General features: G+C 35.5%; 2 protein-coding genes, 4 long non-coding RNA genes and 2 pseudogenes across 14 annotated transcripts; all 8 read right to left on the bottom strand.

Moving 5' to 3' along the window:
* Nucleotides 1–12,092: 12,092 nt before the first annotated feature.
* On the bottom strand, nt 12,093–26,692 carry LOC117925323. Its single transcript, XR_004652976.1, has 8 exons — nt 26,419–26,692; nt 26,154–26,288; nt 25,567–25,628; nt 24,961–25,466; nt 24,538–24,767; nt 23,814–23,954; nt 15,076–15,493; nt 12,093–12,936 (listed from the first exon to the last, which is right to left on the bottom strand). It is a non-coding gene; the product is annotated as an uncharacterized LOC117925323 (long non-coding RNA).
* A 635-nt stretch (nt 26,693–27,327) lies between these two features.
* On the bottom strand, nt 27,328–32,760 carry LOC117913981 (multicopper oxidase LPR1-like). Of its 2 annotated transcripts, XM_034829139.1 has the most exons (4): nt 32,411–32,756; nt 28,269–29,726; nt 27,704–27,794; nt 27,328–27,611 (listed from the first exon to the last, which is right to left on the bottom strand). In XM_034829139.1, exons 1-3 carry the CDS (start codon nt 32,630–32,632, stop codon nt 27,741–27,743), a joined length of 1,734 nt encoding a protein of 577 aa, XP_034685030.1. In that variant the 5' UTR covers nt 32,633–32,756; the 3' UTR covers nt 27,328–27,611; nt 27,704–27,740. The 2 variants fall into 2 exon arrangements, with proteins under 2 accessions (XP_034685030.1, XP_034685022.1); XM_034829131.1 differs by lacking the exons at nt 27,328–27,611; nt 27,704–27,794 and adding an exon at nt 27,826–28,101 and having other exon boundaries at nt 32,411–32,760.
* Nucleotides 32,761–37,498: 4,738 nt separating this feature from the next.
* LOC117914035 lies at nt 37,499–40,726 on the bottom strand. Of its 4 annotated transcripts, XR_004651213.1 has the most exons (6): nt 40,572–40,726; nt 40,307–40,441; nt 39,720–39,781; nt 39,116–39,619; nt 38,693–38,922; nt 37,499–37,964 (listed from the first exon to the last, which is right to left on the bottom strand). It is a non-coding gene; the product is annotated as an uncharacterized LOC117914035 (long non-coding RNA). The 4 variants fall into 4 exon arrangements; XR_004651212.1 differs by having other exon boundaries at nt 40,307–40,724; XR_004651214.1 differs by having other exon boundaries at nt 39,491–39,619; nt 40,307–40,718.
* Nucleotides 40,727–41,629: 903 nt separating this feature from the next.
* Nucleotides 41,630–45,301, bottom strand: LOC117914007 (annotated as a pseudogene).
* A 4,711-nt stretch (nt 45,302–50,012) lies between these two features.
* Nucleotides 50,013–53,180, bottom strand: LOC117914021. 4 transcript variants are annotated; one of them, XR_004651206.1, is made up of 6 exons: nt 53,090–53,180; nt 52,825–52,959; nt 52,239–52,300; nt 51,635–52,138; nt 51,213–51,442; nt 50,013–50,478 (listed from the first exon to the last, which is right to left on the bottom strand). It is a non-coding gene; the product is annotated as an uncharacterized LOC117914021 (long non-coding RNA). The 4 variants fall into 4 exon arrangements; XR_004651205.1 differs by having other exon boundaries at nt 52,825–53,170; XR_004651207.1 differs by having other exon boundaries at nt 52,010–52,138; nt 52,825–53,164.
* A 752-nt stretch (nt 53,181–53,932) lies between these two features.
* LOC117913996 lies at nt 53,933–57,817 on the bottom strand (annotated as a pseudogene).
* A 6,017-nt stretch (nt 57,818–63,834) lies between these two features.
* Nucleotides 63,835–65,773, bottom strand: LOC117914049. Of its 2 annotated transcripts, XR_004651219.1 has the most exons (5): nt 65,626–65,773; nt 65,361–65,495; nt 64,770–64,831; nt 64,541–64,669; nt 63,835–63,916 (listed from the first exon to the last, which is right to left on the bottom strand). It is a non-coding gene; the product is annotated as an uncharacterized LOC117914049 (long non-coding RNA). The 2 variants fall into 2 exon arrangements; XR_004651218.1 differs by lacking the exon at nt 63,835–63,916 and having other exon boundaries at nt 64,144–64,669; nt 65,626–65,770.
* Nucleotides 65,774–66,512: 739 nt separating this feature from the next.
* Nucleotides 66,513–70,346, bottom strand: LOC117914014 (multicopper oxidase LPR1-like). Its single transcript, XM_034829167.1, has 4 exons — nt 70,029–70,346; nt 67,505–68,962; nt 66,908–66,998; nt 66,513–66,815 (listed from the first exon to the last, which is right to left on the bottom strand). The coding sequence occupies exons 1-3, from the start codon at nt 70,245–70,247 to the stop codon at nt 66,945–66,947; spliced, it is 1,731 nt and encodes a 576-aa protein (XP_034685058.1). The 5' UTR covers nt 70,248–70,346; the 3' UTR covers nt 66,513–66,815; nt 66,908–66,944.
* Between the last annotated feature and the right edge of the window lie 1,743 nt (nt 70,347–72,089).

The raw sequence follows: 72,089 nt of genomic DNA, 5'->3' as shown, positions 1-72,089 counted from the left end.
TAAAGGTTGGGTATCTCACTAATATGTTTCTAGAGAAAGGTGAAGTCCTTCGAATGAATGAAGAAAGCTAGCATGTTGTATGAATTTTGCGAATAAGAAAAATATTTTAAAATATTCCTGTAAATGGTATTTGCAAGTAATTGATTTAATTGTTCTTCTTTAACCGTCTTATTATCAAAATGAATTCACTCGAGCAAACCAAAGATGAAAAAGGAGGCAGACGTCCGGTCAGGTCCCCAGCATTGGCTCCATCAGTGGTGTCAAATGACTTTGGACACGACTCATACTAAGATCCGTGAGTGTGTAAAATTTACCTATATATGGAAAGTAGAAAAACATATGGATAAGAAATGACATGGGTGGCTCAAATTTCTCGTGTACTTGCTCGGCTCACATCAAATTTCAACCAGATAATCCATTCTAAAATCACTTGCTAATTATTAACTATCTGGCCATCTTAAGTAGTGAACAAATACTAAATATAGATTATAGATAGCAAACCATCAATAGTATTTATTATTATTATTAGTATATTTAATCTTTAACTATGAAGCTGTACTATGTCAATTGTTAAAGAGACTGAGGCGAGTGGGGGACTACGCTGCTTTTGTCAATATAGAATTGAATGAATGTTGCCTTCCACGGCTTCTAAAATGTCACATAATTGACCATTAGAAACCATATATATCATCATGACAATGGTATGAATGCTTAAGCATAGGTTTCCTGACATTGTTTGCTTTGATTTAGGTTTCTAAGCAAACATGGGTGTATGTATTAATTAAATCTCACACTTTGACCAACGGATATAGTGGGCTCGATGTGGATAGAATGGGGTTTTTTTATTTTCGAACTCCGTTCACTTAATTATATTTTTCTTCTTTTACCATATTTCTAAACCCTAAACGCAACTTATTTTCTTTTGTTGTTGAGGCTTTTTTTTTTTTTTTTATTTGGGTCCTGTACTATATTTTCAGTGTTCTGGACTAGTTGGATAGGATCATGCAAATTTAAGCTGTAAATTGGGAGAGTGAAAAGTGGCCGTTGTGGGAGTTGGGTGTTCATGTTGGCTATGAATCTCCCACCACTAGTTGCAGGCCTCATCATAATAATCAAATACAGCTGTGTTAGTAGGCCCAGGAAAATGATTCGTGGACTTCAGTAATATACGTCTATTGTGGGCCATGCATGGATGGAAAAGAGAGTCCACAGATTCAGAAACAAAACTCTACCAGGGAAGACAAAGTTCAATCAAAAGAGAGTTGCGGACCTTGGACTGCTAGATGAGCATGCATGTGTAGCTGGTGAAGGAACGTCCAAGAGAGAAAGATGGTTGAAGTTGGAATTCCATCTCCTATTAGGATTCTTTGTAAACTTTCCACATTCTGAAGCTAGATATTTTGGCGGATAATCGTCTTCGTCATTAAAATCAGCTAATCTCTAGCTTCTACATGTTCCCAATTAGCGGCTTCTTTACGAATCAACCTCTTCCCGACTTGCCAACAAATCCCTAAATTTCTTCTCATATCAGATTTGTTTGAGCGGGAGAAATAAGAGAAACTGAGATTTGACAGGCAAGTAAGGGTATGTCTCTTCCTTGAACTCTAGTTAGACTAGCAATCCTGGTTATAGGTTGAAGCACCTAGGTTCTGATAGATCGAAGAAGACAAGAGAAAGCAAGGTGAAAGGCCAATCAAAAGAGTGGCGCAGCTAGACCACACATGTGTTGTGGATAAGGAGGGGGTCTTATGTGAGTCTAGTGTTACAAACTTAATTTTTTTTCTAAGCTCCTACGGCACTTAGACAAGTCAAGACTATTGATCTTGCTAAGTCGGTCTTACTTTCAATGCTTAACTTGTTAGGTTAAGACGCACCCAACTTAGAAGCTTTAGAGGAGTAATATGCAACATTTAAAGAATGAAAACTTTATTGCTTCCAAAGGAAGCTATTAAATTATTGGAAGCTCACTTCCTTGGTTAGGAAGTGATTTTGGGTGATGCCTTGGCCAAATGAGACTTTTACCTATTTATAGGCACCTTATGAAATGTCTAAAACTTTGGAGGATTCCTTACAAATAAAAAATAATATAGAAACTCTTACATTAGTTTATATATAAGGCTATGTACAAGATGCCTTTGGAAGACTCTAAAATACCTCACACTATTTCAATGATCTCTTAGCCAAGTGTAGAGATGTGTGGACATCTCTAACCCTTTCTAGAAGCTTCCTTACTCTTCCACTTTGTAACTAAGTGTAAATGTCTCTAAGAGTCTCTAAAAACTTCTTACCTCTTATATAAGCCTATGAGGAGGGTCATTTGAAGCATCTTATGACATTGGGTTTAAGCTCCAACTCAAATCAATCCATATCAATCAATCCTGTCTCATTATTCCATTCCATAAGTCCTATTGAACAAGGTTTTTTGGAATTACTGACTTTTAGGAGAGGAGCGAAAAGAATAGATTCTTGGATCAATCAATGCTTAGATGGCTAAAGAAGCAAAGGAAAAAGGTGGCCAATCTACAATAAAAGGTAGAAAAAATGCACAGGGACTCCCTTATGCGGAAGCAATTAGGACCAATGGAGACATGGTTGTCAGATAAGGGTACTTTTGGTTAGAGAGACCTAAAACCAAGACTTATATGGGACTATAATAGGCATGAAACACTTTTTCTTTCTATCCCAAAGCAAAGCAAGAAAAGAAAGATTTTTTCAATCCAATATATCTAAGGCTAGGGGAAAGATCATTAGCCAACGAGTCAAACCGAAATTCTGTGATCAAGCATTCTTCTTTTTTCATCAATTCATTAAGAAATCTAGTTTTTTCGCCTTTCTTGCGGTTTTGTTGGTTTTTCCTTCCAACGATTGTATCATTAGTGTTGATTTCCATTGCTACATCCATGGAGAAGAAGTGCACTTTATCCATAGGGAGTTGGCCTTGGCCAATTAGGGGTTAGGGAAAGAGTAGATCTTTTATACGGACCACACCTTCAATTGGCCATCAACTATGGAATCAAAACAAACAGATGGTTTTCCTTCATAGCTGGAAAATGCAGGCAAGGAAATGATTCCTTTTTCATATCCCGCTTAGGAAGTTACGTTTTTGGTAATTACCATGCAAGCAGGTCAATGTTGAATTCCATTTTACTATAACACTCTCAGCAAGAAAGAAGCCATGTGGCAATGACCATTCCAACTTGCTAATTGAAAGTCGACGCAAAGCATGGCCCGCCAACATTGGGATGATTTTGTGGTCGAAGGAGATGAGCTGCAATACTAGTTCTCAGTGCTACATATAAATTTTCTGATTTCGTTTCAAAGAGTGCATTGTTATGATTCTACTGTAGAGCTGTCGCCCTTACAAAAGAAAAAGGAGGCATCTCACTGGAAATAAATCACAGTACGTATCATTGAAATGGCACCAATCATTGTGTTGGAGAATATATATTTTGACAAGATTTTCTTGTTAGGAAATGCTGGAACCTTATAACTAGACCTAGAAAGTAGAGATTTCTAGCTGCCCAACTACATCAACCTATTTTTCAAGATGGCTCGACTTCACTATCTAATCTAGTTTTTTTATACTATTTTCAAACTGTACACAAAGTGTAGGTACCCGGGCAGAGAGCCACATGGATAAACACCTCGGTTAGTATGGCACCCGGAGAATTAGACCACCCCAAGGAGCGTCATCCGAACGAATTCATTATGAGTCATAGCTGGATGATTTGACAGCCGTCATGCATCTTGAAAAGATGAACATTATTAAGGTTGAACGTTACACGTTCAATGCGCAATAAAAGGAGTTTCCAGTCAAAGTAGTTTTCTTTAATAAAATAATAATAATAATTGTCAAAATAATATGTATGTAGAACACCTAATTTAACTTCTTTTTTATTTTTTATTTTAAGTGTATAAAATCACAATAATTGATAATTGTGATTTTAGTTTTAAATTTAAAATCACAATAATCAATTATGGTTTTACGCATTCAAAATAAAATAAAAATAATAAAATAAATCATATGAATAGGCACGTGATAATAAAGACTAATTTAATAAATATTTTAGAAGAAGACGTAGTTAGATATTTTTTTCTTTAAAAAGAATATTTTGATCTTAAACTCCAATAAAAGGACAGTCATAAAAAGTAAGGGATAAAAGCAACCACATAGCAAAAAAAGGTAAGGTAACTGTATAAAAAAATTCCTCTCAAATTAACTTAGTCCACGAGGGGTCACCGATCAAATCCAAACATACAAAGGTCCGCCGGTGCAAAGGGAGCACAAGCTCCCGGAGGGAGAATTGCAGGCCTAGTACCAACACAAAGTATATCATTATTCTGTCATAGAAAATATATCTGCAAATGGAATAAATACATTGATTGGTGGGAGCCAAATGCACGTCTCCTAGTTCACCGAGAATCAATGTCATGGCCAATTTTTTTAAAAAAAATTATAATCAAAGATAACAAAAACAAATCATAGGAGACATAGCAGGCCCCCTCATTAATTAATTTTGTCGGGAGCCATTCCTTTTCAATGTTGCAGTTGCATGAACACGTACATGAAACAGTTTGTATACCGCCATCGCAATGATGACAGGGATTAAGTGCTTTGCAGTGGATGAGCTCAAAACCTTATCTGAATCGGCCACTCACAAAAGCCTCCAAAATTTAGAGCCAAATGACAATAAATGCTTCTGAAAAAAGCTCCACAGCAACTCCCACTTTGACAAAGAAGCTACTCCACAACTACCATTCGGCTATGTAATATAAAGATAAAAATATTCATAATTATAAATATATTGGTACTTAAATTTTTACGGATATATAAGATGATAATTTTGCCCCACAACAACTACCACTTTGACAAAGAAACTCCGCAACAACTACCACTTTGATGTGTAATATAAGAATAAAAATATCGATAATTACAAATATATTGGTACTTGAATTTTATAAATATATAGAATAAAAATATTGATAATCACAAAAATATTGGTACTTGAATTTTATGGATATATTAGAGATATATAAATGAATATTTTAATATAAAATATGATAAACAAAAAATTAATCAAAACTTATAAAAATATAAAAAAAAATCTTAAAAATGAAATTAGAAGTATAATAGATATTTTCAAATTATTTTATTGAAGAAATTGATATATGTATGACATGATTTGCGATATTAAATTTAATTATATAGTGTCGATTGATAAAAAAAATAGGAATTTTGTAAGTATACACTTATTATGAAATTAAATTATTACAAATATACAAATTATATGATTTAAATATATTACTATGTTAAGTTAATTTACTTACATTTATTGAAAATACATTAATTAATTATAAAAATATACTAATTTAAGTTCAATGTTGTACTAATTTAAAAATGTACTAAGTTAATTTATTCTTAATATGCTATAATTATACTTGAATATCAAAATAAAATAAAATTATTAATTTAAAACTAAATTATTGCAAATGCACTAATTATGTGATTTAAATATATTTATGATTTTTATTTAAAAATATTAGTACATTTTGATACAAAATATTTTTATTTAAAAATATTGATAATTTTATTTATGATTTTATATTTGTTTCATATTTAATTAGTATACCAAATAAATTATAAGATAATTAATCCGATATTTTAATCATTTTTTTTATATATTTAGGGCCGATATATCCGTGATTATCGATATATTGTTAATATATCACTGATTTTTATTGATATTTCTATCAAACGATATATTTTACCTATATATCGTATTCACCTTCTCTAATACACGATATATATAATGTATCATGATATTTTGGTCTTTGGTGTAATGCACTCAAGTGACCGGGCTTTCAAGTTCACCCAACTACCAATTGAAGATTAGTTCTTCACAAATTTATCCAGAAAATTCAAGATAAACACAAGTGAAAATTACCTTCCACCAGGAATTATTTTCCTCGTCACAAACTTGAAAGATGGAAAACCAGCTATTAGTTTCAAACTTTTTGGGAGATCCAAATATCTAAAATTAGATACCCAGATTTGAAAGTTTTTTTTGTTTCGTTTTGCTTTGTCTTCAAGTGAGTAGCGGTAGGATTTGTTGGTAAACTTGTTTCAGAATATTCAAACCCAAAAAATGTTGCCATGCGATTATTCAAATGGTATATATTAGAGAAGGCTAGTTGGTTTTATCCCCATCATCCCTTAGATGGCAAGTTGTTCAGAATTCCCATATTAAATAGCCAAACGCATCTTAATTTGATTCAATTGTGTTGAAGCAAGTCGCTTACCATTTCCCTGATATGCAACCACCCACTAGGAGGCAATATTTTTCCATTATAACAGCCAGCCCACCCCGGCATAATATGTAAAATCAAAGTCCAGAAGTTGGTGAAAAGGCTGAGGGACATTTGTATTGAACTCACAGCTAGCTCCAGCCTGTTTTATATATATAGTGTGTGTCAGATGAATGATGCATGTCCCCAGACATTCTCTTTGGCTTATCGTAACAAAGAGTCATCTTGCCCAGAAGGGTCAGAAGGTGGATAATTAACGACTCTTGGCACTATTCAGGAGTTACAAATGTGGGTCAGATCCCATGTCTTTTGATAGTTACCTTGCCAAACGAGCAAACAGGGAGAGGAATCATAGCGAGGAGGAACAAAATTTTAAGACCCCACGCTTTAATTGCATGATTTTCGCAAATCAAGAAAGTACTCATTAGCCCAAAATATTTTGTACGTACCATATGTGACAAATTAATTTTTGCTTTCGAAGATGCCATTGCCCTAGACGTCACATCATGCCAGCCATTTAGTAGGTGCATGGATATTTAATGGGATAATAGAAGAAAAGGAATGAAATCATCAAAAACTAACCCTTCACATACTTTAAAAAAAAATACCCATTTTAAATGAAAGTACTCTCAAAGTAACATTTTCTTTTAAAACATACATATAAATAATAAAATTATTAAAATATATTTATATAATAAAAATTGATTAACTTTTAAGTTAAAAAATAGAAAAAATTAATTTTATAAATTTGATATATTTTCATCACTTTTAATCAACTAATCCAAACCAAGGGTTAGGGTTTTGGATGGGATAAAGGTGTTAAAGAAGAAAAGAGTGCGAAAAGGAGATTATTTTAGTAATTTCTCATATATTTCCCAATATGTTCATTGTCAGTGAGAGGGAAGAGAGTTTTAAATAAAAAAGACAATGAAGTTGATCTTGCATCTATCAAGTGTATTCCTGTGCAAAAGCTAGAAATAGGATTGTGGGAAAGGGCAAATATGAATAAAAAAACAAAATTTGGCTAATAAGTTGGTTTATTTCTTTTCAAAACCGTATAAGACCAATACCTCATTTTGCATAGTAATTTTATTTTTTATTTTTTAAGGGATTTGTGTCTCTTCTGAACCCCACTTGTATCCGTCAATGCTCATGGAGGTGGTAAGGAGTCGGGTGGCCTAAGTCTGCCCATTGACAAACATAATTCGGAACCATGTTGTGCCACAGTTGGTGGCCCATCATACCAATCACCCTACTTGAATCCTCCAATTCTCATAAAGGAGACAATTGGATCGAATGGCCTAGGTCTACCCATGAACCAACCTGATCTAGAACCATGTGCCACAAATGGTGGCCTGTCGTACCGGCCACACCTTTCTCCCCTGAATCCACCAATGCTCATAGACCAACCCGATCTAGAACCATATTGTGCCATAGTCGGTGGCTTGTCATTTTATTTTATTTTTTACAATTCCAACCCTCTCTCAGAGTTCTCTTACAATCACCTTAAAATAGAATTCAAGCTTAATCTTAAGTTACTAAATTTCTACAAAAGCTATTAGAAACAAAAATTCTCTATTAGGTACAAATTAAAAGGTGCACATTTGAGCAACTTTGATATATATATATATATATATAGTTATTTTGATTTATTTTTTAAATTAATCTCTTATGCCTACCTCTCTTTAATTTTGAGAACCCTGAATTTGAAAATGATGAATATTCCAAATTTCGAATTTGGAATAGATGATACCCCAACCACATCCAATGTCCTTTCCCTTAACCCCTTCTATTGCTATTTCCTTGAACCTTAAGAGAAAAAGACCTAAAGGGACTTTGAAGTGTGAAACCACTTCACATTAATTACTAGGGACAATAAAAATGAAGAAATGGAAATTCAACTCCATGTAAAGATTGTAAAAATCTATATATTTGCAAATCTACAAGTGGCATGGATTAACTAAAAAGACATTGCTAAAGCACTAAAAACATGATGTAATAGACTCATGGAGAAAAAGGAAGGTATGGAATAGGAGAAGAATGAACACTTTATATATGACTAAGTAAAAATAAGGAAACAACTATTTAACTTTGCTAAATTCCTAAGTTTCTAAAATTTAAGCAATGATATGTCCAATCAACATAAAGAAAAGTACTAAAAAATATTGTCTGAATATATATCACAGGACATATAAATAGTAGAGAAAAATCATAGTCAATGCATGTATTTAATAAATATATATAATTGTATCATTTTCGTGACCTCCTATAATTGGACATGTGAAAATAATTCCTCTTGTATTTATGGTACAACACATTACACAAATTATAACTAAGAATTATATTAAAAAAAATGATATGTTTTAGATTTTCAAAATTTTCTCATACCAAGGGGCAATATATGATGCCCGTCCAAAAAAAATTTTGAATTTGATAATAGGTATAAAAATTATAGCATTACATTTGATAATGTTTTTAATAATGATATTGCACTATTGAAAATTTTAAATTATTTTTCTTAATGAAACTACAATAATGTGCTTAATTGTATATACCTCAACCTCATATTTAGCAATTAATTAGGTGTATATATAACATTAATGGAATAGTCATGAAGATGTGAATAAGATGTGTTGCTTCCCATTGCTTTACACTTAGGAATTCTAGGTCATTTCCTATGCCTTTTTTTTTAGGTGTCCTTGGAAGTCATACTTTTACCCATGTGGAAATACCGTACTTTTATCCTTATAGAATGCATAGATGAGCAGGGAATCATTTCTTCTACTAACTTCATATTCCTTGAATGGATTTTTTAAAGTGTGGTTGATATTGATTTTAGGAAATAATTCTAATTTGAAATTTTTTATTTTTTGAATATTAAAAAATTTTAAAATACTTTTTAAAATCACTATCAAATACATTTTTAATTGTTGGAAGAGATGCCTAAAAGCGATATATAAGACATATCAAATAAAACTTACAAATAAACCAAATATAAGATGACGACTAGGGTTGTTGTTTTTTTACTATTGTATTGTTTTGCAACCATAATAGATTTATAATAAAATTGTTTATTTATAATTGAATGGAATACAAAGTCAACAAATCTCTACAAATCAATTGGATTTATGGCTACAAATTAAATCATTGAGTGTAGTTTTGAATCTCATCTAAAATCAATTGCTATAAATGAGTTATTAAAATTTTTTAATTCAGAATATGGTAAAATAGCTCCTAGATGGGGAATTGCTATTTTAATTGGTGTCAAAATGGTTTATTTGTGGTATTTCTAATTATTATTTTAAAGATTTATAATTTTTTTTATTTTGTTGGACAAAATTTTATTGAATTAACTCCAAAATAACGACAAAGTCATAACTTTTCAATGTAAAGTAAATTTACTTGGATATCTAGTCTATTCTATTTTGATAGTTCAATCACATTTCTTTGTTTCTTTATTTTTGGAATATGAGTATGCAACTTGTTATAATCCATTCTATTGATATCGTAGAGAATGAGTGATAAATAATATTTCGGTTATATATTATTTAATATTACTTGCAAAATACTATTACTAGTCAACAAATGTTCCTTAGAATCTCGTCATATTGCTTTTCTTTAGAGTTACATATCTTGTTAAGGATGTCATCGTATTTGATAAATATAATTAAATTTCATTTTTTAGTTCCATTGATTTGACTTATTTAATATATTTTGAGATTTCTTTTAATAGTAACCTACCCTTTTTTAAGTCAAAGTCATAAAACAATTTTTTTCAAATAAATATGCTATATAAATGATTTTTTAAAACCAAAATTTGGATGATATATCAATATCTTTATTTAATTTTTAAAAAAATTATCAAATCAATATTTTTAAATCTAGAGTCATGATTGTTGAATCACATGTCTCCCTTGTTGGTTCAACCATGATGAAATGATAATGTCAATATAATTAAAAATTTACTTTCCCGATCTCCACCTCCCTGCAAATTGAATAGAAATTAAAGAATGCTAATTAAGGCACAAAGACTTTGGACATTGATATGAACCTACCTTTCCACCAACATGCATCTCGTTTACCTGTTCAAGCATTTGCCAAACCCCTCACCACGTGATCAGACTTTGGATATTTCAGCTATTTATCAACTCCACCCTTTCACCTTTCATGCTTTCTTCTATGTGGATTGCAGACAAGTACCTTTTATATATCTATGGGCCTTTTAAACCATATAATAAGGCATATTAATTGAAATTAATTACAGTGAAAAATGATCTCCTGGTCAGGAATACCATGATTTGTTGTATGGGATTTTCATGCATGCATACTTGGAGGTGAATTTGGTACGTTTCTATCAATCTCCATTTCATAAAAGGCTCATCAAAAGCTTCACCCACCATTTCCTCCCAGCATGCATGTATATGCATGAACACCCATCATAATTTTAAATCAAATGGTTGTTGCACCCAAACACCACGATGGACTCACCTGTTTGACTAAACGCTCCTTTCCAGCCCACCTATCAACGTTCATCATACTTGCAATGACTTGGAGTTAAACCAAAAGGTAGGTCCAAGGCAAATATAACTGAAAAAGTTGCTTCTAAAATTCCCATAATAACCAAACAAATAAGATTGATCTAACATCTTCCTTTTATTTCATCCCATGATAATATAGGGACAAAAGGCTATTTATACGATGATAAATGAGTACATATAATAATTTTAAGAAGCATTTTTAAGTTTTTTAGCATTAAAAAATAAGTCTTTCAAGCGTTAAAAAAGCTAAAAAATGTTTTCTAAAATCACTATCAAATTCTTATTCACATATTGGGATATATGGTGGTTGGTTTTGGGTCATCTCATAGTTAATACCCCCATTACTACAGCTTTTGTTGTGGAATCGAGTCCAATGAAATCTCAACTGATTAATGCCCTAGAGCATGGGTTTAAGGGGTATTAAAGACTCAATAATGGTAGGTGAAACGTCTCAGATTATGGTAGAGCAGAGGGCTGAGCTGGTTATAGCTGCGGAGTGCCTAACATTAGGCATGACGGTCCATGTCATTAATGTAATGCCACACGGTTGTCGAGAATCTATTCGGCAGTACGTCTCTCCCACATACAAAATGTGTATAATGACTTTTAAGTGTGGACATGAAAAACATTTGGATTCAGGATCTTTGAATAAACATACTTCACATGGATGATGGTTGAAAAATCTAAAATCTTTCTATTCCTAAGAGAAGATGGATGGGAAAGGCTCAATTTCAAGGACAGACATTTTCGCCATAATTGCATCTGTCCATAATATCTACTCCTTTGTGGGAGGGTGGATAAGATCACGGGTTATGAAAAAGAGTGAGCAATGGAGGAAATCTCTGGGCATTATTGAAGAAAATCTGTGATGCAAATGTAGTGTTGAGTTCTCCACTCGTTCCATGGACCACCGGAGAAATCGCAATCCATGAGCTGGATATGGCCAAAACAATAAAAATAAAGACCCACCATTCTTTTTCCTTTTTTGGAAAGGTAAATAAACCGTCCTTTTTGAAGTTTGTTAAAGCTTTCACCGTCACCATCTTACATAAGCATGATTAAAACCCACATTACTATTCTAAAAGGCTGGTTAATTTCAGTCATAATTGGATTTGGATAAATGATCTTCTCACGAACTACTACTGAGACACCATAGATAAGGTAATGAATGTTTGTTAAACATGCCGAGGTCAGAAGTTAAAATGAGAAATGTTTTCCCTATGAGATAAATAAAATTAACCAAACTTATTGAGTTTAAAAAAGAGCCACTAACTCCTTAAAAGTCGGTCCAAATAAACCGCATGAACATCTTACAAGGAAAAATGTAGTATCATCATGCAATTGTCACCCAAGCTTTCACCGGGGCCTCGCCAAGCAAACCATGAATGCAACATCTACCATTTTTATGGTCTTGATAGAAACAAGTTGATACTTGCACTGTATAAAATCAAGTGAACCGCAACGATCAAAATTTCACTCCATTTGACTGGTTGGTTCACGTTCCATCAAAGTTCCAAGCCCTTATGCGATAGGCTGAAGCAAAATTTCGAATACATTATGACAACGATTTGATAGACTCCACCCATAAGAGCGTAAAAGCCCATTGGTGCTTCTTTATGAAATAGCGACATCACGAACAAACCAGTTGGTATTTGTCTTTGAAAGTTGATTATTTGTCCGGTTGCTTCTCCAATACGCCCATCATCCTGACTTGTACAGAACATATGGCCGGATTTTAAGGATTAGGAATTGCCATTTAACCAACCCATCAATATAAGGACCTATATCTTTTTTCCATTTCCTCCATTGCTAATCCAAAAGGTAGAAATGCCCAGAGGGCCATACCTGAAGTACTCTCAAACACCGGAAAATCATGAACTTCTTGGCATTTAAAATAACTCAGACCAAACTAAATGTTGATATACCCGAATCATGTGACAGATCTAACACTTGAAACCGAATAACCATTGGAAGATATGGATGGAGAGCATCGGATGTTATTAATTCTGTTTCTTCAGAGGGAATTTGGGTCTATCCCTGCCTTATGAGCTGCAATAACACCTATAGCTTCTCAATAGTTTGCGACCTTGACCTGAACAAAAGTAAGATTTCCCTCAGAGACCAAACATCTGAAGTTGAATTAGGGGCAATTTCTAGGAAATAATTTATGATAAAGTTATTGTGTTTGAATATGTTAAGAGATAGTTTGGTATGGTTACAAGACGTACATGTGTCATATGCTCATGGGTTTTCTTTTATTATTGTTAGATGAATTGTTAGAGAATTTGTTAGTTAGGTCTACTATATATATTAGTCTGTAAACAACAGAATAAAGAGAGAGAAAAATAAAAACATAAAAACAGAAAATCACTTTACCATTCTCAGTTTCTGTTACCTTTCTGTTACTTTCTTTACAAAATACAATTCAAGGAATGACTTCCAACATAACTAGAAATTTATCAATGATCATCAGGGGCATAGATCTTTTACTTTCTCTTAATCTTCTTTCTCATCTTTTTTAAATTTTATCTTGTAAGTAGGGATGGTAATAAGACGGGTTTTTCAGGTACCTACCCTTCTCTACCCCATCCCTATCCTAATACAATGGGTTTGGATAAGTATAAACAGGTTTGAGGCAAACTCAAGGCAAGATTAGATACGATTTTGTCCCACCCACCCTCATTATAGATACTATTAAACAAAAATAATTTTGATTGAGTTTTTTTCATTTTTCACCTTTTTTAACATATATAAAATAAATAAATAAATTATTTTTTCATAAAAATAAATTATAAGCATCTATAATATTTTATTTATTTATAAATTATATTTATTTTAATATAATTTAAAATTTTAAAAGAAAAAAAATTATAAAAGAATTAAAAAATAAATAAATAAACAAGGTAGGGTAGGACAAGTAGGGAAATCTCCTACACCCGTCCCACCCTGTTTAAAATTTTTTTTTTTGGATGGTATAGGAATAGATATAAATAAACGGGACAAGAATAGGATGGGGGTAACCCACCCCATGTTATCCCTACTTATAAGTGCCAACTTAATCTCATAGTACTTTGGAATTGTTTCATGTAATCAACCGAGTACAAAGGTTATTTTGTCCTAAATAATTACCTCTCTTTCAGAAATCTTCATTCTGTAAAGAATATCAAAGGTTAATATAAAGTGTTTTAGAAAGTGATCCTAGAAAATACTTGGGCAACCTTTTAACTTTTTCCAGAAAGCAGCTGAAGGCCGCTATTTCAAAAAATTATCTCAGTGGTGATGGCTAAGCAGATGGTAATCAAGATCCTTGGAGCAATTTGATAAAATTTCATTCTAAAATTACCGTATCCTTATGTCTGCATTCAAGTGACAAAAGGTCAGATACCTAGGTACAGATCTGTTCTTGTACATGTAATGAAAAAACAACCTATATATTCGAATATTGCATATTCCAGGTCATTTCAACTTTGGTACCTTCCAGCAATTTTTTCAAGTAATCCATGACAGAAGCATGTACCAGCACCTTCCAGAGACAGATAAAAAACATCTGGTTTGACAGATCAAAAATGGCTGGTTTGAAAGATCAAAGATAAGTACCTTAAGTTATTGGATTTCTGCTTCTGATTTTGCTTCTCTTGAAGCAGACATCATAAATAGGCCATTAGAAATTATCTATTGGTATCAAATCATAATTATTTTTACTATAATTTGATTTTTGATGGTCACAAATAATTTATAATAGCCTGCTTCTGGTATCCTTTGAAGAGAAGTAGAGCCAGAGGTATAACAAAATTTGATGTATAAAAGTGAATATCAATGTTTTCAAACATTATTTCTGTGTCATATGGACAATATTAGTATTAATTCTTACTCCTTGTGGGCAGGTCGCTTATCCTACCCATCAATTCATCTTGTCCAATGTTCATGGCAGGCCCCACTCTTGCCATCAATTGGACTTCAAAGGATTTGGGATCAAATTTTGCAAATTGGCATCAGGTTAAGATTGAGTTCCAATACAACTCAAAACCTGACAGATGATACTTTGCTCTATAAGACTGATACCAAATACTTAGGATTAAGACTTGCTAGTTCTAATTTGGTTCTTATTCTAGGTATCAAAACTCATTCTTACTTAATGGTGACCAAACTCATTCTTGCTAATTGCTACATGAACACCTAAAAAGACATTAATCATAAAGAAATTAAGCAAAGCAAATTATTAGATGCATACCACTTCAATGCTGTACTTTTCCGGTGTATCATTGAGAACTGTTTCATTTTCCTCGACAGTAATAATAAGTGGCTGCATCTGAGTTAGCAATTACAAGAAACTAGCAACTGAAGACAAATTGTTTGAATTGCTTGACTAGGTCAGAAAGAAGTTCTGGTGGTGAACTGATGTATTCTTTCCAGATAACTTGTAAATAAAGATTCAAGTATAATCATATGCTTGAACTTCTACCTTGTCCTTTTTGCTTCTGGCAAAAGCAAGAGCACCATCTCCTTCACAAGCATCCATAGGAAGAATGATGCTATCAACACCACTTGCTAATATGCAACCCTTCTCCAAAGACTCAAGAGTTCTTGACTACATATTGTGGTGTATTACTTAGGCCAGCAAGCACACATGGCAAGAATGTGTATCCTATCTGTCATATAGAATTGACATAGATATGCATATGAGATAGAGATAGAGAAGGAAAGGAACAAAAACATTGATTGAAAAAACTAGACATTAGGCATGCATATTTACATGAAAATAAGAAAAACTGTTGGAAAGTGTCTCAAGTTCCATTTTGAATCAATTTCTAAGTCCACAATATTTTCCTATTAGAAGATATTCTGGAAAGAGAGTTTTCCTATTCTTATAAAACAAGTATATTATTATGCAATTTTTCTATGTAATAAGGACAAATATGGTAAGAGTTTTTTACTAAAAGAAATAGTTTTTTTAGCAGTAATTGGAGCTTTTGGATTTAAGAGTTTTAGGATTGTAATCCCCTTGCACAAAGTTTAAGTTTTTTGTTGTCTTTGCTCGTGGATATAGGCTTTAGGCTGGAACAAGTAAATCATTATGCACTTTGTGTGTTTTCTACTTTTTATTTTCTTATTTTCCTTTCCTTGCACAAAGGCTAAGTTCTTTGTTGTCTTTACTTATGAATGTAGGATTTAGGTCTGAAGAAGTAAATCGTTGTGCACTTTGTGTGTTTTCTACTTTCATTTTCCTATTTTCCTTTCTTTCTATTATTGTTCTTTATTGACGTTGATCACAATAAACTAGTATCAAAGCTAAGATTGTTAGGGTTGCTTTTGTGACAAAGTTCAAAGTTCAGAAGTTATATAGAAAAAACATTTTCAATTTATAGCACATTCAAATATGTGCCCTATTGGTCCAACAATGGTTGTCTTTAAGAACAAAAAGGTGGGAAATCTCTATTGGCAATAGTGTCTAACAAAGAGAAGGATCAACTTATGAAAAAAACACGTAGTGTTATCATGTGCTTGGGTAATGAAGTATTTCATGATGTTGTAGAAAAGGGTATGATTGTTAAGTTAGTTGAAACTAGAAAATTTATGTATCACCAAAAATCTCTTACAAATTACTTATATTTAAAGAAGTGATTGTTCTCTCTCTAGATGAAGGAAGGAACATCAATTAAAGACCACTTTGATCAGTTCAATAGAATTATTATGGATGTAAGAAGTCAAAATTGATACTGATCACTAAGTCATAATTTGATGAGTTCCTTACCAAATTTTTATGAACCCTTTATGCAACTATGATGCATGGCAAAGATACTTTTCCCATAAAGAATGTTAGGTGACCCCTAAGTTAAAAAAGTTTGATTCCAAAGCATCTATTGGTGGCTCCAAATTAATATTTTCCCTACACTAGTCTTATCAATTGCCATGAGAAAGTAACATGCACCACGAAATTTTGCAAAATCAAAGTAGAAAACACTCAATGTAGACATTTGATAGAAAACTACTATGATTTTATGATTGGAAACCTATTCATCTCATATTAGAATTTTTTTTTAATGTTATCAACATCTACTTGATGGTGCTTGTAAGGTTGGCAACAATATCGCTCCCTAAGAAAATGATGGCTCCAGAAGCAAGGCCTAAGATTTGGTATACTCAGGATTTGATGTTAGCCCTAGTAAATAAGTCCAACATTGTTGGCTCAAAATTTTGTGTGACTTGAACCACATAAAGAGGATTAGTTTGATTTCACTTACATCCAATTGGTTTTTAGATAAGATGACTATGGGCTTGTGTATAACAAGTACTATCAAAGCCAAGTCATGGGTTTGAGTCCAAAGGAGCATCATGTCAGGGGAAGGGGTGATTTGTTAAATTGGCAATAATGTTAATTCTTGGGAAAATGATGACTCCAGAAATAAAACCCAAGATTTCATATGCTTGGGATTTGATGTAAGCCCAGAAAATATGTCCAAGGTTGTGTTCGCTCAAGATTTAGTAGTGGCTCAAGAAATTCAAATGGGAAATATGTCCAAGGTTGTGTTTGCTTGGGATTTAGTATTGACTCAAGAAATAAGATTTGGTATTGACTTAAGAAATATATACAAGGTTGTTTGCTCAAGATTTAGTGGTTTAATACTATTAGTCATATGCATAACAAGTGATATAAGAGCCTTCCTTGTAATTTTGCCAAGTTCAATAGCTTGGGGATGCCGGTGGTGGGTTTTGAAAAGGAAATTACTTTCCTCCTGAGGAAAATGAAAGCAAGAAAAGGGCATGGGGTGAAAATCTCAGGGGGAAAGAAAAAATCATTTTCATCCTCCCATGTTGAGAGGGAAATTCATAAATTGGAATGCTCGGTTAAATACAAAAGCTCTCCTCTCTTAGTCAGGGGAAGGAAGGTGACCTGTGGGGTTTAATCTCTCCTACTATGAGGATGCTTTCTTTTCCTTTCTGGTCTTTAAGGTGTAGAGGTTTGATTGTTGTTTGGGTGGTTGGTATTTGCTTTTCTTTCTTCTCTCTTGCTTGCCCGATGGCCTTTATTGTATACTTCGTGTGTACTTTGTTGTGCCATTTTGCATGTGCTTTTAATATATTTTCTCTATTTATTTATAAATAAATAAATAAAAAAAACAAGTGATATAAGAGCCAAGTCATCAATGCAAGTCTCAAGAATGTCATGTTAGGGAAAGGATTTGTTAGGTCAATAATGATACCACTTTTCAAGAAAATGACGGCTCAAGAAGTAAGGTCCAAGGTTCAGTGTGCTTGGGATTTGATGTTGCCCTCAGAAGTATGCCTAAGGTTGTGTTGGCTCAGGATATGGTGTTGGCTCAAGAAGTAAGCTCTAGACTATGTTGGATTGGGATATGATGTTGACCTAGTGAGGGATGGATTTATTAGTTTTTCAACGATCCCACTCCCTGGGAAAATAATGGCTCAAGAAGTAAGGCCTAAGATTTATTATGCTTGGAATTTAATGTTGGCCCCAAAAGTATGTCAAAGGTTATTTTGGCTTAAGAAATAAGTTCAATATCAGGTTGGATTGGAATTTGATTTTGGTCACAAGAAGTATGCTCAAGGTTCTTAGCTCAGGATTTGGTGTGACTCAAACCACATGATGAGGATTATTTTGACCTCATTGGTTGCCAACCAATTGGTTTTCAGATAAGATGATAAATTCCTTCTGCATAATAGTGTTTTCCTAATGAAATAAGCCACATTATCTTTATGGAACCCCATTACCATATTAAACCTTTCTATCAGGTTCCCAGTAAGGAATATAATATTCAACTTTCCATAGTGACACCATTGGCCTGAAGTGTCCAAATGATAATCAATGGAATTTAGTCCTAATGCAAAGACAAACAACAACATCCACCCTATAGGTGAAAACATGCACCTACCTACCCACCCATCAGTTTATACAAATGAACACTGGTGTTGTAGACCCTTAATTTTGTCCTCCTAGCACATGTCTTATTAGATACTTATTCGATACTTTACAGTAGCTCCTTGGTAGCCCATATCTACTCACGTTACTTACCTTTCTTGAACCACCTCGGAGACTTTGATTGAGGGATTGCCCAACCCCTTATTATGACCTCGGCAGCTTTAATTTAGACTTAGACACTTCATTGGGTTTAGTTCACTTAGGTCCACTTTAGCACTTTTTTTTTAAAACCCACTTTTTATATGACTTGTATGATTACATGGCCTACATGACTTGTGTGGCTTATATGGATTTCTTTATCATTTTTTATTTTATTTTATTTTATCTTATCTTATTACAAGTTTTCTAAATCATATTTCTTGGCTTTTGGGCATGAGGAAACGGGCCGCCATCTATTTGGAAGGAGAGTCAACAGAATTTAAAAAAAAAAAAATTTTGTTTTTTAGAAGGATAGCACATATATTATTTCTATGGGGGAATCGGTTATAAAAGTGAAGAAAATAAGAAAGGAAAGAGATTTAAAAAAAAAAAAGGAGGGGATTTTTTTTCCTCCAGCGAAGGTTGGGGGGTTCTAGGGGAAGGCTAATATATATACGTGAGAGAGGAAGAAAAAAAGTGGAGATTTTTTTATTATCTTGGCAGAGAGAGAAGTTTTCAAGGGAAGAGGAAGGAAGCACGAAAAAGACCAGTGGAAAAAATCTGAGAATACAAAAACCAGTGGAGATTTTCTCATCGAAAGGAAGTGTTTCCAGGTATGTTTACTGTAGACCCCTTCTTGATTCCAATTATCCTTTTGATGTATGAATTTTCGTTGGATTTTGAGTCTCGTTTGGATGCTAGGGGGTAGAATGACGGAGGTCATATGTTTGTCTACATTGGTACTTGATTGCTTCTATAGATGTTGTTGATTTGTCTCTTTGGAGTTCTCTAATTTTGATTTAGGGGTGAAAGGTTTTATTTTTTTAATTTCCTGTGCATTACATGAGAACTATGGCTATACTTGTTTGCTGGATTCTGTTTGTACCTCTCTCACCATTCCAAGCCCATTGACAAAGCAATGGAATGTGGCTTGGCTTGGTTATTCTTTTTTTTTGTTTTTATTTTTATTTTTCCTTATCTCTACTCTGTTTTCTGGAACTCTTGGAATAGGAGGAATTCTGTCCCGCCGCCATTCCACCTTATCCGGATGTCTCACATCCGGAATTCTACCCGCCGTCATTCCACCTCCTCCGAATATCTCACATCCGGAATTCTGTCCGGCCAACGTTCCATCTCCTCCGGATGTCTCACATCCGGAATTCTGCCTGCCGTCATTCCACCTCCTCCGGATATCTCACATCCGGAATTCTGTTCAGCCAACGTTTCATCTCCTCCGGATGTCTCACATCCGGAATTCTGCCCGCCGCCATTCAACCTCCTCCGGATATCTCATATCCGGAATTCTGTCTGGCCAACGTTCCACCTTCTTCGGATATCTCACATCCAGAATTCTGTCCGGCCAACGTTCCACCTCCTTCGGATATCTCACATCCAGAATTCTGTCCTGCCGCCATTCCACCTCCTTCGGATATCTCACATCCGGAATTCTGTCCCGCCGCCATTCCACCTTCTCCGGACATCTCACATCCGGAATTTTGTCCGGCCAACGTTTCACCTTCTCCGGATATCTCACATCCGGAATTCTGTCTGGCAAACGTTCCACCTTCTCCGGATATCTCACATCCGGAATTCTGTCCGGCCGACATTCCACCTCCTCATCTATTTGCTTCTTTGATTGGGAATTTATTGTTTTTAAATTGAATTTTTGAGTCATTTTTCAACTAAATATTCTCAGCATTAAAAAATTCATCTTTAATAATCCTTTGCTGCCATTTTTCCTCTCGGCATGCACTTTCACTATTTTTTTTTTTTGATAGGCAAAGGCAACAATATATTAGAAAAGGGCACCAAGAGGAAAACCCAATAGCATACAGGAAGTATACAAAAGGCCCCTTAAGGCACACACAAAAGAAGAGAAAATACAAACCCGACCCTCATCTAGCGCCTAGCCAATCAATAAAACTAGGTAAAGTAATAGAACCTTCATTTACAATTGATTTTGTCCAAACCCAAAGATTACAAACAAAAGAATTTTTCACCCTATGAACCGAAAAGTCCTCGTTTTCGAAAGCAATCCTGTTTCTTTCCAACCAAATCGTCCAAAAAAGGCACAACGGGGCTGCCTTCCATACTTTTCTATGCTTCTTACCCCACATGCAGCCCCCCCATTCAATAAGGGTCTCTTTAGCCGAAGAAGGGAGGACCCAACAAACTCCAAAAAGGGCAAACAATAAATCCCATAAAGCTCTTGCCTTGGAGCAATGTATAAGGATATGATCAATTGACTCCTCTTCCTCACAGCACAAAAAACATCTGTTAGCAACAGCCCACCCCTCTTTTTAAGCTGATCCATAGTGAGCACCTTACCCCAAGAGGCCTCCCAAGCAAAGAAGCTCACTTTGAAAGGCACTCTAGGGTTCCATATCACACCGTGAGGGAAAAGACCAGCTCTTCTTGAAGAAAGATCATTATAGAGCGATTTAACTGAAAAAATCCCATTCGAATTCGCCTTCCACATCAGTCTATCTTCCATAAGAGGACTAAGCCTTGCTCCTCGGATTGCCAAAAGAAGCCTCTCCACCTCCTCCACCTCCCAATCATTGAAGGACCTAGAAAATCTAGGACTCCAAGCCCCTTCCCCTCCCGAAGTGTCCCAAAACTCCTCAACCCAAGCCTCCTTAGAGGAGGCAAAAGCATACAAGGAGGGGTAAGAATTGCATAAGGCGAGATTCCCCCACCATATATCTTTCCAAAACTTTACCCTTCTACCATTCCCCACTACAAAAGCCACTTTATTTTGCATAAGGGCGCCTTCCTTCCTTATTTCCTTCCAAAAACCAACTCCATAGCTCTCCCTAACTTCTCTAGAACTCCAACCCCTTCTTCCTCCCCAAACTTCCTCCTAATGACAAGCCTCCAAAAGTTCTCCCTTTCAATCGCATAACGCCAATTCCACTTGCAAAGAAGGGCCCTATTAAGGGTGGAGAGGCGTCTAACACCCAATCCCCCCTTCCTTTTATCCATGCAAACAATTTCCCAATTAACTAAGTGAGGCTTCCTCTCCAAAGCACCCCCTCCCCACAAGAAATCCCTTTGAATTTTCTCCAACCTTAGACTAACCACTCTAGGCATTCGGATTAAAGACATCAAGTATATAGGCATACTTGACAATGTACTCCGAATTAGAGTAAGCCTCCCTCCTTTGGAGATAAATTGTCTCTTCCACAAGGCCAGCCGTTTCCTAAATCTCTCTTCCACCCCATCCCAAACAGCCACGGACTTGTGATTCGCCCCCAACGGAATCCCCAAATAGGTAGAAGGCAGCCTGCCCACTTTACAGCCAGCCTCAAGAGCCAAATTCTCCAAATTCTCCACTCTACCAACCGGCAAAATTTCGCTTTTGTCCAAGTTGATTCTCAATCCTGATATGGCTTCAAACCACATCAACAACCAGCTTAGGTGGACCATCTGATCTTCAGAAGCTTCACAAAACACTAACGTATCGTCGGCAAACAGCAAGTGAGAGACCAAAGCCCCATTCCCGCCTCTTCCATTAACTCTACAGCCTGATAGGAACCCTCCCCCCACTGCTCTATGGATCAGCCTACTCAGGGCCTCCATTCCTATCACGAAAAGGTACGGGGATAGGGGGTCCCCCTGACGCAGCCCCCTTGAACTGTTGAAGTAGCCTTCCGGGGTGCCATTGATCAATACTGAAAACGTAGCTGTAGAGATGCACCAGGAGATCCACCCATTCCACTTCTCCCCAAATCCCATGCTTTTCAATACAAACAGCAAAAAGTTCCAGCTTATGTGATCGTATGCCTTCTCTAAGTCCAACTTACATAACACCCCACTCTCATTTCGTTTCAACAAAGAATCTATTGCCTCATTGGCAATAAGGGCAGCATCAAGAATCTGTCTCCCTTCAACAAAAGCACTTTCACTATTTTCTTTGGCTTTCAACCATTTTCTTGATCTTCTTGATTTTTCACAAGCATGAACAAAATTCATGGTTCCAAATAATGGAATTCACTGAACCGATTCATGCAAAAGCAATAAGGGCTTTGGTGGGGGCCCGACATTCATGATATTCTCATCAATATTGTTTGCTTGATATTTGATTGATTGTGATTTCTCTTTGTGGCATTGAGATTATTTCACACTTGTTACTAAGCAAACTTGTTTCCCATAGAGGAGTATTAGCTTGCTATCCGGGTACGCTCTTCCTGCCCTCAAACTCTAAAATTCTATGAATGTGTATTAACATCATGAGCCATATCCATGTTTGATGCCATAATTGATTGTCTTAGTGTTTGATTGATCATCTTTGATAAAAATGTATATTATGCGTCATATTTTCAAACTAACCTTTGATGTCTTATGATAGTGCTTAAGAAGCAGTCCAGGTACGTACCCTAAATCTTCTTCATGATTGTGATTGGTTTTCCTGCTAAGCATGCTATTTTTCGAAATCACCTAGCCTACTTAGGTACCCATGATCAACTATTTAATTGTCACGTTTCCCTCAACTTAGTCAGTAAAGACCTTTATAGGGCTTAGAGGGGTGCTACCTTTTAGAGGTACCTTCCCAATAAGTAACCCGATCCCCGGGCCTAGACTCAGGTTTCCCAAAGACATGTTTTTTTGCAAAACTATGGAGTCACTTTTTAGGGTTTTTCTTTCTTGTTTTATTTTCCCTTTAAAATAAAAATAAAATAGGTGGCAACTTCAACTTTTCTAAAAATATTTTTTTCACGAATAAAAAGCGAGTCTCGCCGATCGAGTAGGGATGCACGTGAAAAATGCGGGTCCACAGGCGTGCACACATGCAAACTCACACAAAGATACCTACTGTCCCTTTCTATAACCACAAAAACCACTTCTCATGTAGCTATAAGTTCTTTGTGCCCTCAAAAGATATTACTCACCTCCTCGGCAGCTGATTTTGGACACAGTGATAGGCTCAAAGGAAAGGGAGATAATGCAGGTGCATGTGCACAAGGGATCTGGAATTCCTTCACCACCAGATGGCTTATAACTGCCTCCACTCTTGCTAAATCATCTATACCCTGCGGGTTAAAGAGAATGAGAAGGAATGAGATACAAACTTTGAAGCACAAAAACCCAACATTGATTCAGTCTTAAATAATCGGCACCTTTCAACTCTAGATGCCAATTTCTTCCTCTCGCTTTGAGAAGAAGAGAAAAAGAGTTTTAGTAGCTAACTCATATCACAATATAAGCACCGTATATATGCATCATGTTTATACAACACTTTACGTCAACTGAAAAAGGCATTAGACTAAATAACAGATGCTTCTATTCTTGTCTGGAGGAACAAGAGGAAGTTGGCAATCCTATTATGATGACAAGCGTTAGCCGCAACACAAGCAATAAATTGGAAGTATTTATTGTTGAATTTGAGTGGGAAAATAGAAAGCAAATGGGAGGAGAAGCACTAGCTCTTGCTCTAGAATTTGTTTGAATATTTGGGAATTTTAAATAACTAGAAAATTACTTTGGATGTTAATTAAGCAATTATGGATACTAATATCCTTAACTTCAACAGCTGTCATGGAGGAGATATTTGTTCTTTATGTCCAAAATAGTGACAGAAATGCAGCATGGTACCCAAGAATATAATTTCCATACCATCCCTTGTCGATAATCATCCATGTCTTCAACATCGTCATCAGAAAGCATCCCACCACTGCAACAGCATTTACCTTTGTTCGGTTAACTAAAGTCTGCACAGCTCTCGGTAGTGAATCAGGATGCTTAATTCTCCCTGTTGATTGCCCGCTCTTTGGATCAACCCATTTCTCCACCTATAAAACACGTTATAGATATGAACAGCTCACGATTACCTTGGTAGTGGAACTCTGCATTCATGAAAATCAAAGTACTTAAATGCAATGACAACATTCGGCCAAGAACAGAGAAAATGAGAACAACCGTTGAGCAGCAATTCGCTATCCAACCATGACATGACATGTCAGATAATCCATTAATAAACAAACTTTGATACTAAACTACATTTAAAATTTTTAAAGGAGAAGAGAAAAGCAAAGTTACTGAATTGCAGGGGCAATGTTTTCATTGCTACAAACTTTGTAAAAGTCCATCAGTTCTCATGAAGAGAGATCATAATTAGACAATACAAATAATGTTGACTCATCAATCACCAAGTGTATGACCCTTGGTCTAATGCATCATGCCCATGTCATCAATAAGCATCTCACAAGAAGTGCAGTTAGTCATCAAAGAGAAAGGCCTGCAGCGCATAAAACATGTCTTGCAAAGGGAAAGGTCTGCAGCACATGAAACATGTTATGTAATCTGTCTGGAACATGCATCTTTTACTTTAGCTCCACTTAAGATGTGGGCAATTAGCAGTATGTTGATATTTGGCTCCATTAGTCTTTAATCTGCTAGCTGATAAGGACGCATACCAGTAAAGGAGTGTCAGTGACGATATATTCCAAAACAGGCAATCCAAGGGAAGCTCTTGTCGCATCAGCCACTTGCAAATGGCGAAGTTGAAGCTCCCCCTCTATTGCAGCATCAAGAACCAACCCCACCTGCTTGACATCACAAGCCCAATGTAAGATTACAGACTAAGCAGCCATCAAACATGACATAATTACATGCAAGAAATGAGACAAGATTATAGAAGCATACTCTATTTTGGTGAACTGGCTGCAATGCCCATAAGCCTTCGGCAAATCGATCAAGAGCAAAACCTACAACATATAGCACATTTGGCACGGGCCAATAAAGCATTGCTGCATTAAGCACCCAAAGTTGCAGAGATAGATGCTTAAGCATAGGCTGCACTGTCCTCCATAGACCATAGCTAAGGTATATGTTTTAGACTTCTAAAAAATAAGTCCAAGCAGAAAGTTTTCGCATTTTCCATCCCACGGTAGCCATGGGCACAGGACTAACCCGTCCTATTGCCCACTTATTTGGACGGGCCCGATCATTACGTTTGTCCAGGCTCGATTTTCATGGCCCATTCAATTATTGGGCCGGCCCTCATCCATTAAGATTCAACCCCGGGCCACAGTACTTCATAACTGTTAATCCTTGATTAATTCATACATAAACGCAGCATAATTTCGTAGTTAAACTTATTTATTAAAAATAACCCAATGCAACTCAAGATGCAAGGGAACAACAGTAATTCCTGTGGAGATGGAATCTAACTATTAACGATAAATGACTAAAACACCCTTTTTGAGTTAGGGTTAGAGAGAGAGACGTACGTTAGGGTGCGAAATGAGGCCATCAACGACGGAGGCGAGTGCACGAGCAACTGGCTAAGGGTCGCCGGCGAATCCACCGATGGTGGTACCTACACCTGTCGGCACTATCATCACGCTCGTCTACTCCTTCTTGCACTGTATCACCACCCCGGAAAAATCAGAACCCAATACTTCTCACAATCACATTTACCATCACCAATTTTTTCATTATTTGTAAACGGAAACCAAGAAGAAGTGGGAGTTAAAGAGTGTCGAGTGAAGTGACCTTGTTGGAATGATAAGAGCAGGAGATTTTTAGTTTAACCAGCGGCTGCGGTTTTCCGATGACCAGATTTCCACCGGTGAAAGATGGAAAGGGAGGCATGTGACGAAGCGCCATTTTCTGGGCTGAGATTGGGTCCTGCGAGTGAGGATAACTGCCTCTCTTTCGCTACGCGCCCTCAAAGTTTCCTGGAATAGTCTCACGATTTTGCTCCTACCTATTCTTCCTAATAACATTCTAATTTTCTCCTTTGGAAAATTAATTGTTTAATTTTTCAATCCCATAATTCCAAACCTCATACCTTGGGATAATTTTTAGCATTCGCCTAAAATTCTACAAAAAAAAAAAAAACCTCTAATCCTCCTAGAAACTTTGAATGAAAATATTAGAGAAAAATAAAAATAAATAAATAAATTTAAACTTGATTATTTTTATATGTTTTTAAAAATTTATTTTACTTATTTTTCTTTATTATATTTTCAAGCAATGAGATGAGACTATTATGAAGAAATTAATAGAATCAAAGTAGGAAGAAATCATATCAAACTATAAAGAAATAAGACTTGAGTTATAAAGAAATAGCACCATAGTATAAAATTTTGGACCCAATTATAATTTTGCCTTTAAGAGTTGTATATATTGTAAAAGGAATATCAAATTTTGGGAGCAAAATGAACACAAATTTCATAAATTCGTATTTTAATATTTATATTACAACAACATATATATACTTTATAAAAATTATACATTAATCATATAATTAATTAAAACATTAAATATAATTTAAATACACTTAGTTGTTAAATGAAATGAGCTTAAGGTACAAAAAAAAAAAAAAAATGAGACCCAAGTGCAAAGATGGTGTAAAACTTTTGGATCTCTCATAATTCTACCCCTGGAAGAATAATTGGATATATTAGGAGTGGAATGAGGAAAATTTCATAAAGTCACATATATTTTTATATATATTACAACAACATATATATTTTATAAAAATCATACATTAATCATACTCTGTCGTAATACCATTACATCAACATTATAATGAGCATGGTACTTACAAGCGTAGGACATAACCTATAAACTATCATACCACAGGAGACATCTCCGGTTATTCGATACAGTACAACACAGTATCCCATCTCCGCGACTGGGCTTCTGCTTTATTCGATATTATCACTGGGAAAACAACGGGCCTGCATAGGTAAAGAATTGATGAAGTGGAATAGATTAGTTATAAGTTTGATAAAATTAAAGAAGGAAACCAAATGCGATGGATTGTGCTTACAAGAAGGTTGCTGTTGTAATAATCTCTATGGATCTTCTTATTTGATGAACTTCAAGGGTCTCATCATCACATTGTCTTCATGATCCAAAATCTGCATTTTTACAGGAAAAAATAAGATTTTCCCATTTGGATTGTGCCCAGAAGGAAGTGTCTCATTCGTAGCAATTTTCTTTTCCTGGTTCTGTTTTTTCGCCCTTGTAGTTTTGTAGTGAATTTAGATGAAAACACAGGGAAGGGAACAATTCAGGAAAATATGGATGAGACTTATGGAAGGGAGCGTCTTTGAAAGTAGTGAAGTGGCCTGCATTTGACCCAGGCAAGAAGACAAATCTGAGATTACAGAGCATCCGTGAATATGAAGCTCTATTTGGAATCTGCATGGCAGCAGTCATGATTTCCTGACGCCCATTCAAATTCAAACAGAACAACTTTAAAGAATTTTTTAAATAAATTTTCACCATTTTACCAGAACATCCGTGAATGTAAGTTGTGTTACTTCTTGAAAGTAATAAAACGATCTCATGCTTGGAGTAATTCAGATTGAAAAGTGGAATAAGATACTTACGTGGCAATGGTACAGGTAACCAGGCTCTGCGGATGCATCGAACGGATACGATGCGTTGGAGTGTATGTAAGCAAATCTCACCAGTATTTTGGTCACATACCCCGGCGTCATCTTGAACACATTTTTCCAACCCTGCTCGTGAGCTGGCACTGCTGTTATGTTGCCACGTGCATACTTGCCTATCTGGCACTTGACGGCATTGTTGATCTTCAACATGCACTCCTTGAACTTTTCCACGTCCACCAGCTTTCTCTGTTCTAACACCACGAACAGCCCCAGGTGGATGTGCAGCGGGTGATTATCCGCCGTCAGATTGATCACGTTCCAGATCTCACTGGTCCCCTCTTTGGGTGTCTCCGTCGCCGGAGCTTCGTACGGTTTTCCGTTCAAAAACAGATGGGTTGGCTCATCGGTGGGGCTCGTGTACTCGTACATTGCTATGTACCGTGTTGCTGCTGCATTGGATAAATCGGGTGATGGGTATTTTATCAATCTCTTCGGGACCCGCGACGTGTCAACCTCGCGTTGCCGCTTGATGATGAACTTCATCACGTTACCGTTGAACTTGTTGACTGGGTCGCCACTTGGGTAGGGAAAAGCCGCACCGTTTGCTAGAATAGCCGAATCGGATTTCGACTCCGAAAAGTCAACAATCACATCGACGATCTCTGATGGGGCCAGGAGGATTTTTTTTATCATCACCGGACGTTTGCTATAAGATGAGTCGGAGCCGACGTGGATGAATCGTAGACCGTTGGTGAAGAAGAACTCGAAGAAGCGAGCGTTGCTTGCGTTGATGATGCGGAATCTATATTTACGACGTCGTACTGTCAAACGTGGCCAGGCTTTTCCGTTGACTATGATTGCATCACCAAAATACTCCGGCTGCCATTGTGGATGAATGGAGGGATTGTTTCCTGTTCTATTCATGTAGATGGAGCCATCGGTGCGAAAGCTTCGATCGAATACGATCAAGGGTCGATCAAACTCCTTTCCATGAGGGAGTCCGAGTGGGGACTCAATATCAGGATGACGGATTATGTAGGCCCCAATCAAGCCAGCCAGAAGGTTGACTCGAGTCAAACCCATTGCATGATCATGGTACAACATATTGCCTGGTTGCTGGATGTTGTAGTAGTGGTACTTCTTTTGGGTCCAGGTGGGGCCTCTTTCTCTGAAGCCACGGGTGAACCATGAGTTGGCGTGTCCATCGCTCTGGGGTTCGTCGATGCCCCCGTGGAGATGAACCACCGTTGGGACGCCCTTCTTCGTGGCGGGAATGGCAGTTGGGATGGTTGGGTCCCAGGGTAAGATGTGTTTTGATGGGAGGTAATTTCGCCACGTCACGTAGGTGTCAACTCCGTAGAGGGCCTCGATGGTTGGACCAGGAACCGTTGCGGTGTTATTTGAAGTACCATAGGCAAATACACGGGTCGGCGGGAGATCTCTGTGGAATTTCTGCACAGCAAGACCAGATAAGAACCGTCGAGTAAGATGACCTTTTTTTCTTCCTTTTCTGAATCATGACAAAGAACCGAGAGGACCCACTACACAGTTTCTTGATTACAAATTTAAAGTCAAGGAAAAAATCCGTTCACTAGGTTAAACACTGCCACGTCAGATATAATTTGCCTTGAAATATTTCAAACCCCAGGAAGGTGTTGTTCTCTGAGTCTAAACGAAATTCTTTTGGCATAATACATGACATCACGAGAGATTTGGACATGGTAAAATAAGAACTCTATAAATATAAAATAAATAAATAAGAAGACCAGAATGTAGGTGAGGTGTTATTAACTTTTCAAAAGAGCGATTATTGGACTTTACAAACAAGAATGAAACTTTCCAACATCCGGAGAAATCAAAGATTTCTACTCTCACATTTTTTCATTGACTCAGAAAATGAAGACCCACAGGGATAAGGCTGAAAGATGCCATCTCAGACTTTAATGGATATAATTTGATTTTTGAAGGTGAAAATAATTTTTGTGGTTAGACAGTGAACAGTGTCACGAGTGTCTGCAGTCTACTTCTACAAACAGTCGGCAGAAATAAAAGGTCGGCCAATTTTAGGTTTCCATTTTTTCCCCCTCCCAAATTCAAATGAAGCCAAAGAAAAAACCCTAGAAGAAAAACTACCTCAAATAGAGTATGAAATGATGGCCACCAGAAGCAAAAAAACTCATTAAGTTGTTCTAGTAGCTTCCAGAACAGGTTGGAATCTCATAAGGGAATGGAGTAAAGCAGAAACAAGAAGGCCATGTTAGTGGCCTTATGTATCCTTTTCCCCGAGCTTTGAACCAAAATAGTGCGTTTAAAAAAAAAATTCCAAAAAATAAAGTTGTTTTGAAAATAATGTCTGATCTAATGCGTCTGTGCCACATAAGCTGTCATGTCATAAAACCGTAGTTGATAACTACGGTTTTATTTTTCTAAAGTGGTTCCACGGTTTTAACTTTAAGTTTAAAGCCGTAGTTGGTGACTATGACTTTGACTTTTTTTTAAAATGATCAAAGCCGTAGTCACCAACCGCGGTTTTAACTTTATATATAACTTTAATTTTTTAATAAAAATATTATATTATTTTGATTTTAAATATACTTATTTCATTATTTTAAAAATAATAATATACGAAATTAAATAATTTATATTTTTAATTTGATATAAAAATATTTTTTAAAATTTTATTAAAACAATAGGCACTATATTTAATATAAATATAATTAATTAATTAAAATAAAATATAATAAATTATATTTATTTAAAATAAATAAATTATAAATGCCTATTTAGAAAAATAAAAAAGTAATATAAATTATTATATTAATTAATAATTTTTTATATATTATATATAAGTGGTATATAATACCTCTCTCACACACACACACACACACACACACATATATATATATATATATATATATATATATATATATATATATATAAAAAGTTTAATTTAAGTTTAAAATTTATCACATTTTTATTTAAATATATAAATAAATTTTATTAAAACAATTGACACTATATTTAATATAAATATAATTATTTAATTAAAATTAAATATAAATAAAATATAATAAATTATGTTTATTTAAAATAAATAAATTATAAATGCCTATTGGGAGAAAAAAATAATATAAATTATCATATTAATTAATAATTTTTTATATATTATATGTAAATAGTATATAATATCACACACACACACATATATATATATATATATATATATATATATATAAGTTTAATTTAAGCTTAAAATTTAGCATATTTATTTGAATATATAAATAAATTATTATCATATCGATATAATATTATGAACTTAAATTAAAATATGATAAATTTTAAACTTAATTGAATTTATATACATGTGACATTATATACCACTTACATATAGTATATAAAAAATTATTAATTAATATAATAATTTATATTATTTTTTTTAATAGGCTTTCATAATTTATTATATTTTATTTATATTTAAATATAATTAACTAAATATATTTATATTAAATATAGAGTATATTATTTTAATAAAATTTAAAAATATATTTATATCAAATTAAAAATATCAATTATTTAATTTCATATATTATTATTTTTAAAATAATAAATAAGTATATTTAAAATCAAAATAATATAATATTTTATTAAAAAAATTAAAGTTATATATAAATATATATAAAGTTAAACCGTAGTTGGTGAATACGGTTTTAACCATTTTAAAAAAAAATCAAAGCCGTAGTCACCAACTATGGCTTTAAACTTAAAGTTAAAACCGTGATTAGTAACTACGGTTTCTAACCACTTTAGAAAAATAAAACCGTAGTCACCAACTACGGTTTTATGACATGACAACTTATTTGGCACAGACGCATTAGATCATGTATTATTTTCAAAACAACTTTATTTTTTGAAATTTTTTTTTAAAACACACTATTTGAGGTCAAAGCTCCTTTTTTTTCCCCTCTCTTTCTGTAAGTAAAAAGGCCACCCATTAAAGTTAAAAGGGCACATCGGGAAGAGCAAGATACACCTAGCCTCACAGAATGGAACCGGATATAGTTTTAACACTTAAAAAAATTAGAAAGCAATAAAAAAACCCAAAACAAAAGAAAAAAAAAAAGGAAAGTAAATCGTACCCATTTCTTCGAAAACATGCCAATCTGCAGGGACTTGGAAACTGGAACGCCATTGACAACGTCGAAACCGAGGATTTTTGGCATGTCTGGAAGCTCATCAACAAACATTTTCAACTGTGATATCTTTATCAGTCTGTCATCTGACCGTGTAGCCTCTACAACAGCTCCCAACAAAGCTAAAGAAAGGAGATGAAACAGCAGAATTTTCTCCATAACCATCATGTTCAATTTGGTTACATGCACAGAGAGAGAGAGGGAGGGGGAGGAGCGAGGCAGGGGGGTTGGGAGAGGGAAAGAGGACGAGAGATGGGTGCGGATATGAACTTGTGCTTGATGTTAGATTTTATGTCATCCAAGGGGGATTCTCGAGAAAGAAAGGAGGTGGACCTCGTGGAGATTGGAGGGCTTCGAAGTTTCCAAAATAAATAAATAAAAAAAGACTAAATAATGCAAGCATTAAGTTAAAACCTAAAGTAGGCAATGAAAGTAAATGCAAGAATTATGTTAAAACCTAAAGTAGACAATGAAAGTAAAACGTAAAAACAAGACTTGGTCTCCTCTCTGAAAACATTTTTGAAAAACAATTTTTAATAATAGATTTAAAAATTATTCTATGATATTTTATAAAATAAAAATATATTTAGAAACTTAAAATTTTTTTAATATATTTTAAAAATAATTTTTATATTTAATATTTTATTTTATATTTGTATAATTATTTTTTAAAACAATCAATAAAAAATAAGTTAAAACAATTAAAAAAATGTCTTCTAAAAATACCATATTTTATATTCTTAATAATAGAAAACAAAAAATAATTTTGAAAAATGTTTTCCTGTTTTTTCATTCTAAATAACAAAAAATTATTTTAAAAAATAGTTATTAAACAAGTCCTTCATCTTCGTTAATATTAATGGATTTCTAATGTTTTGAAAAGAAAATAAAATAATAACAAGGGGAGAATTAGCTTTAAAAGGAGTTCAAATATGGCAATGCCTTCTAAAATAGTATTAAAAAATAATAGGGAAAAATAGGGGCAAGTAGATAAGCTGTATTTTTGTTGTTTTAAATTCATTGGTCAATCCAAATTCAACCTGATTAATAATCAAAATCTCTTATTTAATAATTAAATTGAGTTAAATTTTATAGAAGTCTATATAATTAATGTCTTAAACTAATATATTTATGACTCATCTATTTATTTAAAAAAATTTTAAAAAGTTTATATATATATATATATAGTTAACAAAAAAAATTATCTATTTATTAAATGAGTTATGCAGATTGATATAAATTTGATTCAAATTTGATTATACATATTTTATACAAATTCGTAAAAAGTGTGATGAACTTGAATCATGTTGATGAATTATATTAAATTTTGTCACCCATAAAAAATGCCCCAATGAAAATAAGGACGAGCAAATGGTTAAAAAATTACATCCCATAATAATTTAAAAAAAAAAATCAAATATCATGCCTACATGATTTTTTTTTTTTTTCATTTTTTCTATGATGCATTTTTATGTGTTCCTACTTGAAAATGTTTAAGATACCAAAGAAGTATCCATTGAAATTTGATGTTTTTTTTCTCTTTTTTCAAAAGCATTTAAATCAAACGAATCAAGATAAATAACAAAATCAAGAAACAAAACAATAAAATTAAACGTATCAAAAGTAATAAAATCAAGGAGTAAACATGATGTGACCTAATTAATCATTTTTTTTTTCCATGTGAATAAAGATGTGTGGTCCTTTTCCATGGTCAATCTTTCAGATCCCGTCATACCTGTGAGGGCTCTCCTCCATGTATCCTGTTATGAGAAACTCCCCTCCACGTGTCCCTTTTCCTACCCGGACTCCTCGATCGACTATCACTAGCATGCAATACATCCAGGACATCCCATTCGAATCTCTACCAGCCCATTTGGTACTTGGCACAATGAGGCCCTTATTTTCTACATGGCCAGGCGACAAGAGGAGACCAAGCTTCTTAGACGGACAAGATTGTCCAGTCAAGCCTTCAAGGCCCATTGACCTATGTGATCATTTGTATCTGACATAAGAACAATTGAAGGAACCTCTAATAGCCTTCAAGTCCATGTCAATTAAGTGTTACACGTAACCCCAAGTCATCAGGTTGAGGGGACAGGCGACTACACGATCAAATGTCATGACACATCAACTAACGGCACTTATCAGCTGCCCAAAACTATGATGATTGTCCTACCACCTGCAAAACAATCATTATTACAGAAAAGGTCAAAGTACTTAGTCAGCACTACAGTGATGATCTCTTAAGCATTATAAAAGTCATTCGAAAGCATAAACAAGGTACGCATAGGCTAGCATATTCACTATCTTCCTTGAGTACAAATTATCTCTGTTTGATTTAAGCTTCGAAGGGGTGTGTCTGGACCACCTATCCAGACATTCTTTTGTGCAAGTGAAAAGCTCACCCAATCTTGACATTGTTAGATAGAAGCTTGGAGAGGCACAACATACGAAGGAAGATTGTCTAACCTCTGTTAATTTAAACAAATCTGACTCCAGTTGAACTTGGAAAAACAATTTCGGGTCAATTATTCATAGTTTTCCATAATCATTTTTTTTTTCTTTCTTTTCTATCTTCTTTAGATAAGATGAAGACCGAAGAATTGTCGAAGTAACCTAAAATGATGGTGAGCTCATTGGGAGTAGAAAAAAAGGAAAGAAATAAGTATATCCATGGGCCAGAGAGTATCGCGTAGGTTGCTGAATGAGTACGTATCAGGGATGTGTAAGCTTTATGTATTGTGTGATGCTCGTCTAAGTGAAAAGCTGGTCTGGGAGAATAATAGGAGCGTGACAAGGACATCCACCCACCTACCCTAAAGCGGGGATTTCTAATTTTTATATTATTTTTAAAAAATATTATTAAAAGGTATTATTCGAAAAATAATCCGGACGTACCGAGTCTACCGACAGCCACTTTTGTTCTTTTAACTTTCCATCCATAAAATAAAAAATAAGACTATGAATCCAACAGGAAGGTTTTAGAAAATAGTTCCTTTTTTTTTTCGAAAAAAAATTAAGAACATTTTTAAAAAACAGTTCTATAGTATTTTTGAAAATAAAAATCTAGTCAAAAAGTTAAAATCTTCTCAATCTATTTTTTTTTATCTTTTCAAATATTTTTAAGAAATAATTAAAAATAAAATGAATATTTGAAAGAAGTTTTAGCTCATACATGATACCTTCACAAAAATAAATTGAAAACACTATAAATTCCTAAACAATATTATTTATTTTTGAAAGTAATTGAGAATTATCTTCAAGGACTCTTCTTAATTATTGTTTTTTTTTTTTTTTGTTAAATTTCAAATAAGTTTAAAATTTTCAATGGGTTGATCATTTTCTATTTTGTTTGAATGACGAGTAAAGGTGGCTTCAATAATATTTTTATTTGAATTGTTTTTCATAGATATGTTTTCTTTTGAAAGTATTTTTAAGAAAAATATTTATAAATTATTTATTTAAAAAATATTATAAGTAATTTTTTAGATTTTTAAAAGTGTTTTTTTTTAAATTTATTAAACATCTAAATTTTTTTAAAAAAAATTAAAAGTGTTTTCTAAAATTATTGTCAAACGGACTATAAATATATAATGAGATTTTTTTTTTTTGTTAATTTGCATGATGAAAAATATCCCCTAACATTTGTCTATTTATAAACTAAATTAATTGGTCGAATACAAAAGCCATAAAATCAATTTCATGTCTAGAATTTTTACTTCTTGTGTAGCTACAGTGAGGTGGATGTCTATATTCCATGTATTTTGGCATTGAATCAATGAAGAGAAGGGCCATTGGCCTTTAATGCGTGGTTAGAAATTATGTACAAATGGGACCATAAATTTGGATTCTTCCCAAATTCTTATCATTTTTTCTTCCCTGCGATTAGCTTTCAGGCCATCTACCGCCCACAAGATTCCAAGACAAAGAAAAATGTATGGTAAAGGGATCAATCACATCAGTATGAAAAGTCTTCCCACTACTCACTGATTGGGACCCTAGTTTGATTTTTTCATCATCAATAAAAAATTTGTAAGATTAAGAGTAGGAAATAGTCATTCCAATGGATTGAAGGTTGAAAAAGTCACTTAATGGAAGCAGCAGACATGGCAGGGCTATTGAGTATCGAGTATTGGGTTAGGCAAAGACACCCAATCTAAGTTGCTGTTTGCCACTTAGTTGTATCTAATGGTCTCTTGAAATTTCAGACCTCTTTCCTTTTAAGGAGAGACTTGGCACTGGCTTTTCTTTTGTGTTTTCCCCCCGTTTTTCTGTTTCCTTCATCATTTCATTAGGTACTTGAAAGAAATCAAAATTGGATTTCACAGCAGGGATCCCATACAGCCATATTGTACAATTGAAACTTTTTTTGAGTAGATGGACCCATCTATGTGGATAGGGCTTCAAGGGCAGAAAGATATGGTTCCCCTTACTGCTAAATGGCATCACCTACCCAGTATAAAGAGTCGAGTCTAGGCATGGTGGGCTGGTCTCTCCGGTTCCTTTTCTCGTTTGACTTTGTATACTTTATGGGCTGTTTCTATTAGTATTAATGAAGAGCCTTTTGAGTATGGTGCCCGCATTATAAATGTCGATGCTTTCATGGGCAGATGCAGTGGAAGGTAAGTGTAGAGATGTTTGTGGATCTCCTAAGTGTCAACCACTAAACCTAATGATATAATCTAGTGGGGCGTGTGGCGAAGACATTATTATAATCTCTCCTAAGTGGTCAGATATAATAAATGGACAATTATTAATAACATCAACGTGGCCAACTATATCATATCATAAATAAAGTGAACACCATAAGCTTGGTGAATATTTTTTTATCCTAGTAGTGGTAGTGAATGCCACAAATTTTATATCAATAGTCATCAAATGTTGTATTATTTTATTTTTTTCTTTATAGTTAATAATGTTAATATACTGGTTTATCTCTCATCTCCTCCTTCATGAAGTGACGACTTTTTTGAACTATTAGCTTAGTGACTTTATAGTTAATAGTGTTTTCCTAATGAAATAAGCCACATTATCTTTATGGAACCCCATCACCGTATTAAACCTTTCTATCAGGTTCCCAGTAAGGAATATAATATTCAACTTTCCATAGTGACACCATTGGCCTGAAGTGTCCAAATGATAATCAATGGAATTTAGTCCTAATGAAAAGACAAACAACAACATCCACCCTATAGGTGAAAACATGCACCTACCTACCCACCCATCAGTTTATACAAATGAACACTGGTGTGCACACATGCAAACTCACACAAAGATACCTACTGTCCCTTTCTATAACCACAAAAACCACTTCTCATGTAGCTATAAGTTCTTTGTGCCCTCAAAAGATATTACTCACCTCCTCGGCAGCTGATTTTGGACACAGTGATAGGCTCAAAGGAAAGGGAGATAATGCAGGTGCATGTGCACAAGGGATCTGGAATTCCTTCACCACCAGATGGCTTATAACTGCCTCCACTCCTGCCAAATCATCTATACCCTGCAGGTTAAAGAGAATGAGAAGGAATGAGATACAAACTTTGAAGCACAAAAACCCAACATTGATTCAGTCTTAAATAATCAGCATCTTTCAACTCTAGATGCCAATTTCTTCTTCTCGCTCTGAGAAGAAGAGAAAAAGAGTTTTAGTAGCTAAAGTCATATCACAATATAAGCACCGTATATATGCATCATGTTTATACAACACTTTATGTCAACTGAAAAAGGCATTAGACTAAATAACAGATGCCTCAATTCTTGTCTGGTACCTGCATATTCAATAGCCATGACAATGCACCATTGTGGACACAAATTTGTAGGACTCAGAACAACTCCGAAATGAAAAATGAAAATTCAAAGTTTGGGAGTGAATTCAAAAAATTTTATTTAAGACACCATAAGGAAAAAGGGGGAACAAGAGGAAGTTGGCAATCCTATTATGATGACAAGCGTTAGCCGCAACACAAGCAATAAATTGGAAGTATTTATTGTTGAATTTGAGTGGGAAAATAGAAAGCAAATGGGAGGAGAAGCACTAGCTCTTGCTCTAGAATTTGTTTGAATATTTGGGAATTTTAAATAACTAGAAAATTACTTTGGATGTTAATTAAGCAATTATGGATACTAATATCCTTAACTTCAACAGCTGTCATGGAGGAGATATTTGTTCTTTATGTCCAAAATAGTGACAGAAATGCAGCATGGTACCCAAGAATATAATTTCCATACCATCCCTTGTCGATAATCATCCATGTCTTCAACATCGTCATCAGAAAGCATCCCACCACTGCAACAGCATTTACCTTTGTTCGGTTAACTAAAGTCTGCACAGCTCTCGGTAGTGAATCAGGATGCTTAATTCTCCCTGTTGATTGCCCGCTCTTTGGATCAACCCATTTCTCCACCTATAAAACACGTTATAGATATGAACAGCTCACGATTACCTTGGTAGTGGAACTCTGCATTCATGAAAATCAAAGTACTTAAATGCAATGACAACATTCGGCCAAGAACAGAGAAAATGAGAACAACCGTTGAGCAGCAATTCGCTATCCAACCATGACATGACATGTCAGATAATCCATTAATAAACAAACTTTGATACTGAACTACATTAAAAATTTTTAAAGGAGAAGAGAAAAGCAAAGTTACTGAATTGCAGGGGCAATGTTTTCATTGCTACAAACTTTGTAAAAGTATCAGTTCTCATGAAGAGAGATCATAATTAGACAATACAAATAATGTTGACTCATCAATCACCAAGTGTATGACCCTTGGTCTAATGCATCATGCCCATGTCATCAATAAGCATCTCACAAGAAGTGCAGTTAGTCATCAAAGAGAAAGGCCTGCAGCACATAAAACATGTCTTGCAAAGGGAAAGGTCTGCAGCACATGAAACATGTTATGTAATCTGTCTGGAACATGCATCTTTTACTTTAGCTCCACTTAAGATATGGGCAATTAGCAGTATGTTGATATTTGGCTCCATTAGTCTTTAATCTGATAGCTGATAAGGACGCATACCAGTAAAGGAGTGTCAGTGACAATATATTCCAAAACAGGCAATCCAAGGGAAGCGCTTGTCGCATCAGCCACTTGCAAATGGCGAAGTCGAAGCTCCCCCTCTATTGCAGCATCAAGAACCAACCCCACCTGCTTGACATCACAAGCCCAATGTAAGATTACAGACTAAGCAGCCAGCAAACATGACATAATTACATGCAAGAAATGAGACAAGATTATAGAAGCATACTCTATTTTGGTGAACTGGCTGCAATGCCCATAAGCCTTCTGCAAATCGATCAAGAGCAAAACCTACAACATATAGCACATTTGGCACGGGCCAATAAAGCATTGCTGCATTAAGCACCTAAAGTTGCAGAGATAGATGCTTAAGCATAGGCTGCACTGTCCTCCATAGACCATAGCTAAGGTATATGTTTTAGACTTTTAAAAAATAAGTCCAAGCAGAAAGTTTTCGCATTTTCCATCCCACGGTAGCCATGGGCACAGGACTAACCCGTCCTATTGCCCACTTATTTGGATGGGCCCGATCATTACGTTTGTCCAGGCTCGATTTTCTTGGCCCATTCAATTATTGGGCCGGCCCTCATCCATTAAGCTTCAACCCCGGGCCACAGTACTTCATAACTGTTAATCCTTGATTAATTCATACATAAACGCAGCATAATTTCGTAGTTAAACTTATTTATTAAAAATAACCCAATGCAACTCAAGATGCAAGGGAACAACAGTAATACCTGTGGAGATGGAATCTAACTATTAACGGTAAATGACCAAAACACCCTTTTTGAGTTAGGGTAAGAGAGAGAGACGTACGTTAGGGTGCGAAATGAGGCAATCAACGACGGAGGCGAGTGCACGAGCAACTGGCTAAGCGTCGCCGGCGAATCCACCGATGGTGGTACCTACACCTGTCGGCACTATCATCACGCTCGTCTACTCCTTCTTGCACTGTATCACCACCCCGGAAAAATCAGAGCCCAATACTTCTCACAATCACATTTACCATCACCAATTTTTTCATTATTTGTAAACGGAAACCAAGAAGAAGTGGGAGTTAAAGAGTGTCGAGTGAAGTGACCTTGTTGGAATGATAAGAGCAGGAGATTTTTAATTTAACCAGCGGCTGCGATTTTCCGATGGCCAGATTTCGACCGGTGAAAGATGGAAAGGGAGGCATGAGACGAAGTGCCATTTTGTGGGCTGAGATGGAATAGGCTCACGATTTTGCCCCTACCTATTCTTCCTAATGACATTCTAATTTTCTCCTTTGGAAAATTAATGATTTAATTTTTCAATCCCATAATTCCAAACCTCATACCTTGGGATAATTTTTAGCATTCGCCTAAAATTCAACAAAACAAAAAAACCCTAATGCTATGTTTGCTTCCAAGAAACTTTGAAGGAAAATACAAAAAGAAAGAAAATAAAAATAAATAAATAAATTTAAACTTGATTACTTTTATATGTTTTTTTAAATTTATTTACTTATTTTTCTTTATTATATTTTCAAGCAATGAGATGAGACCATTACGAAGAAATTAATAGAATCAAAGTATGAAGAAATCGTATCGAAATTATACAGAAATAAGACCAAGTTATAAAGAAGTAGGACCATAGTACAAAATTTTGGACCCAATTATAATTTTGCTTTTAAGAGTATAATTGTATATATTGTAAAAGGAATATCAAATTTTGGCAGCAAAATGAACACAAATTTCATAAATTCATATTTTAATATTTATATTACAACAACATATATATACTTTATAAAAATTATACATTAATCATATAATTATTAAAAATATTAAATATAATTTAAATACACTTAGTTGTTAAATGAAATGAGCTTAAGGTACAAAAAAAAAAAAAGAGACGCAAGTGCAAAGATGATGTAAAACTTTTGGATCTCTCATAATTCTACCCTTGGAAGAATAATTGGATATATTAAGGGTGGAATGAGTAAAATTTCATAAAGTCACATATTTTTTATATATTACAACAACATATATATTTTATAAACATCATACATTAATCATACTCTGTCGTAATACCATTGCTGCCTACTCTGTTGTAGTAATACCATTACATCAACATTATAATGAGAATGGTACTTACAAGCGTAGGACATAACTATAAACTATCATACCACAGGAGACATCTCCGGTTATTCGATACAGTGCAACACAGTATCCCATCTCCGCGACTGGGCTTCTGCTTTATTCGATATTGTCACTGGGAAAACAATGGGCCTGCAGGGGTAAAGAAGTGATGAAGTGGAATAGATTAGTTATTAGTTTGATAAAATTAAAGAAGGAAACCAAATGCGATGTATTATGCTTACAAGAAGGTTGCTGTTGTAATAATCCCTATGGTTCTTCTTATTTGATGAGCTTCAAGGGTCTCATCATCGCATTGTCTTCATGATCCAAAATCTGCATTTTTACAGGAAAAAAATAAGATTTTCCCATTTGGATTGTGCCCAGAAGGAAGTGTCTCATTCGTAGCAATTTTCTTTTCCTTGTTCTGTTTTTTCGCCTTTGTAGTTTTGTAGTGAATTTAGATGAAAACACAGGCAAGGGAATAATTCAGGAAAATATGGATGAGACTTATGGAAGGGAGCGTCTTTGAAAGTAGTGAAGTGGCCTGCATTTGACCCAGGCAAGAAGACAAATCTGAGATTACAGAGCATCCGTGAATATGAAGCTCTATTTGGAATCTGCATGGCAGCAGTCATGATTTCCTGACGCCCATTCAAATTCAAACAGAACTTCTTTTTTCTTTATAAAAAAGTACAACCTTAAAGAATTTTTTGAATAAATTTTCACCATTTTACCAGAACTAACAAACTGGTTGTATAAGTGGTGTTACTTCTTGAAAGTAATCAAAACGATCTCATGCTTGGAGTAATTCAGATTGAAAAGCGGAATAAGATACTTACGTGGCAATGGTACACGTAACCAGGCTCTGCGGATGCATCGAACGGATACGATGCGTTGGAGTGTATGTAAGCAAATCTCACCAGTATCTTGGTCACATACCCCGGCGTCATCTTGAACACATTTTTCCAACCCTGCTCGTGAGCTGGCACTGCTGTTATGTTGCCACGTGCATACTTGCTTATCTGGCACTTGACGGCATTGTTGATCTTCAACATGCACTCCTTGAACTTTTCCACGTCCACCAGCTTTCTCTGTTCTAACACCACGAACAGCCCCAGGTGGATGTGCAGCGGGTGATTATCCTCCGTCAGATTGATCACGTTCCAGATCTCACTGGTTCCCTCTTTGGGTGTCTCCGTCGCCGGATCTTCGTACGGTTTTCCGTTCAAAAACAGATGGGTTGGCTCATCGGTGGGGCTCGTGTACTCGTACATTGCTATGTACCGTGTTGCTGCTGCATTGGATAAATCGGGTGATGGGTATTTTATCAATCTCTTCGGGACCCGCGACGTGTCAACCTCGCGTTGCCGCTTGATGATGAACTTCATCACGTTACCGTTGAACTTGTTGACTGGGTCGCCACTTGGGTAGGGAAAAGCCGCACCGTTTGCTAGAATAGCCGAATCGGATTTCGACTCCGAAAAGTCAACAATCACATCGACGATCTCTGATGGGGCCAGGAGGATTTTTTTTATCATGACCGGACGTTTGTTATAAGATGAGTCGGAGCCGACGTGGATGAATCGTAGACCGTTGGTGAAGAAGAACTCGAAGAAGCGAGCGTTGCTTGCGTTGATGATGCGGAATCTATATTTACGACGTCGTACTGTCAAACGTGGCCAGGCTTTCCGTTGACTATGATTGCATCACCAAAATACTCCGGCTGCCATTGTGGATGAATGGAGGGATTGTTTCCTGTTCTATTCATGTAGATGGAGCCATCGGTGCGAAAGCTTCGATCGAATACGATCAAGGGTCGATCAAACTCCTTTCCATGAGGGAGTCCGAGTGGGGACTCAATATCAGGATGACGGATGATGTAGGCCCCAATCAAGCCAGCCAGAAGGTTGACTCGAGTCAAACCCATTGCATGATCATGGTACCACATATTGCCTGGTTGCTGGATGTTGTAGTAGTGGTACTTCTTTTGGTCCAGGTGGGGCCTCTTTCTCTGAAGCCACGGGTGAACCATGAGTTGGCGTGTCCATCGCTCTGGGGTTCGTCGATGCCCCGTGGAGATGAACCACCGTTGGGACGCCCTTCTTCGTGGCGGGAATGGCAGTTGGGATGGTTCGGTCCCAGGGTAAGATGTGTTTTGATGGGAGGTAATTTCGCCACGTCACGTAGGTGTCAACTCCGTAGAGGGCCTCGATGGTTGGACCAGGAACCGTTGCGGTGTTATTGGAAGTACCATAGGCAAATACACGGGTCGGCGGGAGATCTCTGTGGAATTTCTGCACAGCAAGACCAGATAAGAACCGTCGAGTAAGATGACCTTTTTTTCTTCCTTTTCTGAATCATGACAAAGAACCGAGAGGACCCACTACACAGTTACTAGGGCTGCTCCAACGGGAACATTTCTTGATTACAAATTTAAAGTGAAGGAAAAAATCCGTTCACTAGGTTAAACATTGCCACGTCAGATATAATTTGCCTTGAAATATTACAAACCACAGTCATCTCTTCAGGAAGGTGTTGTTCTCTGAGTCTAAACGAAATTCTTTTGGCATAATACATGACATCACGAGAGATTTGGACATGGTAAAATAAGAACTCTATAAATATAAAATAAATAAATAAGAAGACTAGAATGTAGGTGAGGTGTTATTAACTTTTCAAAAGAGTGATTATTGGACTTTACAAACAAGAATGAAACTTTCCAACATCCGGAGAAATCAAAGATTTCTACTCTCACATTTTTTCATTGACTCAGAAAATGAAGGCCCACAGGGATAAGGCTGAAAGATGCCATCTCAGACTTTAATGGATATAATTTGATTTTTGAAGGTGAAAATAATTTTTGTGGTTAGACAGTGGGCAGAAGCTAGTAAGACTATGATATTTTGGTTCAACAGTGTCACGAGTGTCTGCAGTCTACTTCTACAAACAGTCGGCAGAAATAAAAGGTCGGCCAATTTTAGGTTTCCATTTTTCCCCCTCTTTAATTATACCTCCCAAAATCAAATGAAGCCAAAGAAAAAACCCTAGAAGAAAAACTACCTCAAATAGAGTATGAAATGATGGCCACCAGAAGCAAAAAACTCATTAAGTTGTTCTAGTAGCTTCCAGAACAGATTGGAATCTCATAAGGGAATGGAGGAAAGCAGAAACAAGTAGCCACTAACATGGCCTTTTGTATCCTTTTCCCCTCTCTTTCTGTAAGTAAAAAGGACACCCGTTAAAGTTAAAAGGGCACATCGGGAAGAGCAAGATACCCTAGCTTCACAGAATGGAACCGGATTCAAAATGGAAGACAATAGTAGTTTTAACACTTAAAAAAATTAGAAAGCAATAAAAAACCCAAAACAAAAGAAAAAAAATAAGGAAAGTAAATCGTACCCATTTCTTCGAAAACATGCCAATCTGCAGGGACTTGGAAACTGGAACGCCATTGACAACGTCGAAACCGAGGATTTTTGGCATATCTTGAAGCTCATCAACAAACATTTTCAACTGTGATATCTTTATCAGTCTGTCATCTGACCATGTAGCCTCTACAACAGCTCCCAACAAAGCTAAAGAAAGGAGATGAAACAGCAGAATTTTCTCCATAACCATCATGTTCAATTTGGTTACATGCAGAGAGAGAGAGAGAGGGAGGGGGAGGAGCGAGGCAGGGGGGGTTGGGAGAGGGAAAGAGAACGAGAGATGGGTGCGGATATGAACTTGTGCTTGATGTTAGATTTTATATCATCCAAGGGGGATTCTCGAGAAAGAAAGGAGGTGACGTCGGGGACATTGGTGGGCTTCGATGTTTTCCAAAATAAATAAATAAAAAAAGACTAAATAATGCAAGAATTATGTTAAAACCTAAAGTAGGCAATGAAGTGAATGCAAGAATTATGTTAAACGTAGGCAATGAAAGTAAACGTAAAAACAAGACTTGGTCTCCTCTCTGAAAACATTTTTGAAAAACAATTTTTAATAATAGATTTTTAAAATTATTCTATGATATTTCATAAAATAAAAATATATTTAGAAACTTAAAATATTTTAATATATTTTAAAAATAATTTTTATATCTAATGTTTTATTTTATATTTGTATAATTATTTTTTAAAACAATCATTAAAAAATAAGTTAAAACAATTAAAATTTATTTTCTTGTTTTTTCATTTTAAATAACAAAAAATTATTTTAGAAAATAGTTATTAAACAAGCTCTTCATCTTCGTTAATATTAATGGATTTCTAATGTTTTGAAAAGAAAATAAAATAATAACAAGGGTAGAATTAGCTTTAAAAGGAGTTCAAATATGGCAATGTCTTCTAAAATAGTATTAAAAAATAATAGGGGAAAATAGGGGCAAGTAGATAAGCTGTATTTTTGTTGTTCTAAATTCATTGGTCAATCCAAATTCAACCTATTTAATAACGGCTAATATGCAGTGTAATTCATTTGACCTATTTAATAATCAAAATCTCTTATATAATAATTAAATTGAGTTAAGTTTTATAGAAGTCTATATAATTAATGTCTTAAACTAATATATTTATGACTCATCTATTTATTTAAAAATAAATTTAAAATAAGTTTACATATATATATATAGTTAATAAAAAAAATTACATATTTATTAAATTAGTTATGCAGATTAATACAAATTTGATTCAAATTTGATTATACATATTCTATACAAATCCGTAAAAAGTGTGATGAACTTGAATTATGTTGATGAATTGTATTAAATTTTGTCACCTCTAAAAATGCCTCAATGAAAATAAGGACGAGCGAATGGTTAAAAAATTAAGTCCAATAATAATTTTTTTTTAAAAAAAAAATCAATATCATGCCTACATGATTTTTTTTTCTTTCATTTTTTCTATGATGCATTTTTATGTGTTCCTACTCGAAAATGTTTAAGATACCAAAGAAGTATCCATTGAAATTTGATGTTTTTTTCTCTTTTTCAAAAACATATAAATCAAACGAATCAGGATAAATAACAAAATCAAGAAACAAAACAATAAAATTAAACGTATCAAAAGTAATAAAATCAAGGAGTAAACATGATGTGACCAAATTAATCATTTTTTTTCCATGTGAATAAAGAAGTGTGGTTCTCTTCCATAGTCAATCTTTCAGACCCAGCCATACCGATGGGGGCTCTCCTCCACGTGTCCTGTTATGAGAAGCTCCCCTCCACGTGTCCCTTTTCCTACCCGGACTCCTCGATCGACTATCACTAGCATGCAATCCGTCCAGGACATCCCATTCGAATCTCTATCAGCTCATTTGGTACCCCGGCACAATGAGGCCCTTATTTTCTACAAGGCTAGGCGACAAGAGGAGACCGAGCTTCTTAGATGGACAGGATTGTCCAGTCAAGCCTTCAAGGCCCATTGGCCTATGTGATTATTTGCGTCTGACCTAGGAACAACTGAAGGAACCTCTAATAACCTTCAAGTCCATGTCAATTAAGTGCTACACGTAACCCCAGGCCATCAACAGGTTGAAGGGACAGGCGGCTACACGATCAAATGTCATGACACATCAGCTAACAACACCTATCAGCCGCCCAAAATTATGATGATTGGGCTATCACCTGCAAAACAATCATCATTATAGAGAAGGTCAAAGTGTTTAGTCAACACTACAATAATGATCTCTTAAGCATTATAAAAGTCCTCTTAAAGCATAAACAAGGTACGCATGGACGCATAGGCTAGCATATTCACTATCTCCCTTGAGTAGTTCAAACTATCTCTATTTGATTTAAGCTTTGGAGGGGTGTGTCTGGACCACCTATCCGGACATTCTTTTGTGCAGGTGGAAAGCTCATCCAATCTTGACATTGTTAGACAGAAGCTCGGAGAGGCACAAAGTATGAAGGAAGATTGTCTAACCTCTATTAATTTAGACAAATCTAACTCCAGTTGAACCTAGAACAACAACCAGGTCAATTATTCATAGTTTTCCACAATCATTTTTTTTTTTTCCATTTTTTTTTTCTTTTCTATCTTCTTCTTTAGATAAGATGAAGACCGAAGAATTGTCAAAGTAACCTGAAATGATGGTGAGCTCATTGGGAGTAGAAAAAAGGAAAGAAATAAGTATATCGATGGGCCAGAGAGTATTGCGTAGGTTGCTGAATGAGTACGTATCAGGATGTGTAAGCTTTATGTATTGTGTGATGCTGGTCTAAGTGAAAAGCTGGTCTGGGAGAATAATAGGAGCGTGACAAGGACATCACCCTAAAGTGGGGATTTCTAATTTTTATATTATTTTAAAAAGTATTATTAAAAGGTATTATTCGAAAAATAATCCGGACGTACCGAGTCTACCGACAGCCACTTTTATTCTTTAACTTTCCATCCATAAAATAAAAAATAAGACTATGAATCTAACAGGCAGGTTTTAGAAAATAGTTCTTTTTTTTTTCTAAAAAATTAAGAACATTTTTAAAAAACAGTTCTATAGTATTTTTGAAAATAAAATCTAGTCTAAAAGTTAAAATCTTCTCAATCTATATTTTTTTTTATCTTTTCAAATATTTTTAAGAAATAATTAAAAATATAATGAATATTTGAAGAAGTTTTAGGTCATACATGATACCTTCACAAAATAAATTGAAAACATTATAATTCCTAAACGATATTATTTATTTTTGAAAGTAATTGAGAATTATCTTCAAGGACTCTTCTTAATTATTGTTTTTTTTTGTTAAATTTCAAATAAGTTTAAAATTTTCAAACGTGGTTGATCATTTCCTATTTTGTTTGAATAAGGAGTAAGAGTGTCTTCAATAATATTTTATTTGAATTGTTTTTAATAGACATGCTTTCTTTTAAAAGTATTTTAAGAAAAACACCTACAAATTATTTTTAAAAAAACATTATAAGTAATTTTTTAGATTTTTAAAAGTGTTTTTTAAAATTTGTTAAACACCTAAATTTGCTATACACTATATAATGATTTTTTTTTTTTTATTTTGTTAATTTGCATGATGAAAATATCCCCTAACATTTGTCTATTTATAAACCAAATTAATTGGTCAAATACAAAAGCCATAAATTCAATTTCATGTCTAGAATTTTTACTTCTTGTGTAGCTACAATGAGGTGGATGTTTATATTCCTTGTATTTTGGCATGGAATCAATGAAGAGAAGGGCCATTGGAATTTAATGCGTGGTTAGAAATTATGTACAAATGGGACCATAAATTTGGATTCTTCCCAAATTCTTATCATTTGTTCTTCCCTGCGATTAGCTTTCAGGCCATCTACCGTCCACAAGATTCCAAGACAAAGAAAAATGTATGGTAAAGGGATCAATCACATCAGTATGAAAAGTCTTCCCACTACTCACTGATTGGGACCCTAGTTTGATTTTTTCATCATCAGTAAAAAATTTGGAAGATTAAGAGTAGGAAAAAGTCACTCCAATGGATTGAAGGTTGAAAAAGTCACTCCAATGGAAGCAGCAGACATGGCAGGGCTATTGAGTATCGAGTATTGGGTTAGGCAAAGACACCCAATCTAAGTTGCTGTTTGCCACTTAGTTGTATCTAATGGTCTCTTGAAATTTCAGACCTCTTTCCTTTTAAGGAGAGACTTGGCACTGGCTTTTCTTTGTGTTTTCCCCCCGTTTTTCTGTTTCCTTCATCATTTCATTAGGTACTTCAAAGAAATCAATATTGGATTTCACAGCAGGAATCCCATACAGCCATATTGTACAATTGAAACTTTTTTTGAGTAGATGGACCCATCTACTGTGGATAGGGCTTCAAGGGCAGAAAGATATGGTTCCCCTTACTGCTTGCTAAATGGCATCACCTACCCAGCATAAAGAGTCGAGTCTAGGCATGGTGGGCTGGTCTCTCCTGTTCCTTTTCTCGTTTGACTTTGTATACTTTATGGGCTGTTTCTATTAGTATTAATGAAGAGCCTTTTGAGTATGGTGCCCACATTATAAATGCGGATGCTTTCATGGGCAGATGCAGTGGAAGGTAAGTGTAGAGATGTTTGTGGATCTCCTAAGTGTCAACCACTAAACCTAATGATATAATCTAGTGGGGCGTGTGGCGAAGACATTATTATAATCTCTCCTAAGTGGTCAGATATAATAAATGGACAATTATTAATAACATCAACGTGGCCAACTATATCATATCATAAATAAAGTGAACACCATAAGCTTGGTGAATATTTTTTTATCCTAGTAGTGGTAGTGAATGCCACAAATTTTATATCAATAGTCATCAAATGTTGTATTATTTTATTTTTTTCTTTATAGTTAATAATGTTAATATACTGGTTTATCTCTCATCTCCTCCTTCATGAAGTGACGACTTTTTTGAACTATTAGCTTAGTGACTTTATAGTTAATAGTGTTTTCCTAATGAAATAAGCCACATTATCTTTATGGAACCCCATCACCGTATTAAACCTTTCTATCAGGTTCCCAGTAAGGAATATAATATTCAACTTTCCATAGTGACACCATTGGCCTGAAGTGTCCAAATGATAATCAATGGAATTTAGTCCTAATGAAAAGACAAACAACAACATCCACCCTATAGGTGAAAACATGCACCTACCTACCCACCCATCAGTTTATACAAATGAACACTGGTGTGCACACATGCAAACTCACACAAAGATACCTACTGTCCCTTTCTATAACCACAAAAACCACTTCTCATGTAGCTATAAGTTCTTTGTGCCCTCAAAAGATATTACTCACCTCCTCGGCAGCTGATTTTGGACACAGTGATAGGCTCAAAGGAAAGGGAGATAATGCAGGTGCATGTGCACAAGGGATCTGGAATTCCTTCACCACCAGATGGCTTATAACTGCCTCCACTCCTGCCAAATCATCTATACCCTGCAGGTTAAAGAGAATGAGAAGGAATGAGATACAAACTTTGAAGCACAAAAACCCAACATTGATTCAGTCTTAAATAATCAGCATCTTTCAACTCTAGATGCCAATTTCTTCTTCTCGCTCTGAGAAGAAGAGAAAAAGAGTTTTAGTAGCTAAAGTCATATCACAATATAAGCACCGTATATATGCATCATGTTTATACAACACTTTATGTCAACTGAAAAAGGCATTAGACTAAATAACAGATGCCTCAATTCTTGTCTGGTACCTGCATATTCAATAGCCATGACAATGCACCATTGTGGACACAAATTTGTAGGACTCAGAACAACTATCATACCGAAATGAAAAATGAAAATTCAAAGTTTGGGAGTGAATTCAAAAAATTTTATTTAAGACACCATAAGGAAAAAGGGGGAACAAGAGGAAGTTGGCAATCCTATTATGATGACAAGCGTTAGCCGCAACACAAGCAATAAATTGGAAGTATTTATTGTTGAATTTGAGTGGGAAAATAGAAAGCAAATGGGAGGAGAAGCACTAGCTCTTGCTCTAGAATTTGTTTGAATATTTGGGAATTTTAAATAACTAGAAAATTACTTTGGATGTTAATTAAGCAATTATGGATACTAATATCCTTAACTTCAACAGCTGTCATGGAGGAGATATTTGTTCTTTATGTCCAAAATAGTGACAGAAATGCAGCATGGTACCCAAGAATATAATTTCCATACCATCCCTTGTCGATAATCATCCATGTCTTCAACATCGTCATCAGAAAGCATCCCACCACTGCAACAGCATTTACCTTTGTTCGGTTAACTAAAGTCTGCACAGCTCTCGGTAGTGAATCAGGATGCTTAATTCTCCCTGTTGATTGCCCGCTCTTTGGATCAACCCATTTCTCCACCTATAAAACACGTTATAGATATGAACAGCTCACGATTACCTTGGTAGTGGAACTCTGCATTCATGAAAATCAAAGTACTTAATGCAATGACAACATTCGGCCAAGAACAGAGAAAATGAGAACAACCGTTGAGCAGCAATTCGCTATCCAACCATGACATGACATGTCAGATAATCCATTAATAAACAAACTTTGATACTGAACTACATTAAAAATTTTTAAAGGAGAAGAGAAAAGCAAAGTTACTGAATTGCAGGGGCAATGTTTTCATTGCTACAAACTTTGTAAAAGTATCAGTTCTCATGAAGAGAGATCATAATTAGACAATACAAATAATGTTGACTCATCAATCACCAAGTGTATGACCCTTGGTCTAATGCATCATGCCCATGTCATCAATAAGCATCTCACAAGAAGTGCAGTTAGTCATCAAAGAGAAAGGCCTGCAGCACATAAAACATGTCTTGCAAAGGGAAAGGTCTGCAGCACATGAAACATGTTATGTAATCTGTCTGGAACATGCATCTTTTACTTTAGCTCCACTTAAGATATGGGCAATTAGCAGTATGTTGATATTTGGCTCCATTAGTCTTTAATCTGATAGCTGATAAGGACGCATACCAGTAAAGGAGTGTCAGTGACAATATATTCCAAAACAGGCAATCCAAGGGAAGCGCTTGTCGCATCAGCCACTTGCAAATGGCGAAGTCGAAGCTCCCCCTCTATTGCAGCATCAAGAACCAACCCCACCTGCTTGACATCACAAGCCCAATGTAAGATTACAGACTAAGCAGCCAGCAAACATGACATAATTACATGCAAGAAATGAGACAAGATTATAGAAGCATACTCTATTTTGGTGAACTGGCTGCAATGCCCATAAGCCTTCTGCAAATCGATCAAGAGCAAAACCTACAACATATAGCACATTTGGCACGGGCCAATAAAGCATTGCTGCATTAAGCACCTAAAGTTGCAGAGATAGATGCTTAAGCATAGGCTGCACTGTCCTCCATAGACCATAGCTAAGGTATATGTTTTAGACTTTTAAAAAATAAGTCCAAGCAGAAAGTTTTCGCATTTTCCATCCCACGGTAGCCATGGGCACAGGACTAACCCGTCCTATTGCCCACTTATTTGGATGGGCCCGATCATTACGTTTGTCCAGGCTCGATTTTCTTGGCCCATTCAATTATTGGGCCGGCCCTCATCCATTAAGCTTCAACCCCGGGCCACAGTACTTCATAACTGTTAATCCTTGATTAATTCATACATAAACGCAGCATAATTTCGTAGTTAAACTTATTTATTAAAAATAACCCAATGCAACTCAAGATGCAAGGGAACAACAGTAATACCTGTGGAGATGGAATCTAACTATTAACGGTAAATGACCAAAACACCCTTTTGAGTTAGGGTAAGAGAGAGAGACGTACGTTAGGGTGCGAAATGAGGCAATCAACGACGGAGGCGAGTGCACGAGCAACTGGCTAAGCGTCGCCGGCGAATCCACCGATGGTGGTACCTACACCTGTCGGCACTATCATCACGCTCGTCTACTCCTTCTTGCACTGTATCACCACCCCGGAAAAATCAGAGCCCAATACTTCTCACAATCACATTTACCATCACCAATTTTTTCATTATTTGTAAACGGAAACCAAGAAGAAGTGGGAGTTAAAGAGTGTCGAGTGAAGTGACCTTGTTGGAATGATAAGAGCAGGAGATTTTTAATTTAACCAGCGGCTGCGATTTTCCGATGGCCAGATTTCGACCGGTGAAAGATGGAAAGGGAGGCATGAGACGAAGTGCCATTTTGTGGCTGAGATGGAATAGGCTCACGATTTTGCCCCTACCTATTCTTCCTAATGACATTCTAATTTTCTCCTTTGGAAAATTAATGATTTAATTTTTCAATCCCATAATTCCAAACCTCATACCTTGGATAATTTTTAGCATTCGCCTAAAATTCAACAAAACAAAAAAACCCTAATGCTATGTTTGCTTCCAAGAAACTTTGAAGGAAAATACAAAAAGAAAGAAAATAAAAATAAATAAATAAATTTAAACTTGATTACTTTTATATGTTTTTTTAAATTTATTTTACTTATTTTTCTTTATTATATTTTCAAGCAATGAGATGAGACCATTACGAAGAAATTAATAGAATCAAAGTATGAAGAAATCGTATCGAAATTATACAGAAATAAGACCAAGTTATAAAGAAGTAGGACCATAGTACAAAATTTTGGACCCAATTATAATTTTGCTTTTAAGAGTATAATTGTATATATTGTAAAAGGAATATCAAATTTTGGCAGCAAAATGAACACAAATTTCATAAATTCATATTTTAATATTTATATTACAACAACATATATATACTTTATAAAAATTATACATTAATCATATAATTATTAAAAATATTAAATATAATTTAAATACACTTAGTTGTTAAATGAAATGAGCTTAAGGTACAAAAAAAAAAAAGAGACGCAAGTGCAAAGATGATGTAAAACTTTTGGATCTCTCATAATTCTACCCTTGGAAGAATAATTGGATATATTAAGGGTGGAATGAGTAAAATTTCATAAAGTCACATATTTTTTATATATTACAACAACATATATATTTTATAAACATCATACATTAATCATACTCTGTCGTAATACCATTGCTGCCTACTCTGTTGTAGTAATACCATTACATCAACATTATAATGAGAATGGTACTTACAAGCGTAGGACATAACCTATAAACTATCATACCACAGGAGACATCTCCGGTTATTCGATACAGTGCAACACAGTATCCCATCTCCGCGACTGGGCTTCTGCTTTATTCGATATTGTCACTGGGAAAACAATGGGCCTGCAGGGGTAAAGAAGTGATGAAGTGGAATAGATTAGTTATTAGTTTGATAAAATTAAAGAAGGAAACCAAATGCGATGTATTATGCTTACAAGAAGGTTGCTGTTGTAATAATCCCTATGGTTCTTCTTATTTGATGAGCTTCAAGGGTCTCATCATCGCATTGTCTTCATGATCCAAAATCTGCATTTTTACAGGAAAAAAATAAGATTTTCCCATTTGGATTGTGCCCAGAAGGAAGTGTCTCATTCGTAGCAATTTTCTTTTCCTTGTTCTGTTTTTTCGCCTTTGTAGTTTTGTAGTGAATTTAGATGAAAACACAGGCAAGGGAATAATTCAGGAAATATGGATGAGACTTATGGAAGGGAGCGTCTTTGAAAGTAGTGAAGTGGCCTGCATTTGACCCAGGCAAGAAGACAAATCTGAGATTACAGAGCATCCGTGAATATGAAGCTCTATTGGAATCTGCATGGCAGCAGTCATGATTTCCTGACGCCCATTCAAATTCAAACAGAACTTCTTTTTTCTTTATAAAAAAGTACAACCTTAAAGAATTTTTTGAATAAATTTTCACCATTTTACCAGAACTAACAAACTGGTTGTATAAGTGGTGTTACTTCTTGAAAGTAATCAAAACGATCTCATGCTTGGAGTAATTCAGATTGAAAAGCGGAATAAGATACTTACGTGGCAATGGTACACGTAACCAGGCTCTGCGGATGCATCGAACGGATACGATGCGTTGGAGTGTATGTAAGCAAATCTCACCAGTATCTTGGTCACATACCCCGGCGTCATCTTGAACACATTTTTCCAACCCTGCTCGTGAGCTGGCACTGCTGTTATGTTGCCACGTGCATACTTGCTTATCTGGCACTTGACGGCATTGTTGATCTTCAACATGCACTCCTTGAACTTTTCCACGTCCACCAGCTTTCTCTGTTCTAACACCACGAACAGCCCCAGGTGGATGTGCAGCGGGTGATTATCCTCCGTCAGATTGATCACGTTCCAGATCTCACTGGTTCCCTCTTTGGGTGTCTCCGTCGCCGGATCTTCGTACGGTTTTCCGTTCAAAAACAGATGGGTTGGCTCATCGGTGGGGCTCGTGTACTCGTACATTGCTATGTACCGTGTTGCTGCTGCATTGGATAAATCGGGTGATGGGTATTTTATCAATCTCTTCGGGACCCGCGACGTGTCAACCTCGCGTTGCCGCTTGATGATGAACTTCATCACGTTACCGTTGAACTTGTTGACTGGGTCGCCACTTGGGTAGGGAAAAGCCGCACCGTTTGCTAGAATAGCCGAATCGGATTTCGACTCCGAAAAGTCAACAATCACATCGACGATCTCTGATGGGGCCAGGAGGATTTTTTTATCATGACCGGACGTTTGTTATAAGATGAGTCGGAGCCGACGTGGATGAATCGTAGACCGTTGGTGAAGAAGAACTCGAAGAAGCGAGCGTTGCTTGCGTTGATGATGCGGAATCTATATTTACGACGTCGTACTGTCAACGTGGCCAGGCTTTTCCGTTGACTATGATTGCATCACCAAAATACTCCGGCTGCCATTGTGGATGAATGGAGGGATTGTTTCCTGTTCTATTCATGTAGATGGAGCCATCGGTGCGAAAGCTTCGATCGAATACGATCAAGGGTCGATCAAACTCCTTTCCATGAGGGAGTCCGAGTGGGGACTCAATATCAGGATGACGGATGATGTAGGCCCCAATCAAGCCAGCCAGAAGGTTGACTCGAGTCAAACCCATTGCATGATCATGGTACCACATATTGCCTGGTTGCTGGATGTTGTAGTAGTGGTACTTCTTTGGGTCCAGGTGGGGCCTCTTTCTCTGAAGCCACGGGTGAACCATGAGTTGGCGTGTCCATCGCTCTGGGGTTCGTCGATGCCCCCGTGGAGATGAACCACCGTTGGGACGCCCTTCTTCGTGGCGGGAATGGCAGTTGGGATGGTTCGGTCCCAGGGTAAGATGTGTTTTGATGGGAGGTAATTTCGCCACGTCACGTAGGTGTCAACTCCGTAGAGGGCCTCGATGGTTGGACCAGGAACCGTTGCGGTGTTATTGGAAGTACCATAGGCAAATACACGGGTCGGCGGGAGATCTCTGTGGAATTTCTGCACAGCAAGACCAGATAAGAACCGTCGAGTAAGATGACCTTTTTTTCTTCCTTTTCTGAATCATGACAAAGAACCGAGAGGACCCACTACACAGTTACTAGGGCTGCTCCAACGGGAACATTTCTTGATTACAAATTTAAAGTGAAGGAAAAAATCCGTTCACTAGGTTAAACATTGCCACGTCAGATATAATTTGCCTTGAAATATTACAAACCACAGTCATCTCTTCAGGAAGGTGTTGTTCTCTGAGTCTAAACGAAATTCTTTTGGCATAATACATGACATCACGAGAGATTTGGACATGGTAAAATAAGAACTCTATAAATATAAAATAAATAAATAAGAAGACTAGAATGTAGGTGAGGTGTTATTAACTTTTCAAAAGAGTGATTATTGGACTTTACAAACAAGAATGAAACTTTCCAACATCCGGAGAAAATCAAAGATTTCTACTCTCACATTTTTTCATTGACTCAGAAAATGAAGGCCCACAGGGATAAGGCTGAAAGATGCCATCTCAGACTTTAATGGATATAATTTGATTTTTGAAGGTGAAAATAATTTTTGTGGTTAGACAGTGGGCAGAAGCTAGTAAGACTATGATATTTTGGTTCAACAGTGTCACGAGTGTCTGCAGTCTACTTCTACAAACAGTCGGCAGAAATAAAAGGTCGGCCAATTTTAGGTTTCCATTTTTCCCCCTCTTTAATTATACCTCCCAAATCAAATGAAGCCAAAGAAAAAACCCTAGAAGAAAAACTACCTCAAATAGAGTATGAAATGATGGCCACCAGAAGCAAAAAACTCATTAAGTTGTTCTAGTAGCTTCCAGAACAGATTGGAATCTCATAAGGGAATGGAGGAAAGCAGAAACAAGTAGCCACTAACATGGCCTTTTGTATCCTTTTCCCCTCTCTTTCTGTAAGTAAAAAGGACACCCGTTAAAGTTAAAAGGGCACATCGGGAAGAGCAAGATACCCCTAGCTTCACAGAATGGAACCGGATTCAAAATGGAAGACAATAGTAGTTTTAACACTTAAAAAAATTAGAAAGCAATAAAAAACCCAAAACAAAAGAAAAAAAAATAAGGAAAGTAAATCGTACCCATTTCTTCGAAAACATGCCAATCTGCAGGGACTTGGAAACTGGAACGCCATTGACAACGTCGAAACCGAGGATTTTTGGCATATCTTGAAGCTCATCAACAAACATTTCAACTGTGATATCTTTATCAGTCTGTCATCTGACCATGTAGCCTCTACAACAGCTCCCAACAAAGCTAAAGAAAGGAGATGAAACAGCAGAATTTTCTCCATAACCATCATGTTCAATTTGGTTACATGCAGAGAGAGAGAGAGAGGGAGGGGGAGGAGCGAGGCAGGGGGGGTTGGGAGAGGGAAAGAGAACGAGAGATGGGTGCGGATATGAACTTGTGCTTGATGTTAGATTTTATATCATCCAAGGGGGATTCTCGAGAAAGAAAGGAGGTGACGTCGGGGACATTGGTGGGCTTCGATGTTTTCCAAAATAAATAAATAAAAAAAGACTAAATAATGCAAGAATTATGTTAAAACCTAAAGTAGGCAATGAAAGTGAATGCAAGAATTATGTTAAAACGTAGGCAATGAAAGTAAAACGTAAAAACAAGACTTGGTCTCCTCTCTGAAAACATTTTTGAAAAACAATTTTTAATAATAGATTTTTAAAATTATTCTATGATATTTCATAAAATAAAAATATATTTAGAAACTTAAAATATTTTTAATATATTTTAAAAATAATTTTTATATCTAATGTTTTATTTTATATTTGTATAATTATTTTTTAAAACAATCATTAAAAAATAAGTTAAAACAATTAAAATTTATTTTCTTGTTTTTTCATTTTAAATAACAAAAAATTATTTTAGAAAATAGTTATTAAACAAGCTCTTCATCTTCGTTAATATTAATGGATTTCTAATGTTTTGAAAAGAAAATAAAATAATAACAAGGGTAGAATTAGCTTTAAAAGGAGTTCAAATATGGCAATGTCTTCTAAAATAGTATTAAAAAATAATAGGGGAAAATAGGGGCAAGTAGATAAGCTGTATTTTTGTTGTTCTAAATTCATTGGTCAATCCAAATTCAACCTATTTAATAACGGCTAATATGCAGTGTAATTCATTTGACCTATTTAATAATCAAAATCTCTTATATAATAATTAAATTGAGTTAAGTTTTATAGAAGTCTATATAATTAATGTCTTAAACTAATATATTTATGACTCATCTATTTATTTAAAAATAAATTTAAAATAAGTTTACATATATATATATAGTTAATAAAAAAAATTACATATTTATTAAATTAGTTATGCAGATTAATACAAATTTGATTCAAATTTGATTATACATATTCTATACAAATCCGTAAAAAGTGTGATGAACTTGAATTATGTTGATGAATTGTATTAAATTTTGTCACCTCTAAAAAATGCCTCAATGAAAATAAGGACGAGCGAATGGTTAAAAAATTAAGTCCAATAATAATTTTTTTTTAAAAAAAAAAATCAAATATCATGCCTACATGATTTTTTTTTTCTTTCATTTTTTCTATGATGCATTTTTATGTGTTCCTACTCGAAAATGTTTAAGATACCAAAGAAGTATCCATTGAAATTTGATGTTTTTTTTCTCTTTTTTCAAAAACATATAAATCAAACGAATCAGGATAAATAACAAAATCAAGAAACAAAACAATAAAATTAAACGTATCAAAAGTAATAAAATCAAGGAGTAAACATGATGTGACCAAATTAATCATTTTTTTTCCATGTGAATAAAGAAGTGTGGTTCTCTTCCATAGTCAATCTTTCAGACCCAGCCATACCGATGGGGGCTCTCCTCCACGTGTCCTGTTATGAGAAGCTCCCCTCCACGTGTCCCTTTTCCTACCCGGACTCCTCGATCGACTATCACTAGCATGCAATCCGTCCAGGACATCCCATTCGAATCTCTATCAGCTCATTTGGTACCCCGGCACAATGAGGCCCTTATTTTCTACAAGGCTAGGCGACAAGAGGAGACCGAGCTTCTTAGATGGACAGGATTGTCCAGTCAAGCCTTCAAGGCCCATTGGCCTATGTGATTATTTGCGTCTGACCTAGGAACAACTGAAGGAACCTCTAATAACCTTCAAGTCCATGTCAATTAAGTGCTACACGTAACCCCAGGCCATCAACAGGTTGAAGGGACAGGCGGCTACACGATCAAATGTCATGACACATCAGCTAACAACACCTATCAGCCGCCCAAAATTATGATGATTGGGCTATCACCTGCAAAACAATCATCATTATAGAGAAGGTCAAAGTGTTTAGTCAACACTACAATAATGATCTCTTAAGCATTATAAAAGTCCTCTTAAAGCATAAACAAGGTACGCATGGACGCATAGGCTAGCATATTCACTATCTCCCTTGAGTAGTTCAAACTATCTCTATTTGATTTAAGCTTTGGAGGGGTGTGTCTGGACCACCTATCCGGACATTCTTTTGTGCAGGTGGAAAGCTCATCCAATCTTGACATTGTTAGACAGAAGCTCGGAGAGGCACAAAGTATGAAGGAAGATTGTCTAACCTCTATTAATTTAGACAAATCTAACTCCAGTTGAACCTAGAACAACAACCAGGTCAATTATTCATAGTTTTCCACAATCATTTTTTTTTTTCCATTTTTTTTTTCTTTTCTATCTTCTTCTTAGATAAGATGAAGACCGAAGAATTGTCAAAGTAACCTGAAATGATGGTGAGCTCATTGGGAGTAGAAAAAGGAAAGAAATAAGTATATCGATGGGCCAGAGAGTATTGCGTAGGTTGCTGAATGAGTACGTATCAGGATGTGTAAGCTTTATGTATTGTGTGATGCTGGTCTAAGTGAAAAGCTGGTCTGGGAGAATAATAGGAGCGTGACAAGGACATCACCCTAAAGTGGGGATTTCTAATTTTTATATTATTTTTAAAAAGTATTATTAAAAGGTATTATTCGAAAAATAATCCGGACGTACCGAGTCTACCGACAGCCACTTTTATTCTTTAACTTTCCATCCATAAAATAAAAAATAAGACTATGAATCTAACAGGCAGGTTTTAGAAAATAGTTCTTTTTTTTTTTCTAAAAAAATTAAGAACATTTTTAAAAAACAGTTCTATAGTATTTTTGAAAATAAAAATCTAGTCTAAAAGTTAAAATCTTCTCAATCTATATTTTTTTTTATCTTTTCAAATATTTTTAAGAAATAATTAAAAATATAATGAATATTTGAAGAAGTTTTAGGTCATACATGATACCTTCACAAAATAAATTGAAAACATTATAAATTCCTAAACGATATTATTTATTTTTGAAAGTAATTGAGAATTATCTTCAAGGACTCTTCTTAATTATTGTTTTTTTTTGTTAAATTTCAAATAAGTTTAAAATTTTCAAACGTGGTTGATCATTTCCTATTTTGTTTGAATAAGGAGTAAGAGTGTCTTCAATAATATTTTTATTTGAATTGTTTTTAATAGACATGCTTTCTTTTAAAAGTATTTTTAAGAAAAACACCTACAAATTATTTTTTAAAAAAAACATTATAAGTAATTTTTTAGATTTTTAAAAGTGTTTTTTAAAATTTGTTAAACACCTAAATTTGCTATACACTATATAATGATTTTTTTTTTTTTTATTTTGTTAATTTGCATGATGAAAAATATCCCCTAACATTTGTCTATTTATAAACCAAATTAATTGGTCAAATACAAAAGCCATAAATTCAATTTCATGTCTAGAATTTTTACTTCTTGTGTAGCTACAATGAGGTGGATGTTTATATTCCTTGTATTTTGGCATGGAATCAATGAAGAGAAGGGCCATTGGAATTTAATGCGTGGTTAGAAATTATGTACAAATGGGACCATAAATTTGGATTCTTCCCAAATTCTTATCATTTGTTCTTCCCTGCGATTAGCTTTCAGGCCATCTACCGTCCACAAGATTCCAAGACAAAGAAAAATGTATGGTAAAGGGATCAATCACATCAGTATGAAAAGTCTTCCCACTACTCACTGATTGGGACCCTAGTTTGATTTTTTCATCATCAGTAAAAAATTTGGAAGATTAAGAGTAGGAAAAAGTCACTCCAATGGATTGAAGGTTGAAAAAGTCACTCCAATGGAAGCAGCAGACATGGCAGGGCTATTGAGTATCGAGTATTGGGTTAGGCAAAGACACCCAATCTAAGTTGCTGTTTGCCACTTAGTTGTATCTAATGGTCTCTTGAAATTTCAGACCTCTTTCCTTTTAAGGAGAGACTTGGCACTGGCTTTTCTTTTGTGTTTTCCCCCCGTTTTTCTGTTTCCTTCATCATTTCATTAGGTACTTCAAAGAAATCAATATTGGATTTCACAGCAGGAATCCCATACAGCCATATTGTACAATTGAAACTTTTTTTGAGTAGATGGACCCATCTACTGTGGATAGGGCTTCAAGGGCAGAAAGATATGGTTCCCCTTACTGCTTGCTAAATGGCATCACCTACCCAGCATAAAGAGTCGAGTCTAGGCATGGTGGGCTGGTCTCTCCTGTTCCTTTTCTCGTTTGACTTTGTATACTTTATGGGCTGTTTCTATTAGTATTAATGAAGAGCCTTTTGAGTATGGTGCCCACATTATAAATGCGGATGCTTTCATGGGCAGATGCAGTGGAAGGTAAGTGTAGAGATGTTTGTGGATCTCCTAAGTGTCAACCACTAAACCTAATGATATAATCTAGTGGGGCGTGTGGCGAAGACATTATTATAATCTCTCCTAAGTGGTCAGATATAATAAATGGACAATTATTAATAACATCAACGTGGCCAACTATATCATATCATAAATAAAGTGAACACCATAAGCTTGGTGAATATTTTTTTATCCTAGTAGTGGTAGTGAATGCCACAAATTTTATATCAATAGTCATCAAATGTTGTATTATTTTATTTTTTTCTTTATAGTTAATAATGTTAATATACTGGTTTATCTCTCATCTCCTCCTTCATGAAGTGACGACTTTTTTGAACTATTAGCTTAGTGACTTTATAGTTAATAGTGTTTTCCTAATGAAATAAGCCACATTATCTTTATGGAACCCCATCACCGTATTAAACCTTTCTATCAGGTTCCCAGTAAGGAATATAATATTCAACTTTCCATAGTGACACCATTGGCCTGAAGTGTCCAAATGATAATCAATGGAATTTAGTCCTAATGAAAAGACAAACAACAACATCCACCCTATAGGTGAAAACATGCACCTACCTACCCACCCATCAGTTTATACAAATGAACACTGGTGTGCACACATGCAAACTCACACAAAGATACCTACTGTCCCTTTCTATAACCACAAAAACCACTTCTCATGTAGCTATAAGTTCTTTGTGCCCTCAAAAGATATTACTCACCTCCTCGGCAGCTGATTTTGGACACAGTGATAGGCTCAAAGGAAAGGGAGATAATGCAGGTGCATGTGCACAAGGGATCTGGAATTCCTTCACCACCAGATGGCTTATAACTGCCTCCACTCCTGCCAAATCATCTATACCCTGCAGGTTAAAGAGAATGAGAAGGAATGAGATACAAACTTTGAAGCACAAAAACCCAACATTGATTCAGTCTTAAATAATCAGCATCTTTCAACTCTAGATGCCAATTTCTTCTTCTCGCTCTGAGAAGAAGAGAAAAAGAGTTTTAGTAGCTAAAGTCATATCACAATATAAGCACCGTATATATGCATCATGTTTATACAACACTTTATGTCAACTGAAAAAGGCATTAGACTAAATAACAGATGCCTCAATTCTTGTCTGGTACCTGCATATTCAATAGCCATGACAATGCACCATTGTGGACACAAATTTGTAGGACTCAGAACAACTCCAAAATGAAAAATGAAAATTCAAAGTTTGGGAGTGAATTCAAAAAATTTTATTTAAGACACCATAAGGAAAACGGGGGAACAAGAGGAAGTTGGCAATCCTATTATGATGACAAGCGTTAGCCGCAACACAAGCAATAAATTGGAAGTATTTATTGTTGAATTTGAGTGGGAAAATAGAAAGCAAATGGGAGGAGAAGCACTAGCTCTTGCTCTAGAATTTGTTTGAATATTTGGGAATTTTAAATAACTAGAAAATTACTTTGGATGTTAATTAAGCAATTATGGATACTAATATCCTTAACTTCAACAGCTGTCATGGAGGAGATATTTGTTCTTTATGTCCAAAATAGTGACAGAAATGCAGCATGGTACCCAAGAATATAATTTCCATACCATCCCTTGTCGATAATCATCCATGTCTTCAACATCGTCATCAGAAAGCATCCCACCACTGCAACAGCATTTACCTTTGTTCGGTTAACTAAAGTCTGCACAGCTCTCGTAGTGAATCAGGATGCTTAATTCTCCCTGTTGATTGCCCGCTCTTTGGATCAACCCATTTCTCCACCTATAAAACACGTTATAGATATGAACAGCTCACAATTACCTTGGTAGTGGAACTCTGCTTTCATGAAAATCAAAGTACTTAAATGCAATGACAACATTCGGCCAAGAACAGAGAAAATGAGAACAACCGTTGAGCAGCAATTCGCTATCCAACCATGACATGACATGTCAGATAATCCATTAATAAACAAACTTTGATACTAAACTACATTTAAAATTTTTAAAGGAGAAGAGAAAAGCAAAGTTACTGAATTGCAGGGGCAATGTTTTCATTGCTACAAACTTTGTAAAAGTCCATCAGTTCTCATGAAGAGAGATCATAATTAGACAATACAAATAATGTTGACTCATCAATCACCAAGTGTATGACCCTTGGTCTAATGCATCATGCCCATGTCATCAATAAGCATCTCACAAGAAGTGCAGTTAGTCATCAAAGAGAAAGGCCTGCAGCACATAAAACATGTCTTGCAAAGGGAAAGGTCTGCAGCACATGAAACATGTTATGTAATCTGTCTGGAACATGCATCTTTTACTTTAGCTCCACTTAAGATATGGGCAATTAGCAGTATGTTGATATTTGGCTCCATTAGTCTTTAATCTGATAGCTGATAAGGACGCATACCAGTAAAGGAGTGTCAGTGACAATATATTCCAAAACAGGCAATCCAAGGGAAGCTCTTGTCGCATCAGCCACTTGCAAATGGCGAAGTCGAAGCTCCCCCTCTATTGCAGCATCAAGAACCAACCCCACCTGCTTGACATCACAAGCCCAATGTAAGATTACAGACTAAGCAGCCAGCAAACATGACATAATTACATGCAAGAAATGAGACAAATTTATAGAAGCATACTCTATTTTGGTGAACTGGCTGCAATGCCCATAAGCCTTCTGCAAATCGATCAAGAGCATAACCTACAACATATAGCACATTTGGCACGGGCCAATAAAGCATTGCTGCATTAAGCACCTAAAGTTGCAGAGATAGATGCTTAAGCATAGGCTGCACTGTCCTCCATAGACCATAGCTAAGGTATATGTTTTAGACTTCTAAAAAATAAGTCCAAGCAGAAAGTTTTCATATTTTCCATCCCACGGTAGCCATGGGCACAGGACTAACCCGTCCTATTGCCCACTTATTTGGATGGGCCCCATCATTATGGATGTCCAGGCTCGATTTTCATGGCCCATTCAATTATTGGGCCGGCCCTCATCCATTAAGCTTCAACCCCGGGCCACAGTACTTCATAACTGTTAATCCTTGATTAATTCATACATAAACGCAGCATAATTTCGTAGTTAAACTTATTTATTAAAAATAACCCAATGCAACTCAAGATGCAAGGGAACAACAGTAATACCTGTGGCGATGGAATCTAACTATTAACGGTAAATGACCAAAACACCCTTTTTGAGTTAGGGTAAGAGAGAGAGAGAGACGTACGTTAGGGTGCGAAATGAGGCAATCAACGACGGAGGCGAGTGCACGAGCAACTGGCTAAGCGTCGCCGGCGAATCCACCGATGGTGGTACCTACACCTGTCGGCACTATCATCACGCTCGTCTACTCCTTCTTGCACTGTATCACCACCCCGGAAAAATCAGAGCCCAATACTTCTCACAATCACATTTACCATCACCAATTTTTTCATTATTTGTAAACGGAAACCAAGAAGAAGTGGGAGTTAAAGAGTGTCGAGTGAAGTGACCTTGTTGGAATGATAAGAGCAGGAGATTTTTAGTTTAACCAGCGGCTGCGATTTTCCGATGGCCAGATTTCGACCGGTGAAAGATGGAAAGGGAGGCATGAGACGAAGTGCCATTTTGTGGGCTGAGATGGAATAGTCTCACGATTTTGCCCCTACCTATTCTTCCTAATGACATTCTAATTTTCTCCTTTGGAAAATTAATGATTTAATTTTTCAATCCCATAATTCCAAACCTCAAACCTTGGGATAATTTTTAGCCTTCGCCTAAAATTCAACCAAAAAAAAAAAAAAAACCCTAATGCCATGTTTGCTTCCAAGAAACTTTGAAGGAAAATAGAAAAAGAAAGAAAATAAAAATAAATAAATAAATTTAAACTTGATTACTTTTATATTTTTTTTAAATTTATTTTACTTATTTTTCTTTATTATATTTTCAAGCAATAAGATGAGACCATTACGAAGAAATTAATAGAATCAAAGTATGAAGAAATCGTATCAAAATTATACAGAAATAAGACCAAGTTATAAAGAAGTAGGACCATAGTACAAAATTTTGGACCCAATTATAATTTTGCTTTTAAGAGTATAATTGTATATATTGTAAAAGGAATATCAAATTTTGGCAGCAAAATGAACACAAATTTCATAAATTCATATTTTAATATTTATATTACAACAACATATATATACTTTATAAAAATTATACATTAATCATATAATTATTAAAAATATTAAATATAATTTAAATACACTTAGTTGTTAAATGAAATGAGCTTAAGGTACAAAAAAAAAAAAAAAAAAAAAAAAAAAAAATGAGACCCAAGTGCAAAGATGATGTAAAACTTTTGGATCTCTCATAATTCTACCCTTGGAAGAATAATTGGATATATTAGGGGTGGAATGAGTAAAATTTCATAAAGTCACATATTTTTTTATATATTACAACAACATATATATTTTATAAAAATCATACATTACTCTGTCGTAATACCATTGCTGCCTACTCTGTTGTAGTAATACCATTACATCAACATTATAATGAGCATGGTACTTACAAGCGTAGGACATAACCTATAAACTATCATGCCACAGGAGACATCTCCGGTTATTCCATACAGTACAACACAGTATCCCATCTCCGCGACTGGGCTTCTGCTTTATTCGATTTTGTCACTGGGAAAACAATGGGCCTGCAGGGGTAAAGAATTGATGAAGTGAAATAGATTAGTTATTAGTTTGATACAATTAAAGAAGGAAACCAAATGCGATGGATTGTGCTTACAAGAAGGTTGCTGTTGTAATAATCTCTATGGATCTTCTTATTTGATGAACTTCAAGGGCCTCATCATCGCATTGTCTTCATGATCCAAAATCTGCATTTTTACAGGAAAAAAATAAGATTTTCCCATTTGGATTGTGCCCAGAAGGAAGTGTCTCATTCGTAGCAATTTTCTTTTCCTTGTTCTGTTTTTTCGCCTTTGTAGTTTTGTAGTGAATTTAGATGAAAACACAGGCAAGGGAATAATTCAGGAAAATATGGATGAGACTTATGGAAGGGAGCGTCTTTGAAAGTAGTGAAGTGGCCTGCATTTGACCCAGGCAAGAAGACAAATCTGAGATTACAGAGCATCCGTGAATATGAAGCTCTATTTGGAATCTGCATGGCAGCAGTCATGATTTCCTGACGCCCATTCAAATTCAAACAGAACTTCTTTTTTCTTTATAAAAAAGTACAACCTTAAAGAATTTTTTGAATAAATTTTCACCATTTTACCAGAACTAACAAACTGGTTGTATAAGTGGTGTTACTTCTTGAAAGTAATCAAAACGATCTCATGCTTGGAGTAATTCAGATTGAAAAGCGGAATAAGATACTTACGTGGCAATGGTACACGTAACCAGGCTCTGCGGATGCATCGAACGGATACGATGCGTTGGAGTGTATGTAAGCAAATCTCACCAGTATCTTGGTCACATACCCCGGCGTCATCTTGAACACATTTTTCCAACCCTGCTCGTGAGCTGGCACTGCTGTTATGTTGCCACGTGCATACTTGCTTATCTGGCACTTGACGGCATTGTTGATCTTCAACATGCACTCCTTGAACTTTTCCACGTCCACCAGCTTTCTCTGTTCTAACACCACGAACAGCCCCAGGTGGATGTGCAGCGGGTGATTATCCTCCGTCAGATTGATCACGTTCCAGATCTCACTGGTTCCCTCTTTGGGTGTCTCCGTCGCCGGATCTTCGTACGGTTTTCCGTTCAAAAACAGATGGGTTGGCTCATCGGTGGGGCTCGTGTACTCGTACATTGCTATGTACCGTGTTGCTGCTGCATTGGATAAATCGGGTGATGGGTATTTTATCAATCTCTTCGGGACCCGCGACGTGTCAACCTCGCGTTGCCGCTTGATGATGAACTTCATCACGTTACCGTTGAACTTGTTGACTGGGTCGCCACTTGGGTAGGGAAAAGCCGCACCGTTTGCTAGAATAGCCGAATCGGATTTCGACTCCGAAAAGTCAACAATCACATCGACGATCTCTGATGGGGCCAGGAGGATTTTTTTTATCATGACCGGACGTTTGTTATAAGATGAGTCGGAGCCGACGTGGATGAATCGTAGACCGTTGGTGAAGAAGAACTCGAAGAAGCGAGCGTTGCTTGCGTTGATGATGCGGAATCTATATTTACGACGTCGTACTGTCAAACGTGGCCAGGCTTTTCCGTTGACTATGATTGCATCACCAAAATACTCCGGCTGCCATTGTGGATGAATGGAGGGATTGTTTCCTGTTCTATTCATGTAGATGGAGCCATCGGTGCGAAAGCTTCGATCGAATACGATCAAGGGTCGATCAAACTCCTTTCCATGAGGGAGTCCGAGTGGGGACTCAATATCAGGATGACGGATTATGTAGGCCCCAATCAAGCCAGCCAGAAGGTTGACTCGAGTCAAACCCATTGCATGATCATGGTACCACATATTGCCTGGTTGCTGGATGTTGTAGTAGTGGTACTTCTTTTGGGTCCAGGTGGGGCCTCTTTCTCTGAAGCCACGGGTGAACCATGAGTTGGCGTGTCCATCGCTCTGGGGTTCGTCGATGCCCCCGTGGAGATGAACCACCGTTGGGACGCCCTTCTTCGTGGCGGGAATGGCAGTTGGGATGGTTGGGTCCCAGGGTAAGATATGTTTTGATGGGAGGTAATTTCGCCACGTCACGTAGGTGTCAACTCCGTAGAGGGCCTCGATGGTTGGACCAGGAACCGTTGCGGTGTTATTGGAAGTACCATAGGCAAATACACGGGTCGGCGGGAGATCTCTGTGGAATTTCTGCACAGCAAGACCAGATAAGAACCGTCGAGTAAGATGACCTTTTTTTCTTCCTTTTCTGAATCATGACAAAGAACCGAGAGGACCCTCTACACAGTTTCTTGATTACAAATTTAAAGTCGAGGAAAAAATCCGTTCACTAGGTTAAACATTGCCACGTCAGATATAATTTGCCTTGAAATATTTCAAACCCCAGGAAGGTGTTGTTCTCTGAGTCTAAACGAAATTCTTTTGGCATAATACATGACATCACGAGAGATTTGGACATGGTAAAATAAGAACTCTATAAATATAAAATAAATAAATAAATAAATAAGAAGACCAGAATGTAGGTGAGGTGTTATTAACTTTTCAAAAGAGTGATTATTGGACTTTACAAACAAGAATGAAACTTTCCAACATCCGGAGAAATCAAAGATTTCTACTCTCACATTTTTTCATTGACTCAGAAAATGAAGACCCACAGGGATAAGGCTGAAAGATGCCATCTCAGACTTTAATGGATATAATTTGATTTTTGAAGGTGAAAATAATTTTTGTGGTTAGACAGTGGGCAGAAGCTAGTAAGACTATGATATTTTGGTTCAACAGTGTCACGAGTGTCTGCAGTCTACTTCTACAAACAGTCGGCAGAAATAAAAGGTCGGCCAATTTTAGGTTTCCATTTTTTCCCCCTCCCAAATTCAAATGAAGCCAAAGAAAAAACCCTAGTAGAAAAACTACCTCAAATAGAGTATGAAATGATGGCCACCAGAAGCAAAAAAACTCATTAAGTTGTTCTAGTAGCTTCCAGAACAGGTTGGAATCTCATAAGGGAATGGAGTAAAGCAGAAACAAGCAGCCACTAACATGGCCTTCTGTATCCTTTTCCCCTCTCTTTCTGTAAGTAAAAAGGCCACCCGTTAAAGTTAAAAGGGCACATCGGGAAGAGCAAGATTCCCCTAGCCTCACGGAATGGAACCGGATTCAAAATCGAAAACAATAGTAGTTTGAACACTTAAAAAAATTAGAAAGCAATAAAAAACCCAAAACAAAAGAAAAAAAAAAAAAGGAAAGTAAATCGTACCCATTTCTTCGAAAACATGCCAATCTGCAGGGACTTGGAAACTGGAACGCCATTGACAACGTCGAAACCGAGGATTTTTGGCATATCTGGAAGCTCATCAACAAACATTTTCAACTGTGATATCTTTATCAGTCTGTCATCTGACCGTGTAGCCTCCACAACAGCTCCCAACAAAGCTAAAGAAAGGAGATGAAACAGCAGAATTTTCTCCATAACCATTATGTTCAATTTGGTTACATGCAGAGAGAGAGAGAGAGAGAGAGAGAGGGAGGGGGAGGAGCGAGGCAGGGGGGTTGGGAGAGGGAAAGAGGACGAGAGATGGGTGCGGATATGAACTTGTGCTTGATGTTAGATTTTATATCATCCAGGGGGGATTCTCGACAAAGAAAGGAGGCGGACCTCGTGGAGATTGGTGGGCTTCGATGTTTCCAAAATAAATAAATAAAAAAAGACTAAATAATGCAAGAATTATGTTAAAACCTAAAGTAGGCAATGAAAGTAAAACGTAAAAACAAGACTTCGTCTCCTCTCTGAAAACATTTTTGAAAACAATTTTTAATAATAGATTTTAAAAATTATTCTATGATATTTTATAAAATAAAAATATATTTAGAAACTTAAAATATTTTTAATATATTTTAAAAATAATTTTTATATCCGATGTTTTATTTTATATTTATATAATTATTTTTAAAATAACCATTAAAAAATTAGTTAAAGCAATTAAAAATTTTTTTCTAAAAATACCATATTTTATATTCTTAATAATAAAAAACAAAAAATAATTTTTATCAAAAATGTTTTCTTGTTTTTTCATTCTAAATAACAAAAAATTATTTTAGAAAACAATTATTAAACAACCCTTCATCTTGGTTAATATTAATGGATTTCTGATGTTTTGAAAAGAAAATAAAATATAACAATGGGAGAATTAGCTTTAAAAGGAGTTCAAATATGACAATGCCTTCTAAAATAGTATTAAAAATAATAGGGAAAAATAGGGGCAAGTAGATAAGCTGTATTTTTTTTTTGTTTTAAATTCATGGGTCAATCCAAATTCAACCTGATTAATAACGGGTAATATGTAGTATAATTCATTTTACCTATTTAATAATCAAAATATTTTATTTAATAATTAAGTTGAGTTAAGTTTTATAGAAGTCTATATAATTAATGTCTTAAACTAATATATTTATGACTCATCTATTTATTTAAAAATAAGTTTATATACATATATAGTTAAAAAAAAAAATTTACCTATTTATTAAATGAGTTATACAGATTGATACAAATTTGATTATACATATTTTATATAAATCCGTAAAAAGTGTGATGAACTTGAATTATGTTGATGAATTGTATTAAATTTTGTTACTTGTAAAAAGTGCCCCAATGAAAATAAGGATGAGCAAATGGTTAAAAATTTAAGTCCAATAATAATTTTTTTTAAAAAGAAAAAATCAATTATCATGCCTACATGATTTTTTTTCTTTCATTTTGTCTATGATGCATTTTTATGCGTTCCTACTCGAAAATGTTTAAGATACCAAAGAAGTATCCATTGAAATTTGATGTTTTTTTTTTCTCTTTTTTCAAAAACATTTAAATCGAACGAAACATGACAAATAACAAAATCAAGAAACAAAACAATAAAATTAAACGTATCAAAAGTAATAAAATCAAGAAGTAAACATGATATGACCTAATTAATCATTTTTTTTTTCCATGTGAATAAAGAAGTGTGGTTCTCTTCCATAGTCAATCTTTCAGACCCAATCATACTTGTAGGGGCTCTCCTCCATGTGTCCCTTTTCCTACACAAACTCCTCGATTGACTATCACTAGCATGCAATCCGTCCAGGACATCCCATTCGAATCTCTACCAGCCCATTTGGTACCCGGCACAATGAGGCCCTTATTTTCTACAGGGTCAAGCGACAAGAGGAGACCGAGCTTCTTAGACGGACAAGATTGTCCAATCAAGCCTTCAAGGCCCATTGGCCTATGTCATCATTTGCGTCTGACATAGGAACAACTGAAGGAACCTCTGATAGCCTTCAA

The sequence above is a fragment of the Vitis riparia genome, chromosome 1 (assembly GCF_004353265.1).
Source record: "Vitis riparia cultivar Riparia Gloire de Montpellier isolate 1030 chromosome 1, EGFV_Vit.rip_1.0, whole genome shotgun sequence".
NCBI classification, from domain to species: Eukaryota; Viridiplantae; Streptophyta; class Magnoliopsida; order Vitales; family Vitaceae; genus Vitis; species Vitis riparia.
This window is presented reverse-complemented; position numbering and strand designations above follow the sequence as displayed.

Excerpts from the sequence above, each read along its gene's own strand:
- LOC117913981 (XM_034829131.1), bottom strand. The coding sequence starts at position 32,632 with ATGATGGTTATGGAGAAAATTCTGCTGTTTCATCTCCTTTCTTTAGCT. Across the intron at positions 29,727-32,410 it reads GCATGTTTTCGAAGAAATGG|AAATTCCACAGAGATCTCCC; the intron begins GTACGATTTACT and ends CTTGCTGTGCAG. Across the intron at positions 28,102-28,268 it reads GTTACCTGTACCATTGCCAC|GAAATCATGACTGCTGCCAT; the intron begins GTAAGTATCTTA and ends AATGGGCGTCAG.
- LOC117914014 (XM_034829167.1), bottom strand. The coding sequence starts at position 70,247 with ATGGTTATGGAGAAAATTCTGCTGTTTCATCTCCTTTCTTTAGCTTTG. Across the intron at positions 68,963-70,028 it reads GCATGTTTTCGAAGAAATGG|AAATTCCACAGAGATCTCCC; the intron begins GTACGATTTACT and ends CTTGCTGTGCAG. Across the intron at positions 66,999-67,504 it reads GTTACGTGTACCATTGCCAC|ATTTTGGATCATGAAGACAA; the intron begins GTAAGTATCTTA and ends GTAAAAATGCAG.